Below are 72,089 nucleotides of genomic sequence, written 5' to 3' on the forward strand. Positions count from 1 at the left end.
AAATTCCCATGTATTTCCTTCTAAATGGTAAGAAATTGAAAACAATTCATGGTTTTACCCTATTTCGAGGGTGATGAATCCGAATCTGGATGATGCAACTCTTGCATCCTTGAGGATTTTGAGATATTCAAGATGGCCCCCAATATGGCCGCCAAAACCCAAAATTCCCACGTATTTCCTTCTAAATGGTGTGAAATTGAAAATAATAGATTATTCTACCCTATTTCGAGGGTGCTGTATCCGAATCTGGATGATGCAGCTCTTGCATCCATGAAGTTTTTGAGATATTCAAGATGGCCGCCAAAATGGCCGCCAATTAAAACCAGAAATTCCCATGTATTTTCTTCTAAATGGTGAGAAATTGAAAACAATTGATGGTTCAACCCTAATTCGAGGGTGCTGAATCCGAATCTGGATGATGCAACTTCTGCATTGTTGAAGATTTTGAGATATTCAAATGGTTGCCCAAAATGGTTGCCCAAAACGGAAGTTCCCATGTATTTCCTTGTAAATGGTGACAATTTGAAATCAATTGGTGGTTTATCTTATTTTGAGTGTGCTGAATCCGAAGTTGCAGGATACAACTTTTGCATCCTTAACGGTTTAGAGATGGTAAAGATGGTCGCCAAAAATGACCGCCAAAAACGGAAATTCATAGGTAGACCCCCTATTTCCTTCTAACTGGTGTAAAATATAAAACAGTTGGTGGTTTCACCCTATTTTGAGTTTGCTGAATGATGCTCCAGGATACAGCTCTTGCTTCCTTGAGGGTTTCGAGATAGTAAAGGTGGCCGCCAGAATGGCCCCCAAATGGCCGTCAAAAACAAAATTTTCCATGTAAGCCCTATATTACCTTCTAAATGGTGTAAAATTAAAAACAATTGGCGGTTTTACTCTATTTTGAGGGTGCTGAATCCGAACCTGGTTGATGCAACATTCGTGTTCTTTTTTTAGGGTTTTGAGATGTCCAAGATGACCACCAAAATAACCTGTCAAAAATTGGAAAATTTTAGACCCTATTCAGCACCGTGACCCTCGAAACTTGGTTGTTTAAATTGGTCCATTCTTTAGGGTTTTTAGACGTCCAAGATGACAGCCAAAATAAGTGGCAGAAATTCCAATGTTGATATATTTTTTCCTAATGGTGAAAATTCTAAAATAAATTGATGGTTTTACCCTATTTCGAGGGTGCTGAATGTCTTTGAAGGGTTTGAGACATCTATAAATGTCCTGTATAAGCGGAAACTCCTTAACATTTTCTTACACTTAAATGGTGAAGTATTGTGCTCTAACGCGAAGCGGAGGATTAAACCCAGGGTGAAAAACAATAATTCGTATTCTAACATTCAACTCAGTTGAGCGGATTTGTCAAATCAGCCGAAAGTTTTTGGCATCCAAAATGACTGTCACAATGATATTTTAATATACTGAGATATTCCGATATGTCTCAAACGGAACTTTAACACGTACTGAAAAAAAAGAAGTGATATTGACATCATACTGAAACGTACAAACACAAAGATACGACTGAAAATTCCTTTATGCATAATTGTTAATAATGCTTGTGGTCGTCAATATGGCTTAACAGATGTGAAGTTAATCCTTTTCGGCTATCAATAGAGTAAAATTAAATTGTAGCATGCTGGTATTTGGTGTTGAAACTTGTCTTGTATTCTGACGAGTCTCGCCTCGTACTTTTATAAAACTTGTCTCTTATTCTGATTACGTCATTGGAAATGGTTGCATCCATGACCACTATAGCAGATATCAATAAGGGAAATTTCAAAAGCACTCTGTGTCGAAGACTTTGCTTTTCATTCATTATACAGTGATGAGTTTTTTTGAAATGTTCAGAAAAAACACGGAAACACAGACAACTAATGACCCCTGTAGTAAAGATTATCAGTTACCTCTTAATTTTTATGAGGATAGCGTTAATTTCTGTCAGAATAACAATGAGCAATATCCAAGTTCAGAATATTTCTCAATTAACAATATCAAATCTTTGATTGAAGGTAACGATTGCGACAATAATTTGTCTTTCATGCATCTGAATATAAGGAGTTTGAATCATAATTTTGATAATTTTCGCTTATTTATGGATGGCACTCATGGATCCTTTTACAATGTAATAGGTCTTAGTGAAACATGGACCACTCAGGGTTCCACTTCTATGTTCTCACTCCCAGGTTATGAATTCATACATAACAACAAAAATCAGAGAATGGGCGGAGGCGTTGCTTTTTATGTAAAACAAAATCTGGATTATGTTATTCATGATGAATTGAATTGTATGAGTGAAATTGTTGAATCACTTGTTATTGAAATTAAGGTCCCTTATTCAAAGAATATAATTGTGTCAGTATTATATAGACCTCCTAATTCTAATATTTATGATTTTTTTGAATATGTACAATCCTTATTATCAAACCGAACTTTTAATAATAAAGATTGTTTTATCATGGGAGATTTTAATGTTGATTTGTTTAAGTTTCAGACTTTAAACACTGCCCAAAATTTTTTGGATATAATGACTTCCTCGTCTTTTTTACCGCTTATAACAAAACCAACTCGTGTTACCAATCATTCTGCAACACTTATCGACAATATATTCTGTAACATCAGCCCTTTACCTGCCTCCGGAATTATTTTATCAGATTTATCTGACCATTATCCCATCTTTTCTTGTATTCCCATTAACCGTAGAATTTCTTTAAAGCCTCCTATGGTAAGTTTCCGGAAAATGACACCTGACAATATAGTTAGGTTACAAGACGAGTTAAACAGAGTGGACTGGACCGATGTATATGATAATGAGGATCCCACTGTAGCTTATGATTTGTTCATGCAAACGTTAATTTCTATTTTGGATAAACATGTTCCCATTATTAGAAAAAAAATGTAACAATTACAAAAGATATCCTAGGTTGCCTTGGATATCTAAATCTTTGTTGCGATCGATTAACCGTAAGAATAATTTGTATTATGTTGATAAAATTAAACGCACCCAGCAATCTCATCATAAATATACTTCATATAAGAATGTTCTCACGCAAGTAATACGGTGTGAGAAACGTAAATATTTTATTAATCAGTTATCTTTGTTTAAATATGATATTCAAAATACGTGGAAAACTATTAATACAGCTATCAATAAAAATACGGAGAAACCACATATTACCACAATCAAACATAATAATTTGACTATTAATGATGCCACCTCCATTTCAAACATTTTTATCAGTATTTCTCACAAATTGGCAATAATCTTGCTCGCAATATTCCGGATAGTCAAAAGAATTTTTCTCATTTTTTACAAACTCGAAATCCTAACTCATTGTTTTTTGTTCCTTTAGAGAGAAATGAATTGTTAGATATTGCTCAGAATTTGAAAAACAAGAAAAGTGCCGGGCACGACAGTATTGACAATGTTCTTTTGAAAAATATTATCAATTTTATTGTTGATCCATTGGTACACGTTTTTAATTTGTCTTTGTGTAATGGAGTTGTCCCTGAGGATATGAAAATTTCTAAAGTAATTCCCATTTATAAAAATGGGGATAGGGAAGATGTTCGTAACTATCGACCTATATCTTTGTTGACTTCTATATCGAAATTACTTGAAAAAGTTGTTCATTCTAGATTATTAAAGTTTTTGGATATTCATAAAATAATCTCTGATTATCAGTTTGGTTTTCGACAAAACCACAATACATCCCATGCAATACCTACCTTTCTAGATAAAGTTTCAAAAGCTATTGATCAGTTTCATCATACAATCGGCGTTTTCCTTTTCTCAAAATCTTCAAGAATGCAACAGTTGCATCATCCAGATTCGGATTTGGCACCCTCGAAATAGGGTAAAACCATCAATTGTTTTCAATTTCTCACCATCTAGAAGGAAATACATGGGAATTTCCGGTTTGGGCGGCCATATTGGCGGCCATTTTGAATATCTCAAAACCCTCAAGGATGCAAGAGTTGCATCATCCAGATTCGGATTCAGCACCCCCGAAATAGGGTAGAACCATCAAAAAACATTGGGTGGACGGTAAAACAAGGTTAGGCCCAAAAAGTGGCTTTGGCACCCAGACTACAGGGTATATACATGTACAGAGCCGGCGGAGAGTTTCCAAAAGTGGGGGGGGGGGGGCACTTCCGGGTTTCATGAGGTAACAAGAAAAAAAAAGGGGCGTTCAGGTCATCTCTCCTCTTCCACTTCCGGGTTTCTTTAGCTGACAAGCAAAAAAAAAAAAAAGAGAAAAAAAAATAAAGGTTTTCCGCTCATCTGATCTCCCCCTCTACTATCGGTTACAGCTCGTTATTCCGAAGGTTCTTTAGTCCGAAGGTTCGTTATTCCGAAGATTCGTTATTCCGAACGTTCGTTAATCTGAGAATGTGATGAGGTTTGTTATTCCGAAGGTTCATTAATCCGAAAATGAAACAAAGCTGTTTATTTCGAAGAATCGTTACGGACCCTCATTTCGGATTAACGAACCTTCGGAACAATGAACCCTATATTTCATTTTCGGATTAACGAACCTACGGAATAACGAACATTCGGAATAAAGCCACAAATGTTCGGATTAACGAACCTCTAGGTATAGGAATTTGTGTGTTTCGGATTAACGAACCTTCAGAATAACGAGCTTTCCGGAATAACGAACAGCACCCCTTATGTCAATCTGTTTCGCAGAAAAAAAGAATTCTGTGGAAAATGGGATCAAAGGTAAGTGTATATGGAATTCGGCACCAAAGACGGCAGGTCCGACTCCCTTTTCTGGATGAAAATCCAAACATCACATGGCCAATCGCACGTAAACACAGATGAAATCAATATCATGGTCATGGGTATTGGGATCAGGAATCAAATCATTATTTCCGAATATGTCGGCTCACCTAATTTGACATTAATTCTCGAATCTATAAATTTAGTTTCCCTTAATTGTATTTCTTCTAACCCCTTTTACAAAAATTTCACTGCTGTGCTGATTAAATTCACGCTTTCGTTTCAGACAAACTAAAGTGGGCTGGAATTTCCCTGTAATCATGGTAATGGAGGAGAGGATGACTATCACGTAATATGTTAGATGAAACAAATCCCTAAAGTTTTATGATAAGTTATGCTATATACTAGCATTATACGCACTGAGTTCCTACATGAGAATTCTTCTTGGATGTGATTAAGTGCATCGCATAAAGCTTGACTACATAGAAAGTGATTGTTTATCCTGTTGTGACCCGATCAACGGGGTATACGTTTTGAATCTTAGTTACACGATAATGGAACCACCAAAAGATTGGCCTTTTGAAGGTCGGTGGCCCAACTGCACGATAGGTGACATAACTCTTTCGGCCATCGCCACCAGGCCACATTTGATGTCGAGCCATTTACACGCTAAGAAGACTATAGGTTCAACTTTGCACCTTGGAAGGTGCAGGCCAATGTCCTATACTGGAAGCACCTTTCCTGATGTATTTTTGCAACTTTGCAACTTTCAGACCACCAATTGGTCCCAAGTTGCACCTTCAAAGGTGCCCTCTGCCAGACAAAGCGGTATTCATTCATTCGTTCTTTTTTTCCATTTCCATTAGAAACATTATTATTTTACAGAAAGTAAGTACAGAAATTTCATCAAAATACATAATAAAGGATAGGTATGAAGGTATCCAAAAATAAACCTACTTTCAATGCATTATACGCTCACATATTGGTTCATTTTCTCATTCCAAGATTCAAAGTAAAACAAAACAAAACAAAATACCACCCTCCTGAGATGTAATGTAAGTCATATTGCCGTGTTATTGTTTACACTGTCTTGCTAGCTATTCTTATCGAATGCTGTACCAACATTCGACATCAATAGTATGCAGGACAGTGTAATAAAACGGCATTATGGCTTTCATACACCTCAGGAGGATGGTAGTAAAGTGCGTAATTGTTTACCTATGTCATATGTTTTGTACTTATTTTTTTTCTGCTTTTGCTTTATTCTGTCCAGGTTTTGTAGCACAATGGTTGGCTTTTGCTACCTTGATTTCCAAAGAGAAGATGATGGCCCGTATTGTCGAAAGCTCGGCATTGATATTAAAGGCATTAAATGCATGAACACCACGCCCATTAGCTCCTCCTTCCTGTAACGACTACACAAACACAGATACAACGTATATACAACCTGTATATGTACACACACACATATATATATATATAATATATGTATATATATATATATATATATATATATATATATATATGTATATATATATATATATATATATGCGTGTGTAGTTTCCTGATGATATACCTTTAGCCACTTTTTAAGATTAAGGAGGAAAAAGTGAAATTTAGATCTTTCCTTTGACTTTAATACCTTGATCATTTGGCTAAAAGTTTTCAAGAGAATAGCTATAAGATAATACATTATACATGTATACACTAAGTTTCAAAGGAAATACTTTTAGGCATTGCATACAATATCATGAGGTAAATATTGAAATTTTGAGGAGTTGACCATGAACTTTAATCTTTAAACTTTGCCCCAATGACCTAAAAATTCTGAAGAGAATCATTAAAAGACAGTACCACATGTATATGCTCGAAATTCCAATGAATCCCTCGAACAATTTTCGAAATATGGAGAACGAAGGGTACAGTTTCAGTATTATTTTTTTGAATAGACAGGGGGAGTAACGTTTTGAGCATTTGACCTTGAGAATGTGCAACCCTAATTAGTTGATAGGCACAACTCAACCCACTCATGCATAAACGTGGCAAGTTTCATCAGGATACCTCACGCGATTTTTAGTTATGCTGTCCACAAAATTTATTACGGACAGTCGTACGGCCGTGCGTTCATCATAATAGGGAGCTTTAGATTTTAGACGCGCGGACGTTCAAAGGGAAAAAAAAAACATGATCTGAGCGTGCGCAGTATAATGACCCGCGCTACTGCGCAGGCTCAGATCATGTTTTTTTTTTCCCTTTGAACGTCCGCGCGTCTAAAATGTAAAGCTCCCTAATGATGAGGATGACAACGTAATGATCAGTATTTCACATCTAGAAGTAACAGAGCTGGATACCCTGCAATTGACGAAAGTTTGTCTATACTAATGAATTCAGAAGTAATCCGAAATTCATTCTTGCACATTTATAAGACTTAATACACAAAACGCAAATGAAAGAGGCAATCATTACAAAACACTACAGAGCACTTTAAAAAACTCCGATCATATAGATCTATACCTTTAAATCCTTAGCAACAAGGAAATTTTACCCGTCTACGGTGTGTATCAAATAGAAATAATCCAAATTTGGAGGGCTACTAATTCACACTGTCAGCTATGGAGAGCGCATTGTTAATTGTGAGGAAAAAGAAACTATTCCTCTTTCCAATGATATGTTAACCAATGTCATGCATGACCGGGCTGACCTTAACCTTAAAAAAAAAAAAAAAATGGGTGAGGGCTTTTTGGCCCCCTCCCTCGACATTTTGCACGATAAATCCGTAAAGTAAAAATCTCTGATCGCGCGCAACGTTTCATGACTTTTGTCTTTGAAGTCTTGAGAAACCAAAGTCCCGACGTCCAGGTATTTATCAGCAAAAGTAAAAATAATGATACATTTATGAATGTTGAATTCATAAATGTATCATTATTATCATTATAGAGACAAAATTTGCATTGGATTAGTACATGAAATCACGTTTTTGAGCAGTTTCGGTTCTGACATGTATACTTACAAAATATTGTATGACAAATTGCGCTTTCTCTAAGTTTGAGTGAATCACTAAAGGATTAGATCTATAAATGAAATTGGCCAAATAAATAGCCAACCTCAACGAAAGCAGGTTTGTGCAAAGGTTTCTTTTTTTCAGAATATGGCCCATAACCTTTTACATGATAACTAATCTTATGACTTGGTCACTCCCAGGGATGGGGTGGTTGGAGGGGGCAACCCTTAGATTGTATTTTTCTTAGTTCATATTCAACACAATAGCTCACAACTACAAAAAAAAATATATATATGTCTTGAATATGAAGAGGAGAAGTGGTTATTGGGTTAGCCTTTGTAGGGGTGATGAAAATATCAACACCATGACCCTGTTGACCCGGTTATTAACCTTAAAAGGTTAAACACACATACACACATACACACACACACACACACACACACACACACACACACAAAATACTTGCACAAACCTGCAGTTGTGGAGGCTGACCTGCTAGTTTAACCACTTTGACAGATCCCAACCATTCAGTGACGCATTTACTGTTCCTTCATAATAACACTCAAACTTGGAAAAAGTGCAGAAGTAAATGGAAAGTAAAAGAGTTCCTCTTTCCTCACAACTAAAAGCTCTCCATAGCTAACATTAAATAGCAGCCCTCCAAAGTTTGATTACGATTAGTTTTTATACGCTTCGTATACACGTACCATTTCATTTTCATAGTTCTGTAACAAAGCTTTCTTTCACGAGTAGCAATGTTCTTTAATAGTGGTGTGTGATTCTTAACACTGCTATTTCAGCCCGATGCAAGCCACATAAAGCTATTAAAGGGGACCTCCGGATGATTTTCAGACTTTTACATTTGAACAACTATAAATTAGTTAAACTAAGTACAGAGTTTCAGAATTTATAGTGATTGGGATGAGGCATGAGAATGTTTTCAAAATTTATAACAAATTGCAATGAACAAGGATGATGACATAGCAGTCAGGAAGCAGAACAAAAGAAGACGGCATGCATAGATTCTACACAGGTGAACTTGTTGTGCAAGCGGTATTGTAATGGAATTACACTGCTACATTTCTAAAATATGTGAGACTCTGATGTCATCAACACTGTTCAGTGTAATTCGTTTAAGATTTTCAGTTTATTGGTTTCTCTGCTCGAGGACCACAATAAATTCCACGAGTCTATACATGGAGCAATTGATTTATGTACGACATGATGTGAAATTATAAAAATCGTCTGGAATGCCCCTTTAATGTAAAATCATGGACGTTTACTGAGTATACAGCGAAGTTGTCTGCCATCCTCTCCGTTGCTGACCTCGATCCACGTATGTCGCTTAACGTCATAAAACTCGCCATCCTTGAAATGTAGCATCTCATGCCGAATTTTGGATCTGGAATGTTTAAAAGCCACGCCGCAGTATCAAAACTTGTACGGGCGAGCATCGGAATGAATCTTTTTGTGACGGGACAGCTTTGTCTTCTCGCCGAACTCTTTACCACAGACCTCGCAACGGTATCCTCTGGGCCTGTAGGAGTTGCAGGCCCTTTGATGCAGTGCGAGAGCGGAAGGATGGTGGAAAAGGCGACTACACTTCTTGCACGTTGCGCTGAAAGTGTTGAGAGGATGACGCGCTTCCAAGTGATCAACGAGTTTCTTTTCAGATCCAAAGGTTTCCGAACACTTGTCACAAGCGTGTGCTCCAAGATCTGCCTTGTAGTACTCGTGTCTCCTCATGTGATAAGCAAGCATTTTTTTAGAACCTATACGTGCGTGACCGCATACGGGACAGTTCCATTTCCTAAGCGTTTGATGTGCATTAATTTCCTGCCTCAGGCGTTGTGATGAGTCCCGAAACCTTCTGTCGCAAACGCCACATCGATAAGGGAATTCTTCTGTGTGGGTTACTCTATGGGATGACAACAAGGTTCTGGTGGGAAAAAAACTTGTGACACATTGAACACATGTGCGCCCGGCTGCCTGGACCAGGGATTTCTCTCCACAGTCCCTGTGCGTGAAATTCTCTGTAAACGTCATAACTGAATTTGGTCCAAAGACCAGGGTCCAAAAATTTCGCCCGCATTTGTCACAAACGAAGTAGTCTCCTTTGGAATGCCACCAGGCATGTACGATGGTGGAAGGTATGTCGCGAAAAGTCTTAAGGCATAACTTACACCTGTAAAGTTTCTCTTCGTTGATTACCACCCTTTCAACATTGTTTCGAACTTTATCTATGCAAACATGCGTGTACTTTCCCCTTGATTGGTATTTTTTCAAAGTTCGATAAAAGTTTTCTTCTTCCTTCCTCAATCTGTTTCTTTCTCTCACGATACTCTTGATATTCCTTCGATCTTGTTGAGGGTTTTTCATTTCCTCACGCATCTCACTCGGTGGTGTATGCGGCTCTTCCACGTCTGGCTCTTCCACGTCTGGCCCTTCCACATATACATCAGGCTTTTTGTTAGCTCTGACCGCCCTGAACAAGTGTGCGCGCGAGGTTGTTCCTGCACCATTTGTCGGTGGCTGTTGGCCATGAGATTTCGACGTGTCTTCAGTAATATTCAGCACGTGATGTTGTTCGGCGTAGAAATCGTTTGAATAGTCTTCTAGTTCGTATTTCACCTCAAAGACATCGAACTCGTTTATTTCACCAAGATCTTGGAGCTCGGTACAATCAACTTTGACGCTATTTCCATCTGTCCAGGAATCAGCACATGCACGGTTTTCTGTCGCGTGTTGAACTGAGGATATATTGGTATCACTTGAACCTTGTTGCCTTGTCTTCGAATGATTTCCGCCAACCGTTTCCGTTGTCTCCTTCGCGAGGGATGATGCGTCGTCTTCCGCTAAGGCATTCTGGTTAGTCAATTTTTTGTTTGCATCCCACGCGCCTTGCGTCGTCTGGCCTTCCAATGATGTGCTTGGACAATCATTTGAGCATTGACCAACATAGAAATTCGGAATGCGGTTCCACGCTTCTTCAAACAAAGCATCAAGATCTTCCTCACACATAGCCATACTAGGTATTTGGTGGGTTCTTCCTGGCACTTGAAAGTCCTTGAAAAAGGGGCTTCTCATACGCCAAGCTGCAAGTCAGGAGAGTCCAACTGTCCACGGGATTGCTATTCCAAAGTCCTGCTTGATCATTGCTGGAGATCAGACGCTACTCAAAGGATTTCTGAGCTGTTTTGTATTCCACATGTTGCCTGTTACGCATTAGAAGAAAAAAAAAAGACAAAGTGCGATTAAGAATGATAGAAAAAGAGCACGTTCTTTCATTCATAAATAATATTTTACTAACTAAACTGAAGACGGACAACAGACAAGCGCCATGTGGTGCTGTATCACAAACGGGAGTGTTTACCTTGCTCTCGTTAGAAAAAGAGGAACTTGTCAGCAGACGAGAAGATATCCTGCATTAGATTTTGGTATAGGCCTACAGTGCACTCCCGTAATAACGAAGTCCTCGGGACCAGCACTTATATCGGAATATCAGTATAGCCGAATTAATAAACAATAAAGATACAGAGAGTTGATAATGTTGCGGCACTAAATTCTGCTTCGTTGTGACCGCAATTTGGTTTTGACATTGTGCAATATAACAGGAGCGCACTGCATACAGCTGGGATTTTTTTCGCACAAAGTGTGGCAGCATGTATGTTGTTTCGGTATGGTTTTAACTCAAATCCATCATTTCCAGGACAGCAAAGGGATAAATAGACTTCTTTCAACAGTACAAGGACATTGATAGAAAAAGAACCCTGCTTAAGTTTTGAAGTTAAAGGGCCTCTAAAATCCAAATGCATGTTGATTTGTGTTGATTTATTATACCCTCAACATCACTTTCGTATTGAAACGAATATCTAGAAACATTCCATATACTTTTTACATTTTTTTTTTGTTCTAAATCCTTCCAAAACCAGTATTCCTCAGATGATCTCATCTGTCAAACAATGCTAAATTTCAAATGTAAACTCTAATTTGATTTTAATGTCTATCAACTTGGTTGGTTAATAAAAGGGGAACCCTACGCATGAGTGAATAACTTCGTTTCTCTCTTCAAAGGCAAACTAAAAAAATGAAAAATTGCAAAAATGGGCAGAAAAGAAAAGAAATGGAAATTGCAAAAACTAGAACACTCACTGAATGTAATTATATCCTCACCAAGCACTGAGGGAGTTAGCTCAACTAGCAATGATTATTTGTATGTTTCTTATTGAAAAAATAAACAATTACAATGACAACGTGTTGTTCAACATTGAATAAGTGTAATCTTGTTCAGTGATCGTCACATGTGCCATATCTCAAGTCAAGTCCTTATAACCTGAGTCATTAAAGTACATAGATCAGCAATTTCTATGATTTTCATCAAAAAAGATGTTTCAATAGCACCACAATGTTTGATATCAAGAAGAATGGAGTTAATTGCACACCAATATAGCTGTCACATGTGCTAATTTTCAAGTCCAACTCTCAAAAGCTGAGGGAGTTAGGTAAATTTACAATATTGTGTATGAATTGCATTCAAAATACGCCGTTACCATGGCAACAATGACAAAAGATCAATTTTGCACAGCTTATATGTAAAATAGTAGCGAGATATGCCGAATTTGAAGCCAAATGCTCACAAAAGGAGAGTTAGCTGAATTTTGAATTTTTATGATTTAAATTCAATATATACTGCTACCTAGGCAACGCATTGTTCAAGAATGCCGGAAGATAAAGTTTGCTCATCTTTGTACTATAGCGGTCGCATGTGCCTATAGTTTCAAGCCAAATGCTCAAAGACTGAGGGAGTTAACTTAATCAACAGTCTTGTTGTATGATTTTCGTTAAAGATATCCTGTTACCATGGCAACACATCGTTTAACAATGACGGAAGAATAAATTTGCATATGTATGTACTACAGCAGTTGCACGTGTAAAATTTCAAGCCAAATGCTCAAAGAACCCGTTTACAGTGCGGGGCTGGGCCGAGCCCCGCAGATTTGTCCGTGTATTACACTGCCGGGCTCGGCCGCACTTTTGATTCAAATCTATTAATATTTTGTCGTAGTGGCGCTCTGCTTGTAAACAAACGCAATTTGGTATTGTCTGGTTTTCAGACACTTTGCCAACTGAATTCCGTGGCAATGAAGTCACCGTTCAGGCAAAGGCCTTTCCGAAGGAAAAAAAATCCTTTGCCGGACAAAACCACCTTGAACTACAATAGTTTTCGACGTTGAGGGTGTTGATATCCTGAATAGCGAAATAGTACAGGCAGAGGATTTGGAAGCCAGATGAGACTGATTGGCCGCGCATTTGCAGTGGCGGATCTACAGGGGGGGTTTAGGGGGTTTAAACCCCCCTCTTGGGCTGCCAAGTAAAAAAAAAATAAGAACATACAAACAAACAACAACTAATTAGTCAATTATTTGAAGACCAAAATCAACAATAAAGGCACTTTTCTTGCGTAAAAGCTGTCAATTTTAAAACTGAATATGCAAAATTGTCGCCCCTAACGGGGCGAAAATTATAATACACTATCAATATACATTATCATATCTTTATATACTAATATTTACTTTATGAGTAAATTTAGTGTATAGATGGTAGCCTCGCGTTCTCGAGTGTGCCCCGTGGAACATACCTTTAGTAAAGCCTACTTTTTTTTTCTTTTCTTCTATGCTTTCTTGTAATACAAGAATAATTTGTATTGCTCAAACAATGCGATTACGTTTTAGCTTTTAATGAATACATTTCAGACGAATGGCAAAGTGAGAGTGGCTCGCTCGCTCTGTCCATACTTATAATAGAATGAATAGTTTGCATAATTTATGATCATAGTCCTTCGCGGGGATTTTTTTTACTGTGTTTAGTTCCCTAGGAATTTGATTTAAATGCTCTAGAAACGCGACTTTTATACTCTGTTTTTACAAAAAGTCCCTATGCGTGGGACATGGGAAGAGGTATATCCCCCTCCCACACCCTCCCCCGCTCTATCGCTTCGCTCTCGCCGCGGATCTCACACCGTCTCATGAAATAATGTTATACCCCCGTATAATCATAGTCATTTGCAAATGATTCTATCCACTTTTTAATTTCCTAGAAATTTGCTTTTAAATGCTCTATAAACGCGACTTTTGTACTCCCCCTCCCCCCGCTCGGTCGCTTCGCTCCCTCGCCGAGGATCTCAAACCATCACGTCAATGTGCCCATCCCCGTCGAAATTTTGCCCCCCCCCCCCCCAAACCAGACATGTTCCACCGCGCTTGGGGCGCGGGTGGGGCTGCACCACCCCCCCCCCCCCCCAAAAAAAAAAAATATATATATATATACATTGTATATATGTTTGGCAAAAAAAGAGAGAGAAAAAAAAATAGAGCATGCAAAGTAATTAATATGCTTAAAATTGCAAGCTGGCAATCCTAAAAATTGAAAATCTCCCTACTGTGGGAGGGGGGATACCCCCCTCCCACACCCTCCCCCCCCCCCACTCGCTTTGCTCTCACTCACTTTGCAATACCCAGCTCAACCCTTAAACCCCCACCTTGGAAAAAAGCTAGATCCGCCCCTGATTTGGCCCACTTTGCGTTTACACTGAGAAAAGGCCAGATTTTGGCCTCGCATTTGGCCTTTTGCGCGTTTACATTGAAATAAAGGTGGGCTCGCACTGTAAACGGGGTCTAAGACTCAGGGATTTAACCGAATCCACAGTATTTTAATGATTTCCATTCAAAGTATGTTGATGATTTACCACGGTAACCAACCAATGAAGAAAGAATACGTTTGCGCATCTGTGTACCATTGTGGTCACATTTGCCGAAATTCAAATTAATGGTCAAAGACTGTCTACACAATAGCTGATTACACAAATTTTTATAGGCCTATGCCTTTTTAGTGACAAATGCTGTAACTATGGAACACATTGTTTAACCATGACGAAAGATTAACTTTGCAAATCTATGTACCATAATGGTCACATGTGGCAAAATTCAAGCTAAATGCTAAAAGTCTAATGGTATAAGCTGAGTCCACAATGTTTCTGTAATCTTTTTAGTAAATAAAAGGTCACCATAGCACCGAACTGTAACAGCGACGAAAGATTATAAGGTTGCACATCTACGCGCTATATAGCAGTCACAAGTGGCAAATTTCCAGCCATATGCTCAAAGACTGAGGGTGTCAGCTAAATCCACAAATATTTTTGTATTCTTTCTCGTGAAAAAAAATGCAGTTACCATGGAAACGAATTGGAAACACATCCTAAAAATATGTGTTCTGCACATCTACGATATATACTATAGTGGTCACATGTGCCAAATCTCAAGTCAGATACTAAAAACCACAGGGAGTTAGTTCAATCCACATATTTTTGTATGATTAGTGTAAAGAAATGCCGTTGCCATGATAACACAACGTGCTGCACAACTACACACTACATTGATCGTATATCCTAAATTCACTTGGATTGCTATAAAACTGAGAGAGTAGTTCGATCCACAATACTTGGTAAGTTTTTTTTTTTATATTTGCCGGTGCCATAGCAACGGATTATGCTATACGATACTAATGCAAAGGTTGTCGTGCACATCAATATTTGTCAGCAGTCACATGTGCCAAATTTAGCGTAAATTGCTCAAAAAATGAGAGAGTAGTTCGATCTACAAGTCTTTATGAAAATATGCCACTGCCACGGCAACGCATTTAGCGACACTGACAAAAAAGGGTGTTTTGTATATATCTCCCTTTGATTGCGGTCATATCAGCCGAATTTGGGGGTCAATAGCTCAAAAGATAAAATGAAAGAAGTTCGATCCACAATATTTTGTTAGATTTTTAAAAATTTGCCGTCGCCATGGCAACGTATTATGCAATACTAAAGAAAAAGGTATCCTTCCACGTTTTCCTTTGATAGCGGCCACACATATCAAAGTTTGGGTGAATTTTTTTTTGCTAAAAAAAATGAGAGTACTAGCAGTTTGATCCACAAGTTTTTATGAAAATATGCCGTTGCCATGACAACGCATTATGCGATCCTAACAAAAAAGGTGTCTTGCACATCTTCCTTTGATAGCGGTTTACGGAGCTTTCAGTACACTGCGCGTACGCCCGCTCATTGCACCTAATAGTAGAGTTCATCGCGGGAGTGGATGGATGGTAAAGATACTTATGGTAAACACTACCCTTTTAGGTAGCAAAAGGAGAATGAAAACCATTAGTTAATGCGCAATTTTTATACTGAAGATGGATAGGGATTGTACTTCTATAATGACGGGAGGACTCTAGTGTCATATGCTGCTGATTTGACGCTTAAAGTGAAAACATATGTAGTTCAGGGCTTGAAAACCCGTCTTGCACCATTTCATATTTGCTTGCCATACATCGAAAGAGTCTACCAAGAAACTCACATGGCTGACGCGATTTTCCGGGATGATGACTTGTTTCGGAGTATTTTGAGATTAAGAATAAAAGTCGGTATATTGATTCTTAAACTTCTCGATCTTTTGCCAGTCTGACCGCGCGTATATAGTGTTTGTTCAAATTTTATGTAATTGTACACAATTTTGAAATTTCCAGTTTTTCATTCAAACGCAAATACGTCCAAGGCGCGAATCTTGTTATGTCCATGCCTGATCACTATTCTCAAGTTATCAAATCAGGAATAACATCATGTTTCAGACTTAATGACAGAAACATTGAATTTGTGTCTTTTTTGGGCACAAGATCAAGGGAAAATTGGGAGGTTATGACATGCCCAGCTCACTCATTTGCATATTGATATCCACTGTGCCAGCTCCGTTTCATAGAAATTGATAAAACTTCAAAATGTCATAACTTCCTTTTTGATTCATCCGATTATTTTCTTTTTACCATTGACCTCTTTTTTTATCAGATTAACTTACATTTGGACTGGATTTCACCTCAAACTAGCAGCACACACGCGTGCATGCGCTCAACCGCTTTTGCAGGGCTAGCTGGGGAAAAGGGAAAAACAAGTTTTTAGCTTTTCAAAGACACCATAGAGAAAGCCGCTGTGTTCATGGTGATCAGGTAAACAATCGACCCTCATGTTACGTAATACGTGTAGCTTGTGCATGGCATTGGCCTGGATATGCACTGATGAGCTGAACGAATTCGCACTGCACTCTGTGGAGCTGGCGCGGCCTGGCGGGACGATCTGTATCGATCGCTCGTGGACAGAGCAGCATTTTAAGAGATCGAGATGTTCCAACGATTTTCGACATTTAAAGTTCGACTTTGTAGATTTAGATGAAATTATTGTAGGGGTACTGGAAACTGAATCAATACGTTGAGTTTGTGCATGTTCGAGATCGTTAGACGTGGAGAAGTGAAAATACAGCCCTGTCGAGCTGTCCAGCTGCTGACGCTGTACACATGTTGAATGGTTGTGTGCAGCGACAGCAGGGCCAAGTATACAGTGAATAAACTTTTACTAGTTAGCACAGCCGTATCACACTGGACCCTATTTCATAAAGAGTTGATTTGATGACAAATCTTCGCTGGAATGACATCAGTGTCATGGTAACAACAAGAATACAGCTTCCTGATTGGCTGTTTGCCGTGGGAAGTTGTCATTCCAGCAAGAGTTGTCATCCTAACATCTCTTATGAAATGGGGCCACGATACACACCATAAAGTTGCCGTCAAAGGGGAAAATATACTTACGTGCGTCACACTATGACTTTCTTTAAAGTGCCTCCTTGATTTACGTCCTAGCCATTCGTCTTTATCCGTCGGTATCTGATCATTATGAGTCATGCCATATAGTTTTTCATACTATCACGTCGGTACAGCAACGGAACTGAACAGACCTTGAGTTGACTTGGTTCAGAGCAGTAGACACTCCCGCATTAGTACAGCAAAAGAGCGTGCCAGGTACAAAGCTAACCTTTTTGTTACGGTCCAGCGCTCTTTGGTGGTGCGATCTTTGGTACTGGTAGTACACAGTGTAGGGCTCTCAAGGGTAAATAATTCGCCATACAGACGAGTGTTAAAATTCAAAATTCAAAACAAAAAACTGTAAAATAACTGGGAGAAATGAGGTGTTTCAAATTCACTATTAAACCTGATTTACTGAGTTATACCCTTTTATCTATCAGATTTCCAAGGCGGATTATTGAGCTCAAACTCCTGTCTAAGGGTCCGCAAACAGACTGTACGTATACAAGTTCTTTTCACTAAAAGAGTCACCTATTTTCTGTACATGCACAAAGCGAAATTTGGTCTCTTCAAATTTCATTATGCCTAGAAAAGCTTTCATCTTCTTAACAAAATGCAGTTTGTAGAGGAATTCATTCTCAATATCTGCAGCTATTCAGTTTGTTTTTCACCAAACTTAATTTAAGCTGCACTTCTGATTGTCAATCATTTTTTTCTTCATTTATTTTGGTATATTTGGTTCGATTTTGTGAAGCGGTCACGTACTTTCCATTTTATTTATAGTGTGAGCCCTAGAGGTAGTATGCCTACGCCATGGAGCCATATAATTATGGCGGGCATTTGGGTAACAATACATGTATCGCGAGCGTCCTAGTTTCACGCAAGCCTATCGATGGAGCGAACTCTGCCCTTCCTCATTTTCTTCATTTTGAGGAGGCATACAACGGTATAATTGTGTTTCAGACCTCAAACTATCAACAAAAGCATCTTTTCTGCCAATTGTATACATAAAAAAAAAATGAAGTAATGTCATTTACTTTTCAATCTATAGTCCCTCAAAGCTAGTGTTTCAGCTGACAAACGCCGTCTATCTCTTACCCTCCCGAAAACATTGTCGAATTTCACTCCAAAATGTACAAGTATACCAAAGAAATGTGTAAAATAAGGCTGTCCTCATAACAAGATATTCGTTGGGTAATTATGAAAATGTGAAATTCATCATTTATTAACGAAAAAGATTTGCTGGAGCCGCAACCTCAGAACTCACTTCTGACGGGGTCAGGCTAACTTAAAGGACAAGTTCACCTTCATAGACATGTGGGTTGAGTGAATGCAACAATATTAGTTGAACACATCATTGGAGTTTGAGGAAAATCGGACAATCCCTTAAAAAGTTACGAATTTTTGAAGTTTCTGCTCACTCCATCAGGCGGGATGAGAAGACTATAGCTTGAGATGTCACATGAGTACAACGATATAAAGAAAGAATAAAGAAAATTTAACATATTTTCACTTTTCTCGCATAACAAAAGAACACTTGACCTCTCTCTTTCAGAAAGCAGGGGGAATAACATTACCCTTAACATACCCTTAACAAGTCGAAGAAATATGCACTTTATTCAAAAAGTAAAGTTTTGGGAAATTCTCTTTTTATTTTTCTTATATCGTTGTACGCATGTGACATCATACACTGTATAGCAGTCTTCTCAAGCAGTGACTACGCAGATACATGTACTCTAAAAATTCATAACTTTTGAACGGATTGTCCGATTTTCCCCAAACTTTCATCTCTGTGTTCTACTAATATTGCTGCATTCACTTCATCCACATGTATATGAAGGTGGACTTGTCCTTCAAATGACAAAAACATTGAATTTTTGTCTTTTTTTTTACAGGATCAATGGAAAATTCTGGAGTTATGACATGGTTAGCTCACTATTTGCATATTCATAGCCAATGTACATTAACTGTTTGGCAGAAATTAGCAAAACTTCAAAATGTCTTCCTTAGTTTCATATGATTTCAGTCATTTTTTACCGTTGAACTCGTAAGATTTTACTCTTTTCATCACTTTCATGGAATTAGAACTGGATTACCCCTTTTAATTATTGGTGATGTGCAGTTCGAGTAATTTACTGCTGTGTCCTCATAGATAACATTATTATTTTAATGCAGTTACCACAATGCTCCTGCTTACAGGAGTATTTTAAGGGGCCCAGAAATCCACATGCATGTTGATTTGTGTTGATTTATGATACCTCCAACATCACTTTTGCGGTGAGACGAATATTTGCAAACATTCCATAATTATACTTTTAACGATTTTCTTCTCTTTCTTTTCTTCAGATTGGAACCGCCAACAAAAAAACAACAACAACAAACAAACAAACAAACCTCCAAACCGATATTCCTCAGATGACCAGTCCTCATCTGTCAATCAGTGTTAAAGTTTTAAAATGTTTTAACAAGAAGACATTGGAACGCACCTTCCCCTCGACTCAGCATAACATACATGTTTCTGTGAAATTAATGTGACTATAGCAAAAGACATGGCAATGTTTTTAGATAATGTTTCATCGCAAAAGTGATGTTGAGGGTGTCATAAATCAACACAAATCAAGATGCATTTGGATTTCAGGGGCCCTTTCAGCCATAAAGTAATAATTATTGCTGTTTTATTGCTTATTATATCTCCGTGTATGCCACTCATGTCGAACCCTTGTAAAATGCGTGATTGTTAATTTACGTCGTGTTTGTGATTTGCTTTTGTGTTTTGTAGCAAGTTAGTTGACTTTTTGCGAGACGTTGATTACCAAAGTCTGGACGAGGACCACTAAAAAGATTTTAAGCTCGGTAAAATTGTAAAATGTATTGATATTGTACATGATTGTAAAAGTATCCGCGAGCTCCTTCTTTGTGTAATGACTACACACGCACACACACACACACACACACACACGATACATATAATGCCGACATGTACAATAACTAACAGTTGTGACAGGGAGGAGCCAACGTAGCGTTCGTTCACTTTCATCATGTTCATGCCTGAATATTTATCTCTACGGAACTTTTGACCATTTTGTAAAACGAAGCATAAATACTACTGAGTTGTAATTACAGGCAATTGCCTGATGAGTGCCCCTCATGGAGATTGCATGAAACTCCGAGTAGCAATAAATACGGATGAACCTGCAGTCAACCGCGTGAACTTGTTCCAATACTTCTGTCTAAAGCCTTCATAGAAGGATAGAATCACCAAGTGTGTGTATATATATATATATATATATATATATATATATATATATATATATGTATATGAGAAAGGAAGGAGAATTGCTGCGTAGCTTTGAAATCATAATTCCTCTTACTGTTCCTCCTTTTCGGAAAAGCGCAAGAGTTGAAAAATTGGTCTCCGCATGGGAATCGAACCCGGGTCTTTGGCATGGAACACCAACGCCTTAACCAACTCAGCCACGAAAACCTCACAGCGGTTCAGGCAGACCAAAGCTCGAATACCCGTCGGACCAACCCTTCTTTATGTGCATGTTCCTTTTGGTGGCAGAGAATTATGAATAACAACCAGCCCCGTGCCTCAGCTGGATCTTCTAATGAGATTCACGTAGCGCTGAATAATGTTTTGCAAAAGAAGTCACCGCTTTATATATATATATATATATATATATATATACAATTAATTCAAGTGTATCATTATACAAATGTCATGCGGTTACCTTTACATTGTATTTAGATTCTTAGCTGTGGGAAGAGAAACGTCTCTGTATGACATTGTAACCCTGTCCCGTAATTCCACTGACCTTTAAACTTCCAAAAGGATGACAGGTGGTATATGCATATGCTCTCAGTTCCATTGAATACCTAGAATTATCATTTGAATTATGTCCAGATTATAAGTCATACAAAAATGATGATGATGACAACGCGATGAATGTCTCAGTTTCACATCCGGAAGTAATGGAGTTGGATACACTGTTATTGGGGAAAGTTTATCTATACAATGAATCCAGACGTAATCCGGAATCCATCCTTTCACGTTTTCAAACTTGCTGCACAAACTATCGATTACATCGAGCCACAAAACGCAAATAAAAGAGGCAATACATAGTAATTAAAAAACACTAACGAGGGCTGAAAGAAAAAAATCCATGTTCATATTCAACTTGAACATCTCTCAATCCCACAAAGCCATAGAAAATATAGTCTACAGGGTGTATCCAGTGGCGTATCTAGAGAAAACGGCGCCCGGGGCAAGCGCGAAAATTGCGCCCTAATTTCTGACAACGATTAGTGTTCAACTCCAACCCCATCCCGGTAGGGACTTTAAAAAAGTCCACATAATATGCTTTTTCAAGCACTTAAGAGGGGTCTTTTTGAGGGTGATTTAAATGTAATAAATTTTGATAAATTTTGGCGACCGAGCGCAGCGAGCGAGCCGAAAATTTTTGTATTTCAGCTTATAAAACATGGAATTCTTGTCATTTTTTGCTTATTGAAATAATCCTACAATTCTAATCAAGATATAGTGACGGCCTTATAGATAACGATTTATACCAACAAACCGAGGACTTGAAAAAAATACTCTAAATTAGTACGCGCGAGTGAGCTGAAATTTGTATATTTCCGCGTCGTCATCATGTTTTATTCTTATCTCTTTTCCTTTTTTTTTGATAAATTTTGGCGAGCGCAGCGAGCGAGTCGAAACTTTTTATATTTCAGCTTACAAATATGGAATTCTTGTCACTTTTTGCTTATTAAATCTTACGATTCCAATCAAGATATAGTAACGGCCTCATAGATAACGATTTATACCAACAATCTGATGACTTGAAAAAATACTCTAAATTAGTACGCGCGAGTGAGCAGAAATTCTTATATTTCCGCGTCATCATTACGTTTTGTTCTTGTCTTTTTTGATTTGTTCCCCCCCCCCCCCGTATGCTCGAAGCCGTTGGCGAACTCTCTTGATCCAATCGGCGGTCGCTTCAGAACGAAAGAAATTGCAGCCGCTGCTCCGTGTAACATTTTGGCTTCTAACTATAACATGTGTGAACACAAAATATAGGACTACATTGTCATTTTGTCTGCTTCATCATCACGTTTTGTTCTTATCTTATCTATTCTTATCTATTCTTATTCTTTCTTATCTATTCACCCCCTCCCCCTCCCGATCTTGGGCGTTAACCGCGTGATCGCGAGGAAAATTGGCACGCGCGTCGACCACAAGGTATTCTACAAAACTGAATATGTAATTATTCCGCAATTATTCAATTCATTTTTTATAAATCAATTATACTAGTCTATACATAAAGCTATAAAAAATGGCTGGAAATCTGTAAATAAAAGACTAAGACTGCTAATTTTTGGTCTAGGTACTATTTTTATGATTCTTATTGAACGTATATAGTTTTCGACTTTTTGTTTTTTATTGTTTTTTTAAATGGAAATCATCGGCGACACAATTCCGATCATAAACAACATGAAAATGAATTTATTTTAATCAGCAAAAGTAAAAATAATGATACATTTCTGAATTTTGGCTGGACACAGAATTTGCATTGGATTTGTACATGAAATCACGCTTTTCAGCGATTTCGGGTCTGATATGCACTTATACTGGGTAACTTCAGAACAATGTACCCGGCCGTCGCGAATAAGTCTAAAAAGTTACACAAGACTTCACAGAAAAAAAAAATCATGAAACTTCGCGGCGCGAGATTTTTACGTTACGGATGTATCGTCAAAATGTCGGGGAGGGGCAAAAAGCTCCCCCCCCCCCCACCAGTCTTTTTAGGGTTAATGGACGAGATCTGTCAATGAAAGTGGCCAAATAAATAGGCCGACCTCAACGAATGCAGGTTTGTATTAAGATTTTTTTTTCCCCTAATATTTAATGGCCCATAACCTTTTATATGACAACTTATCTTACAACTTGGTCACTCCCACAAGAGCCAACCCACAGATTGCATTTTTCTTGGTTCATACTCAATACAATAGCTGATAGCCACAAAACCACGTCTTGAATATGAAGAGACAAAAAATGGATATTGGGTTAGCCTGTGGAGGGGTAATGAAAATATCGACATGACTCTGTTCGATGTTATTAACAATAAAAAGGTTAAAAACACAAATATAGACGCACAAATTTGCAGTTGTGGAAACTGGCCTGTTAGTTTGAACACTTTCACAGATCTCAACTAATCAGTGAGACATTCATTGTTCCTTCACAAAATCGCTCCAACTTAGAAAAAAGTGCAGTTTGTCACTGTTGTATTTAAGGTTTATGTGCTGCATATTGTCAAAATGAGTAGATATCAATAGAAAAAGAAAGAGTCCCTCTTTCCTCACAACTAAAAGCTCTCCATAGCTAACATTGAACAGCAGCCCAGCAAAGTTGGATGACAAGTATATGCTTTGTATTATACACGTAACATTTAACTTTCATAACTAAATGTATCAGAGTTTTCTGAAATATTAACGCAAAGATAATAGAGCATCCTATAGCAGTTGGTACACGCGGTACATTCGGGTTATAAAATATACAGTACAAACTATGTACATGTACTGAAATCAGCCTCTGGAATGCTCATTCAGTAATGTTACCAATTTGTCAAGTGAAATGTACATTATCATCATATTATTTTGATACTCGAAGCGCTGTCTTCTCCCCTGTAGTCTCAACCAGAGTTACAGGGATGCCATAGTTTTCTTTGAGACCAGGCTTCACTCGGTTTATAACGTTTTCGTGATATAATGAGAAACCTCTCTTAAATATATCAGAGCGTATGATTAAAAGCGGAATTCAATGTTTTTCTTTGTGTAAATTTGTTTCGAAGTGGCTGAGATATAAAAAACAAATTCTACAGATTATGATAAATGTTGGAACCTATCATTTATTAGGATCCCTTTGTTTTACTTTTTTATACATCTAAGCCATTTCAAACCGATTTCTATCAAATAAACTCTGAATTCCTCTTAGAATGGTATGCTCTGTAACATGGCATAAGAGGTTTCTCAGCGTCTCGCAAAAAGTTTACAAACTCAATACTCATCCCCACAAATATGAAACCATTGTGAGAGCTAAGACATTTATCAAGAGAGATTACAGCATATTCTTTCTACCATCCTTCTCACTATCGAAGCACTCCATTGCTTCTTTGTGTGTGGTGTATGATTCTTAACATTGCTATTTCAGCCCCACGAAAGCCACCATGTATATGAAGAGCTTGCTTCCAAAAGGCGCTAAATCCATCATTTTTCAATGGATTTAGCGCCTTTTGGTTGCAAGCCCTTCATATATAGCTAATGTGAAATCATGGACGTTTACTGAGTATTTAGCGAAGTTGTCTCCCATCCTTTCCGTGGCTAACTTTCCACGTATGTCGCTTAACGTCACGAAACTCGCCATCCTTGTAGTGAAGAATCTCATGCCGATGCCTGGTATCGGAATATTTAAAGGTCATGTCACAGTGTCGACACTTGTACGGGCGAGCATCGGAATGGATCTTTTTGTGACGGGCTACCGCGGCAGCACTCGTGGAGAACTCTTTACCGCACATCTTGCAACTGTATTTTCTGGGTTTGTCGGCGGTGCAAACCCGTTGATGCTGCATGAGAGAGAAAGGTAGGCAGAAGCTGCGACCACACTTTTCGCACGTTGCGCTGAAAGGACGGAATGGATGACGCGCCTTCAAGTGATCAACAAGTTTGCTTTCAGAACGAAAGGTTTCCGAGCACTTGTCACAAGCGAATACTTCCAGATCTGCCTTGTAGTACTTATGTTTTCTCATGTGGGAATCAAGCGCTTTTTTAGAGCTGAGTACTTGACCACAAACGGAACAGTCCCGTTTCCTCCTAGCCTTTTGATGTGTTTTAAATTCGTGCCTATTGCGTTGATCCGCGTTCCGAAAACTTTCGTCGCAAATGCCACATTGGAAAGGGAATTCTTCTGTGTGGGTTATTTTGTGGGATGACAACAAAGCGTTGGTGGGAAAAAACTTGTGACACATTGCACACGTGTACAGGCGGCTGCCTGGACCAGGGATTTCTCTCCACAGTCCTTGTGCGTGAAATTCTCTGTGAACGTCATAACTGAATTTGGTTCGAAATTTCCGCCCACATTTGTCACAAACGAAGTAGGTTCCTTTGACATGCCACCAGGCATGTACGATGATGGAATCTATGCAGGGAAAAATCTTAAGACATAACTTACACCTATAGTGTTTCTTTTTGCCGATTACCACTCTTTCAACATTGACTCGCACTTTATCTATGCAAACATCCGTATACTTTCCCTTTGATTGGTACCTTTTCAAGCCTTGATAAAAGTCGTTGTTATCATCGAGACACAAAGGTTCTTTGAGGTGTAAATTTTCAACATTTTTCTTTTTGATTTCTTCTTTCTTCCTCAATTTGTTTCTTTCTCTCACGATCCTCTTGATATTCGCTCGATCTTGCTCATTGCTTTCCATTTCCTCACGCATCTCACTCGGTGGTGTATGTGGCTCTCCCACGTCTGGCTCTTCCACATATACAACATATACATTTTCAATATTTTTCTTTTTGCTTTCTTCTTTCTTCTTCAATTTCTTTCTTTCTCTCACGATACTCTTGATATTCCCTCGATCTTGTTGAGGGCTTTCCATTTCCTCACGCATCTCACTCAGTGGTGTATATGGCTCTTCCACGTCTGGCTCTTCCACGTCTGGCCCTTCCACATATACATCAGGCTTTTTGTTAGCTCTGACCGCCCTGAACAAGTGTGCGCGCGAGGTTGTTCCTGCACCATTTGTCGTTGGCTGTTGGCCAGGAGATTTTGACGTGTCTTCACTAATATTTAGCACATCATGTTGTTCCGCGTAGAAATCGTTTGAATCGCCTTCTGGTTCGTATTTCACCTCAAAGACATCGAACCCTTCTTTTATTTCACCAAGATCTTGGACCTCGATACTCTCAACTTTGACACTAGTTCCATCTGTCCCGGAATCAGGACATGCACGGTTTTCTGTCGCGAGTTGAGCTGAGGATGTATTGGTATCACTTGAACCTTGTTGCGTTGTCTTCGCACGATTTCCGCCATTCGTTTCCGTTGTCGCCTTCGCAAGGGGTGATGCGTCGTCTTCCGCTACGGCATTCTGCTTAGTTAATGTTTTGTTTGCATCCCACGGGCCTTGCGTGGGCTGGCCTTCCAATAAAATTATCAACGTGCTTGGACAATCATTGGAGCGTTGTCCAACATAGAAATTCGGAATGCGATTCCATGCTTCTTCAAAGCAAGCATCAGGATCTTCCTTACACTTAGCCATACTAGGTATCTTGTGGGCCCTTCCTGGAACTTAAAAGTCCTTGAAAAGAGGGCTTCTCACGAATTTCTCACGAATTTCTCACGAATCACGAAAGAACATGCAAGTCAGGAGAATCAAACTGTCCATGCACGGGATTCCTATAGTACTAGTATCTTGCTTGTTCACGGCTGGAGATCAGACGCTACTCAAGAGGACCCAGTTGTCTTGCATTCCACCTGTGGTATACGCAAACACACACAAAAAAGGCAAAGCGCGATAAAGAACGAGATAAAAACGTAGGGTATTACTGAATGTTTCCGTATCAAAACTGGGATATGGTATTTAAAACCCCTCCGCCTTAATTTAACCACGAACATGTATTTAGACAACAAAACTGATGACAGACAACAGACGTCAGATGTCACAATGGGAGGTGGTTAGCTGGTTGTCATTGGTAAAAGTCTATCTCGTGAGCAGACGTGAAGACATTAAATTCACGTTTTAATATTCTAAACGAATGAGCGAATCCTCTTTTTTCGATTTTTTTTTTAGGCTGTAAGCCTTATATCATTTTATCGTAAAATATCATATGATATTGAGATCAAATTTGGCGAATGTCCGGTGTGGGATTTGCCTAAATTTGCAGTGTTTACAAACACAGGCAGGTGTCCTTATCATCCAGCCACACGCGTAATAGCCATATTCAGAGTGGCTGGATACAGCTACACGGTCGCGCCTTACACAGAAGCTGCATATACCGTTGTGGATCTATATTGTGTAAGAAATCAGCGGTGTGATGCCATGTTATGAGGCAGGCACACAACGACTATGTACGAGTTCATTCACACACCACAACTTCGCACCGATATAAAAATAACCTCATTTATTACACTTTTTAGACAGCTTGATTTTCGCATTTTCCACTCCATCATTCTCATCGCCGTCAGTCTAGTTTTGGTTGAGACCTAACTTCAAGTTTCTAGCATTTTTTTGGTGAGATATAAAGAAAAACTTCCTCTGAAATGTAAAAAAAAAAAAAAATGTAATTCCAGAAGAAATTCACACGCTTATTTGATGAAAACTGGTTTTTAAATGGCTAAGATATCCAATACAGGTGCATATATACTCATAAATGTACCCATCTTTACATTATCTCCTTGTTTTACTTTGCTCTATTTTGTTGTTTTTTAATGTCCCGGCCATGTCAAAACCGATTTTCATCAAATAAACTTTGAATTCCTCTTACAAGGGTATGCTCTGTACTATTTCATAAGTGATTTCTAAGTAACTCACAAAAAGTTATACCAATACCAATACTATACCGTTCCTTTACGAAGCTGGATTTAAAGTTTGACCACCTTGCGATTGATTAGATAGAGGATCACAAGGCCCACGTTTTCAAAAGCGAGGGGGGGATTTTCGGGTTTCATGAGCAACAAGCACGGTCAACAGTGGAAAATTAACGTCTGACTTCCCCACTCCCTCTCATGTAGCATCTTCGCCCGTAAGAGATACAAAAAAGCGTCTCATATTCAAGGTTCTACTGTTTGTTTGCAAAGTATTTTACATTATTACAGATAAGTAGATATTGCATTACAGTATTATCAAACGAAATTCTATGGTGACCATGGTGACAGATTATTATGAAAAAAAAAATAAATTCAGCATTATGTAAGCACTACAGTATTTAAGCCTGATCCTTGACCCTGGACCAATTGACAACAAAATTCCCATGGGAATCATTGGGCCGAATGCATAAACGCTAGCAATTGCTTGTGCTAGCCTTTTACTCGAATCCGTATGCATAAAAACAAGCAATTGCTTGCAAGCAGAAGCTTTTGCTAGCAAGCACAAGCTATTGCTTGCTGCCAGCAAGCAATTGCTTAGAGACCAAGCATTTGCTTAAAAACGTATGCATAAAACATACCATTTGCTAGTTCTTGCTAGCAATCGCTTACGATTTTCTAAGCTCTGTAAAATGAGCTTGAGCTTTTGCTTAACCGGAACGTTCCCTTTTAAGTATCATTTTCATATTTATGAAAGAAAGACCACACTTGTGAAGGAGCGGTATAAATCTACAAGAAATTACTCATAAGTAGTGTAAGAAACTTTTTCATTTCAACAACGAGAATGTCCAGTGGTTAGCACGCAAAATGTGATGAAAAACAGGTAGGATGTCTGACTTCGGTGGAGAGCGAGGAGACCTCTCTCCACGTGCGATCTGGCAGATCCGGGCTGCTGTAAGCTGCAGTGATGGGAATCACCCAGTAATACGTGTGTGTGTATACATGTGTGTGTATGTGTCTGTGTGTGCATTTCATAGCTCTTCTGCTATGTCAGGAAATGTTTCCACACACACATACCCTTTCAAATACATGCTACCACACTCGCCTTTGTTCTTGTGTTCGCACAGGCGTGACATCCCTTTTGTTGAAAACGCAAGCAATTGCCTGTGCGGGACAAGCAAAAGAGCAAAAGGTATTGGCATAAGCAAAAGATTATGCATATGGATTTAAGCAATTGCTTGAGCTACACCTTTTGCTAGACGAGCTTGTGCTTTTGCTTGAAGCAATTGCTTACAAGCAATTGCTTGTTTTATGCATTCGGCCCATTGTCAGGTAGTGTGTGTTGACAGCATGGCCGGAAAATCTTTATCCGGTGATACATGCAGACAGTAAGTAATAGGAAAACACCTTCGGGCATTTCAGGCGGGGGGGGGGGGGGGGGGGTGAGGACGTGTTCAGAAATACATGTAGAAAAAGTGGACCACTTCCGGTTTTAATCAGCAGAAAATAAACAACAAACAAACAAACCAACATGAACCACGCTCCCCCATGCAGGTCTTTTTTTTTTTCGTTTCTCGTGTCATTTTTCTGTTTCATCGGCTGATAAGCAAAAACAAAAACAAAAAAAGGCTTGCCACGACAATGTTCAGGTGGCACTACAAGCCCCCTTTCATTCTTTTTTTTTCAAACGGGAGGGGGGAGAAAGGGAGTGCCGCGATTAAATCTTTTTTTTTTTTTTGGGGGGGGGGGGTCTGCGGAATTCCTTGCGCTGAACCTCATCCCCCCCCCCCCCCCCCCCCCCCTTTAGCTATGGGCCTTCATGGGCATGGGGAAAGAGTACCTTTTCTTTAAATTGACTTTGATCTTTGTGATTCCATACCCCTTCAAGTCCGGGGAGAATCACTGCCAGGTATACTGTCAGGCAGTACACGAATATACTGTGTTCTCGTAAGATGCCTTGACCAGTTTCCATGATAGGCCTACTCTCTAAAAAAAAAAAAAATCGAGTTAAAACATTCATTTTTGAATGAGTAAATACAAAAAAGAGTGAATTTAGAGTGATAATAAAGTTAATTTTGAGTGAAAACTCGTTTTAGAATGACCTCAGGGATCACTTCAAAATTTTCGGGTGATCCTTGAGGTCACTCCAAAACGAGTGAAAATGAACGCTTTCACTCAAAATTCACTCCAATTTCATTCCAAATTCACTCCTTTTTTGTATTCACTTCTTCAGGAGTGAATATTTTCACTCGATTTTTCAGAGAGTACAGAGAAAAAAAGTAAGTTAAATTTTAGTGCCACTTCCAGGTTTCAGAAACTCGGAAGTGGCACTGAAAATTTAACTCTAATTCATTATCAGCTAACATGAGGCCAAAAACAAACTAACAAAACAAAGCAAAAAACCGTCAAGGCAATTTTTGTTGCCGTTTCGCAACTTCTGGGAGATATTTCATTTTTAGGGTTGCCAGCTTGCGATTTTAAGCAAACTTACATGCTCATTTTCCCCCATATTACATTAGGCTACACATAGCCTACTACACATTTCGCGGGATCAGGGAAAATACTGTTTTCCCCACAATATATTCCTTTCAGCCCCCCCCCCCCCCAAATACTGCAATTTTCTGTTTTAAGGTTGCCATCCCTCAATACTGTCTATGGCTGACGAAGATCAAAAGACATTTTATGCTTTTCTTTCCCACGTGCTGATCAGTACATTAGCTATAGAGCACTTTCATTGCCGTTTGGCCCAGATCATGGAGACCAACTGTAAATGAGGGGGGGGGGGGGGGTTTCAGGGGCTGAGCTGGGTATTGTATATTGCGAGGGACCGTAGACCGATCGAAGTGAACGGGGGGGGGGGGGTATCCCCCTCCCTAGTAGGGAGATTTTTTATTTTTAGGCTTGCCAGCTTGCGAATACTAGTACTTACATGCTCTTTCTTTCTTTTTTTGGCCCAAATAACTCCGCTCCCACCCCCTTCCCGGCTCCGTGGTCCCTGAGTTTGACCTAACGACGATGCCGATCATCGTCCACAAGGCGCGAAGCGGCGATGTGTGTGCCACGAAGCGGCGCACCGATTTTTTTTTTTTCTTTTCGCTATTTGAACCCCCGTAAGTGATGTTTTCCTGGCAAATAGTGGCATCTACGAACGCAATGGAGATACTATAAAAGGCAGTCCATGATAACGTCTTTGTAGACCAACATTTTGACACAGTTTTCAATCATCTGTTTTGATATTAAAGTTATGGACATTATGCAATGATTGGGTTCCCCCCCTTCCCACCTCCTCCCCCCCCTCCACCTCCCCCCTCTCCCCCCTCCCTCCCCCCCCCCACCGCCCCCCCCCCCCGATCCTCCACTGCAAGTTTCATTACGATATACACACGTCAAAAGGGTTTTAAGTTATGCTGTCCACAATTTTGATTACGGAATAACGGATTAAGAACTGTAGGACAAAAGGACGGTATTACAGACAAACAACAAGAAAATAAATGCTTCCGGCAAAAACCTGAAAGTGGAAGCATAAATAGAGCTTAAATTTCCACCGTATAGCGAATGGTACCGCAGTGAGTGGTGATCGCATTTGTTGTATTTACCAGGGAGGTGGGAAGAGAATTTACCAACTATTCTGATCTTTCTAATGGGCTGTAGTGTCCCATCTCCCTGCACTGACCGATCTACACAAAAGCCATAGCAACATGTCATAACAGGAACATGCGAGTACAGTAGTTGTATACCCTGCCTTTCAGGCGGCAAAATGAAAATGAAAAAGGTATGTACATCCCTTGTAGTAAGATATAAAGTGAAGAGTTGAAGTAAATTGTATGTACATTTCTAGGCAGCGTCTGTATACACATATTTCGCGTCAGAACTGAACGATTCTCGGCCCTATATTTTCCGAAGAGATTTTTCCCGGCGAGGTGCGTTCATTCCCGGACAAAGTTTGTACAAATCCCAGCTCCAAAGGCTATGCCCCTAGTGCATGTGTGGCATATATATGAGTAGTTTACACAACACACACTTGCATATTACATGTACGCACATAACAAAAGTTGCAGTCAATGGGGAAAATATAGGCCTACTTACGTACGATAATATGCGTCAGGTCATGATTTACTTCATTGCTCCCTTGATTTATTTCCTAGCCATTCGCCTGGAAAAACTGTCAGTTTGTACAATGCTAGTCAAATGCCGCGCCGTCACGTATACATATGACAGCTCAACAGAACAACTTAGGGCAGAAACCTCGCGAGTAGCACCGACAACGGCGCGTGCTCGTTTGTAAGAGCAGCGACACAGTTTCGTACACCGAAACCCCTACTCAATCCCAGTCATGGTACTGTAAATGTTCGCGGGCTGCTGACCTGGGCTCGAGAAAAGCCCGCGAACCTGTAGCTCTTTGACAAGACCTCGTGGTTGAACCAATTAAGGAGGTCATGGCCTACCTCACGATTGCTCACCGCACCGAGCATCGCAAGAATTTCTTTTGCCAAGCCTCAGCCATGAGGCCATTTTCAAAAGGCTATAGCTGATCTCCTCCCTGGAACTTTCCAGAGAGAGAGAGAAAAAAAAAGATGAATGTTAGTTGTCATCTTTTTAGTTCTGTACACAATCACAGAAACTTATGAGGTACAGTCCTATATATAGTAAAGTACAGTACATACATGTACTATATACAGTCACAGGCATTTCAACTGTTCGAGATCTGTTTCGCTAAAAGTTGGGAAACTTCACATTTTCATATTTTTTTTATTTGTATCCCACTTTGATCAGATTTTCACTGCTGTATACGAATTGAATTCATGCTCTCTTTTAGTTTTAAGACAAACTATATGTGGGCTTGAAATATGTTAGATGACATGAAGCTATAAGAACCCTATTTTCTATGAGTTAGGGAACGTAAACCCGAAGAACAATGTGGATTGAGTGAAAACAGTAATATTAGTGTAACACAACACATCAGTGAAAGTTTGAGGAAAATCGGGCAATTGATGCAAAAGTTATGAATTTTTAAAGTTTTGTGTTGGAACTGCTGGGAACGGAGACTACTAGAGGTTATGACGTATGAGTGGACTACAATTTAAAGAAAATATGGAGGGAAATCAGGAAAAATTCATTTTTCATGAAAATTGTACATTCCCTCAACTTTATACTGACAAAGCTGAGGGGTAGCACTTATTCCCCTGCTTTCTGAAAGTAGTTACTCAAGAGCTCTTCCATTTTGGTAGAAAAGGGAATTTTTGTGAAATCACTTTTATAACAATTTCTTTATATTGTTGTCCTCTAATACGTCATAACCTCTAGTAGTCTCCTCATCCAGCGGTTCCAACACCAAAACGTTAAAAATTCATAACTTTTGCATCGATAGTCCGATTTTTCTCAAATTTTTACTGATGTGTTCTACTATGCTTTTAAATGTTTTACTCAATCCACATTGTTCTTTGGGTTTGCCTTCCCTTTAAGTGATAAATGCTAAACGAACTGTTGTCCTACGTGAAGCACCCGTTCTTCAGTGCATTATTTTCTCCCAGTATTATGCACGACTAGAAAACGATTTTCCCTCTTGTGACCCGAAGGGAAAAAAGGAAGTAAAGCAACTCGTTTTAAGTCTTTGTTGCCCGATGGGGCCACAAAAAGATTGGCCTTATGAAATTATTTGTTGGTTCAATAATACATGCATTACAGGCGACATAACTCTTTAGTGCCTATGGCAACCAGGCCAATGTCGACCAATGTACACGCAGAGAAAATCGAAAGGATCCACTTTGCACAAAGATAGATCAGTATCTTGCTGGGACCATCTTTCCGGGTGTATTCCGTTCGTTATTCCGAAGGTTCGCTATTCCGAAGGTTCGTTATTCCGAAAGGTCGTTAATCCGAAAATGAAAAAGGGTTCGTTAATCCGAAAATTTGTGGCGTTATTCCAAAGGTTCATTACTCCGAAGATTGATTAATTCGAAAATGAAATTCGGAACAATGAACCTTCGGAATAACGAATCTTACGACTAAAGAGCCTTCGGAATAACGAACCTTCGGAATGAAGAGCTATAACCTAATTTACAATAATTATTTGTGCATCTTTCAGACCACTTAATGGTGCAAAGTTCCACATCTAAAGTCAGCCTTCTCAGCGTAAAGGTAAATCCATCTTTCTTGGACTATACACACGTATACATTATGGTTCCTTTTTCTCTTTTACATGATGGTTGTTTCGTTTAAACACCTTACTATTCAATCGAATACGCATATATATGTATACATGTACACATTATATGTGCGTGTGTGTGTCTGTATGTACATGCCAATTACATACAAGCGAGGTATTCAGTTTATTGGTTCTGTGTCGTTCCAATATATAATGGTTGTTGTCATATAAATTTCAATTACCACTATACTCGTATAATGTATACTCAGAAAAAAAGAAAGTAAACATTTTTTTTTTCGAGTTCATATATTTCGTAGATTTTATGAAAATCATATCATCTACCATATTAAAGATAATTAAATTGGCTATTGCGCTATTAAGCTAATTAAAACGAAAACCTTATACGCATAAGTGAGCACATTCGTTTTTGTCCTCCAAGGCACAAAATTAAAAATGGCAATAATTGGCATGTTCTCTTTCATTTGCAAATACCCTTCACGATAACATTGGCAGCAAAAGTACAGCTCAACACACTGAGAGACATGAACGAAATAGCAAAAATAAGTTTCAATCGTCTTTTTTATTTCTTTATAACCTCTATGAAAAACAAAGTTTGACACCAGAGGGGGAAAAATAATAATTTTCTGTCAAGTCTAACTTCAAATGACATAGGGAATAATAAGCATAAAGATGATTAAATGAGCAGAATTTCTTTCTCTATTTCTTTTAATCTAGTAATTTAAAATCAATGTGACAATTAACAAGAACCAAACATTATTTACAATTTCCTTATTTGAAAAAAAAGCTCACATTTCTACCATTTCTGTCAATTATTACGTCTTCTACAGTATTTCATTTGAATTTAGATTGTTCATGTTGACATAAGATGTTTCATTTCCTCCAATATTTTGCGCCCTACATTGATCTTTTGGGCTTTAAAGACCGCACAGATATCAAATGTTTATTTTTGCAACTTAACTCATATTTCTTTTTGTGTGAGATTTGTTGTTTGTTTTTATTCTTCTATATATGGAAGAGCACATACGCATGAATGACAACTTGTTCAGTTTTGCCATTTTTACTTTTGTGCCCTGGTAGAGAAAAACAATGGTGTTCACTCAGGCGTAAAGTTTCCCTTTCTGTTAAGCCAGCAGGTTGATAGCTAATTAAATTACCTTCAATGTGGTATAATACATTAGCTTTCAGCTAAATACAGATCTATGAGAAATCTAAACTTGAAAAAGCGTTGACTTTTTTTTTTTTTTTGGTTTTTTTTTTTTTTGGTTTTTTGCTGACTGTAGTTGTACAATATACACTGTACTTATTAAAGCATTATTGCTGTTTTATTGCTTGCACCTCCGTGCTTGTCACATGTCGAATTCTGGTAAAGAGCATGACTGTTAAGTATATTATGTTGTTGATTTGCTTTTGTTTTTGCTTTATACCTTCAAGTTCTGTAGCGAATTGGTCAATTTTTGCACGTTGATTACCAAAGCTCGGACGAAGACTTGTAAAAAAGTTGAAAGCTTGGTAAATGCATTTATATTGAGGGCATTAAAGTTAACGGACGAAACATCCGCTAGCTCCTCCTTTCTGTAACGACTACACACACACACACACACACACACACACACACACTCACACACACACACACACGTTATGTTACATATACATAATACGGTTGTGACAGGGAGGAGCCATCGTATAGTGTTCGTTCACTGAATTCATGCCTTTTATATTAAGCAATAGAACAAAGCATGAAAATCGAGTTGTTTAAAAGTTAAGGTAAATACATAGACATTTTTATTATTCTTATAGCAAGCACAAATACACAATATAAAAATTAAGAGTATAAACAAGTCAAAAGGTTCCCTGTATGTATTTTGATATGTGTTATGGGAAGAGCAACATTCTGTACATAACATATGACCCTGCAGATTACAGCTTCAAAATGATCCACATGTAGAAATTGACTTTCCTTACTATTGTAATAATGAAAAGAAGACACACACTTTGGAAAAGTATTTCCTGAAGAAAAGAGGCTTTGAAGTTAAGTGTCTATTCGACTATTAAATTCGCCAAGCTGCGCTCATTGCAATGAATGGGACAACATGCACACACACAAATGGTATACGTATAGAAAAACTGCAAATAAAAAACACAATTTCCTTTTTTGTTATACGATACAAAAATTTAGATTTACATACATGTAGTAAAGGAATAGCTCTTTCCGAAAATACAAAAAAGAGGGAAAATCGAGATTGATCAGGTCCACTCGTTTCACCTACAGCGTTATTTTGAATCCTTACGCGAAATCGACATGTGCGATGTTTTGTTCAAGTTCAAGTTCATTTATTTTATTTCCAACAAACAAAATAATTGGAAGCACAATGAAACATTCGTATAAACAGATGTCAGAAAATCAGTACCACAATGCGATGAACAGAAATAACATTGTAAAACAGATACAGGTAAATTTCCAACAGAGATACAAAAAATAACTCGTGTCACTGTGGTAAATGCATACACAATATTGCTGGAAATGGAGGGGACTGCTAAAAAGCAGAGCTTGTAGAATGCAGTCCCCTCGTATATATATATATATATATATATATATATATATATATAAAAACACATAGTAGCAAAAACAACAAAACAACAATTTCCCGAAGCGGAAGTAAAAAAAAAAAAGAGACAGAGTAATACACACATACATGCACACATACCAATGCACACTGACAGACACAAGGCGGCTCTCTTGTAAGGAAAGATAGATGAGAGGATAGAGATATAGTGAGGAAGGTAGTAAGTCCCGAAGTGGGCAAGAGGGGGGGGGGGGAGAAGAAGGAAACGATGTGTCATAACCAGGGCACTAGAGGCACAGAAGCACGGGCTCACTGATAAACAAAGTGTAGTGAGACTTCCGAGCAACAACAGTTTTGAAAATCACAAATATATATATATATATATATATATATATATATAAAGAATGAATCATTATGCTGCATACGACATTTTTAAATATTTCTTTAACTTTAAAGAAAATGTATTAAAACTTAAAGCTTCTTTGATGTTATTATCAAGAGAATTCCAGAATTTTGGTCCAGAAAAGGAGAATAAGGATTTAGCAAAAACCGTCCTAGTCAAAGGCAAATGATATTCATGGGATTGACGGGTTGGATATGCATGAGCAGTTTCATTCTTTAAAAACATGGAATCAAACACCAGGGGGAGAGAATTGTTGGTGAGTTTGTACATGAATTGTCCTAATTGCAAACGATAAAGATCATAAATTTTCCGAATATTATTTTCGTTAAATAAATTATTAGTATGACTTCTCCACGATTCGTGACAAATGATACGAAGAGCTTTTTTCTGTAATAATAACATTCTTTCTGTATTTAAGTAGAAAAAGTGTTTCCCCATGCGAGTATCCCGTAAAAATTTAACTTTGTTTATAATACCTATATTCCTTGAAATAACACGACATACAGAATCAATATGCAATCCCCAGGTAAGTTTATTGTCCAGGATCAGACCTAAAAATTTGATGGAAGAGACTTCTTCTATGACCGTGTCTTCCAGAAAAACATTTCTCGGTAAATTTTCCAGCGAATTACTAAACAACATACACTTAGTTTTTTGCAAATTTATTGACAGTTTGTTCGCTCTTATCCAATGAAGTAACTTCATTAATTCACTATTTAAAGTATCAATTAATCGATCGGAATTAGAATCAGATAAAAACACATTAGTATCATCTGCAAATAATAAGAAAGAAAGGATGTTTGAAGAATTTGACATATCATTGACATAAAGAGTAAATAAAAGGGGACCTAGTAAACTTCCCTGAGGAACACCACAGTCAACAATTTGCATAGTCGATGCGTGACCGTTGATAAGTACAAATTGTTTTCGATTAGTAAGGTAACTCGTGAACCACTTCAAGGCCTTTCCCCTGATACCATAATGTGATAATTTGTGAAGCTGTATGTTGTGGTCTATGGTATCAAAGGCCTTGGAGAGGTCCAGGAAGACTCCAATAGCATGATGAAATGTATCTATCGCTTTTGAAACCCTGTCAAGGAAAGTAAGGATTGCATGAGATGTGCAATGCTTTTGCCGAAATCCGAACTGATAGTCTGAAATTATTTTATGAGTGTCCAAGAACTTCAGGAGTCTGGTGTAAACAACACTTTCTAACATTTTCGAAACGGAGGTTAGCAGGGATATTGGTCTATAATTGGAGACATCTTCCCTTTCCCCTTTTTATGGACAGGAATTACTTTCGAGACTTTCACAGCCTCAGGGACAACACCGTTACTTATAGACAAATTAAATACATGTACAAGTGGATCAACGATATAATCAATAATATTTTTTAAAAGGACATTATCAATGCCGTCATAACCAGAGCTTTTTTTATTTTTTAAATTCTGAACTATGTCTAATAATTCATTTCTGTGCAAAGGCATGAAAAACAATGAGCTAGGATTCGGGCCTTCTAAATAATCTTGAAAATTCAGATGAGTATGTGGAATATTTTGGGCAAGATTACTTCCTACTTGTAAAAAATACTGATTAAAGATATCAACTATTGAGGAAACATCGTCAACAAATAAATCACCGTATTTGATTGATGTAATACGGGATTTGTCCTTATTTTTGTTGATAGCAATATTGATAACTTTCCAAGTATATTGAATATCATGTTTGAACAAACTTATCTGATTAGTAAAATATTTCCGTTTCTCATAACGTAATATTTGTGTGAGGACGTTTTTATATGAAGTGTATCTATTATGAGATTGCTGGGTACGTTTAATTTTGTCAGCATAATACAAATTATTCTTTCGATTGATTGATCGCAGTAAAGACCTAGATATCCATGGAAGTCTAGGGGATCTCTTATAATTTCTAGATGTCTTTTTGTTCGCTTTGTGAAGGAAATACATGTAATTATTATTCAAAACCTTAGTGTGATATAACTAGATTATTTCAGATGGAAAATTGTCTCATCAAGGAGCATGTTTTCTCATTTTAATTCAGTGTCCATGTGTTATGATATTAATTCGCCAAGCTGCGTTCATTGCAATAAATGGGACAACATGCACACACACAAATGGTATAGAGAAAAATGCAAAGAAAAAATACAATTTCCTTTTTGTTTTACGATACTTTACATAGTAAAGGAATAGCTCTTTCAGAAAATATAAAAACGAGGAAAAAAAAAAATCGAAATTGATTAGGTCCACTCGTTTCACCTATCACAGTGCATGTTGAATCCTTACGCGAAATCGGCATGTGCGAAGGTTTATTCGCTTTGTGAAGGAAATAATCATTATTCAAAACCTTATTCTTAACTAGATATGTCAGATGGATAACTGTCTCATCAAGGTGCAGCGCTTCTTTTTTTAATTCAGAGTCCATGTGATATAAAACAATTTTTAGCATTGAAGTATTAAAATCCGACATAACAAATTATATACGGGCACAGGTATATAGTGAAAACAATTACACTCGCATCTGGCTGCCCATTTCTAATATCACCGTCAATTCATCAACATCAAAGAGGCAATACAGTTTATATACCAATCCAAAATGTTTTTCGTAAAGAAATGTCAGCAGTGTATCCAAAGAACATTTCATTCTAATGCTTAATTGGAAAACAAAAACGTTGTCCCTGACCCAAAAAATATAAAAATATAAAAATGCACCAAATGTGAGGTGAACCCAGCCTCGTGAAAAACAAAAGGCATAAATAAGTGTAGGCCTAAATATTACATGTAATACTAAACCCCCTTCTTTTTCTCTCCTCCCCCCCCCCCCCCCCCCACCCCCTCCTCCATCCCTTAGAGAAGCGACGGCGGGCACATCCAAGACCTCGTGACGACCGTTATGGGATGAAGGACGCGCCCGCTGCCAAAATAATCCACTACAAGAAAACATCAACAAAAAAGGAAACAAGGGTGACTTTTTGTTCCTCACAAGTCTCATTAACCGATCCAGCTTAATTTACTATAACTATGATGACGATGATAATAATAATTATAACAATACTAATGGTAAGAATAACAATAATATCATTGATGTTATTATTATTATCATTATCATTATTTATCATTATCATCATCATCAGCATTACCAATACAAAGGTCTCCTATCCCGGGTACAGCTTCTTCTGTGTTGCAACTGCTCTACCAGAAATCTCACCCATTATCATAATTACCCTAACACTGCCAGGTACCTTCTTGTACATGGGTCGAGAGGGATACGGTGAGTAAAAACATCTTGTCTAAGGACGTACGCACTGGACCGGAGTCGAACTCAGGTCCTCAGATTGGGAGTCAAGAGTCTTATCCACAGCATGTCAAACACAAAGTGTAATAGATTTCGATGCGTTGAAGCAATATTCTATCTGATTCTCGAGTACCAAGTGCAGAATTATCTTTTTAGAAAAGTACCCTGTTACTGTATCGATATGTCGAGTTCAGTGAACACTTAAAATGCAGTCTTTTTCCAATCAGTCCTTAGCCGCCGACTTAGCTTGGAACTGTACATGTTTATCTAGCGAAGTTGTCTCCCATCCTTTCCGTGGCTAACCTTCCACGTATGTCGCTTAACGTCACGAAACTCACCATCCTTGAAATGAAGAATCTCATGCCGATGTCTCGTATCGGAATATTTAAAAGTCATGTCGCAGTGTCGACATTTGTACGGGCGAGCATCGGAATGGATCTTTTTGTGACGGGTCACCGCCATACTCGTGGCAAACTCTTTACCGCACGTCTTGCAACTGTATTTTCTGGGTTTGTCGGCGGTGCAGACCCGTTGATGCTGCGTGAGATTGCAAGGTAGGCAGAAGCTGCGACCACACTTTTCGCACGTTGCGCTGAAAGGACGGAATGGATGACGCGCCTTCAAGTGATCAACAAGTTTGCTTTCAGAACGAAAGGTTTCCGAGCACTTGTCACAAGCGAATAGTTCCAGATCTGCCTTGTAGTACTTGTGTTTTCTCATGTGACAATCAAGCGATTTTTTAGAGCTGAGTACTTGACCACAAACGGAACAGTCCCGTTTCCTCCTAGCCTTTTGATGTGTTTTAAATTCGTGCCTATTGCGTAGCCCCGCGTTCCGAAAACTTTCGTCGCAAATGCCACATTGGAAAGGGGATTCTTCTTTGTGAGTTATTTTGTGGGATGACAACAAAGCGTTGGTGGGAAAGAACTTGTGACACATTGAACACGTGTACAGGCGGCTGCCTGGACCAGGGATTTCTCTCCACAGTCCCTGTGCGTGAAATTCTAAGTGAACGTCATAACTGAATTTGGTGCCAAATTTCCGCCCGCATTTGTCACAAACGAAGTAGGTTCCTTTGACATGCCACCAGGCATGTACGATGATGGAATCTATGCAGGGAAAAATCTTAAGACATAACTTACACCTATAGTGTTTCTTTTTGCCGATTACCACTCTTTCAACATTGTCTCGCACTTTATCTATGCAAACATCCGTATACTTTCCCCTTGATTGGTACCTTTTTAAGCCTTGATAAAAGTCGTTGTTATCATCGAGACACAAAGGTTCTTTGAGGTGTAAATTTTCCACATTTTTCTTTTTGATTTCTTCTTTCTTCCTCAATTCGTTTCTTTCTCTCACGATCCTCTTGATATTCGCTCGATCTTGCTCATTGCTTTCCATTTCTTTACGCATCTCACTCGGTGGTGTATGTGGCTCTTCCACGTCTGGCTCTTCCACATGTACATTTTCAATATTTTTCTTTTTGCTTTCTTCTTTCTTCTTGAATTTCTTTCTTTCTCTCACGATACTCTTGATATTCCCTCGATCTTGTTGAGGGCTTTCCATTTCCTCACCCATCTCACTCGATGGTGTATGTGGCTCTTCCACGTCTGGCTCTTCCACGTCTGGCCCTTCCACATATACATCAGGCTTTTTGTTAGCTCTGACCGCCCTGAACAAGTGTGCGCGCGAGGTTGTTCCTGCACCATTTGTCGTTGGTTGTTGGCCAGGAGATTTCGACGTGTCTTCACTAATATTTAGCACATGATGTTTTTCGGCGTAGAAATCGTTTGAATCGCCTTCTGGTTCGTATTTCACCTCAAAGACATCGAACCCTTCTTTTATTTCACCAAGATCTTGGACCTCGGTACTCTCAACTTTGACACTAGTTCCATCTGTCCCGGAATCAGGACATGCACGGTTTTCTGTCGCGAGTTGAGCTGAGGATGTATTGGTATCACTTGAACCTGGTTGCGTTGTCTTCGAACGATTTCCGCCATTCGCTTCCGTTGTCGCCTTCGCGAGGGGTGATGCGTCGTCTTCCGCTACGGCATTCTGCTTAGTTAATGTTTTGTTTGCATCCCACGGGCCTTGCGTGGGCTGGCCTTCCAATAAAATTATCAATGTGCTTGGACAATCATTGGAGCGTTGTCCAACATAGAAACTCGGAATGCGATTCCATGCTTCTTCAAACAAAGCATCAGGATCTTCCTCACACTTAGCCATACTAGGTATCTTGTGGGCCCTTCCTGGAACTTAAAAGTCCTTGAAAAGAGGGCTTCTCACTAATTTCTCACGAATTTCTCACGAATTTCTCACGAATCACGAAAGAACATGCAAGTCAGGAGAATCAAACTGTCCACGGGATTCCTATAGTACTAGTATCTTGCTTGTTCACGGCTGGAGATCAGACGCTACTCAGGAGGACCCAGTTGTCTTGCATTCCACCTGTGGTATACGCAAACACACACAAAAAAAAAGCAAAGCGCGATAAAGAACGAGATAAAGACGTAGGGTATTACTGAATATTTCCGTATCAAAACTGGGACATGGTATTTAACCCCCCCCCCCCTTAATTTAACCACAAACATGTATTTAGACAACAAAACTGATGACAGACAACAGACGTCAGATGTCACAATGGGAGGTGGGTAGCTGGTTGTCATTGGCAAAAGTCTATCTCGTGAGCAGACGTGAAGACATAAAATTCACGCTGTAAGCCTTATATCATTTTATCGTGAAATATCATATATTATTACCTATACGAGGTAGTTTTGCGAGGCAATTCCAGTTGTTATTTTGCTGGGATAAAGGTCAGAAGTTGTTATTTTGCAGGGTTAAAGGTCAGAAGTTGTTATTTTGCAGGGTTAGAGGTCAGCAGTCAATATTCGTTTCGCCACGTCGCGTCGCTGCGTGTCGGTTACACACACCGTACCGTACACAAAACAATATGAGCAAACAGTGCTATCTTCCGGTTTGGGGAGGTGGGAAGAGGGAGAGTGGAATCTCTCTCCCAACCTCCCTGCTTTAAACGTAAACATTCCGATCGACCACGAAAAGAAAACTTTCCAGGACATCCAGGGTGTCAGTTACACACACTGCAGAAGAACGCTGACAAATCAGCTCATACAAGGTCGACCACTTACAGCAGCACTGACTAGTCCATTTGTGCTCAGTAATTGCACAGTGACCATCAGTTTTACAACTCTCCAACTTTAAACAGAGAAGTAAAAATAAAGTGTAAGAGGGTTCAGAAGTTTGAAGTTTGCCTGTTACAACTATTATGTATCTTTGAAGTAGGAGTTGAGTGATATACATTGATGAACAATTTTGCAATTATTCAACATGTTAATGGTCTACAGGTAGTCAAATGTGGCTTGATCTGTATCATAGTGTACAGCCGTATTCACATATTTTCTTAATTTACCTAGGGGATAGGTAATAATTATGATATTGACTGGCCTTTCTTTCGGGAGGTACCAGATAAATATTGCCCGCACTCAAAACATATTGCCCGCGTCTTCGACTCGGGCAATATGCTTTTAGTTTGGGCAATATTTTCTGGTACCTCCCTCAGGGCCAGTCAATATTATATAAATATTGAGATCAAATTTGGCGAATGTCCGGTGTGGGTTTTGCCCAAATTTGCAGTGTTTACAAACACAGGCAGGTGTCTTTATCATCCAGCCAAACGCGTAATAGCCATTTTCAAAGTGGCTGGATACACGATCGCGCCTTACACAGAAGCTGCATACCGTTGTGGATATATAGGTATTGTGTAAGAAACCTGCAATGTGATGCCATGTTATGAGACAGGCACACAACGACTATGTACGAGTTCATTCACACACCACAATTTAGCATCAATATAAAAATAACCTCATTTATTACACTTTTTAGACAGCTTGATTTTTGCATTTTTTTTCCACTCCATCATTCTCATCGCCGTTGGTCTACTTTTAAACGGATCGTATAGTTTGGTTGAGACCTAACTTCAAGTTTCTAGCATTTTTAGGTGAGATAAAGGAAAACTTCCTATGAAATGTTTGTTAAAAATGTAATTCCAGAAGAAATTCACACGCTTATTTGATGAAAACTGGTTTTGGAATGGCTAAGATATCCAATAAAGGTGCCTATATCCTCATAAATGTACCCATCTTTATATAATCTCATTGTTTTACTTTGCTCTATTTTTTGTTGTTTTTTTAATGTCTCGGCCAAGTCAAAACCGATTTTCATCAAATAAACTTTGAATTCCTCGTACAAGGGTATGCTCTGTACTATTTCATAAGTGATTTCTAAGTAACTCACAAAAAGTTAAGAGCCACCAATACTATACCGTCCCTTTACGAAGCTGGATTTAAAGTTTGGCCAACTTGCGATTGATTAGATAGAGGATCACAAGGCCCACGTTTTCAAAAGCGAGGGGGGGGGGGATTTTCGGGTTTCATGAGCAACAAGCACGGTCAACAGTGCAAAATTAACGTCTGACTTCCCCGATCCCTCTCATGTAGCATCTTCGCCCGTAATAAGATAAAAAAGCGTCTCATATTCAAGGTTCTACTGTTTGTTTGCAAAGTATTTTACATTATAGATAAGTAGATATTACATTACAGTATTATCAAACGAAATTCTATGGTGACCATGGTGACAGATCATTATGAAAAAAAAAATTAAATTCAGCATTAAAAGCACTACAGTATTCTAGCCTGATCTTTGACCATGGACCAAATGACCCCAAAACTCCCAATGAGAATCATTGTCAGGTAGTGTCCGTTGACAGCATGGCCGGAATATCTTTATCCGGTGATACATGCAGACAGTGAGTGATAGGAAAATACCTTCGGGCATTTCAGGCCGGGGGGGGGGGGGGGGGGGAGGTGTTCAGAAATAGAAAAAGTGGACCATTTCCGGTTTTCATCAGCAGAAAACAAACAAACAAACAAGCAAACAAAAAACAGAACATGAACCAGGCTCCCCCATGCAGGTATTTTTTTTTCGTTTCTCGTGTCATTTTTCTGTTTCATCGGCTGATAAGCAAAAACAAAAACAAAAAAGGCTTGCCACGACAATGTTCTGGTGGCACTACAAGCCCCCTTTCATTCTTTCTTCTTTTTTTCAAACGGGAGGGGGAGAAAGGGAATGCCGCGATTAAATCGTTTTTTGTTTTGTTTTGTTTTCTTTTCTTTTCTTTTTTTGGGGGGGGGGGGGGTTTGCGGAACCCCCTGCGGTGAACCTCCACCCCCCCTTCTTTAGTTACGGGCCTTCATGGGCATGGGGAAAGAGTACCTTTTCTTTAAATTGACTTTGATCCTTGTGATCCCATACTCCTACAACAAGTCCAGGGAGAATCACTGCCAGGTTACTGTCAGGTAGCACACGAATATAATGAGTTGTAGTAAGATTGCTTGACCAATTTCCATGATTGCCCTTCAGAGAAAAAAATTAAGTAAGATAAATTTTAGTGCCACTTCCGGGTTTCACAAACCCGGAAGTGGCACTGCAAATTTAACTCTGATTCATTATCAGCTAACATGCATAAGGCCAAAAACAAACAAACAAACAAAACAAAGCAAAAACCGCCAGGGCAATTTTTGTTGCCGCTTCGCAACTTTCTGGGAGATTTTTCATTTTGAGGGTTGCCAGCTTGCGATTTTAAGCAAACTTACATGCACATGCTCCGTGGTCCCTGAGTTTGACCTAACGACGATGCTGAGCACCGTCGGTCCACGAGACGCGAAGCGGCGATGTGTGTGCCGCAAAGCGGCGCGCCGATTTTTTTTTTCCTTTTCGCTATTTGAACCCCCGTGAGTGATGTTTTCCTGGCAATAGTGGCATCTACGAACGCAATGGAGATACTATAAAAGGCAGTCCATGATAACGTCTTTGTAGATCGAGTAACATTTTGACACAGTTTTCAATAGGACCCCTATATCCAGAGTAATCATCTGTTTTGATATTAAAGTTATGGACGTTAATATTATGCAATGATGGGGTTTTCCTATATGCACATTAATTACTTGGCAGCCCAAGGGTGGGGGGGGGGGGGTAAACCCCCGACTTCCCCCCCCCCCCCCCCGTAGATCCGCCACTGCAAGTTTCATTAGTATATACACACGTCAACAGGGTTTTAAGTTATGCTGTCCACAATTTTGATTGCGGAATAACGGATTAAAGAACTGAAGGACAAAAGGACGGTATTACAGACAAACAACAAGAAAATAAATGCTTCTGATGGCAAAACTTCAAAGTGGAATTCAAAGCATAAATAAACCTTATTTCCACCGTATAGCGAATGGTACCGCAGTGAGTGGTGATCGCATTGGTTGTATTTATCAGGGAGGTGGGAAGAGAATTTACAACTATTCTGATCTTTCTAATGGGCTGTAGTGTCCCATCTCCCTGCACTGACCGATCTACACAAAAGCCATAGCAACATGTCATAACCAGGAACATGCGAGTACAGTAGTTGTATACCCTGCCTTTCAGGCGGCAAAAGGAAAATTAAAAAGGTATGTAGTACGATACAAAGTGCGTACAGTAACAGTTGAAGTAAATTGTATAGTACATTTCTAGGCAGCGTCTGTACATATTTCGCGTCAGAACTGCTTGATTTTCGGAACTATACTTTCCTAAGAGATTTTTCCCGGCGAGGTGCGTTCATTCCCGGACAAAGTTTGTACAAATCCCAGCTCCAAAGGCCTATGCCCCTAGTGCATGTGTGGCATATGAGTAGTTTACACAACACACACTTGCATATTACATGTACGCACATATCAAAAGTTGCAGTCAATGGGGAAAATATAGGCCTACTTACGTGATATGCGTCAGGTCATGATTTACTTCATTGCTCCCTTGATTTATTTCCTAGACATTCGCCTGGAAAAAACTGACTGTTTGTACAATGCGAGTTAAATGCCACGCCGTCACGTATACATGTGACAGCTCTACAGAACAACTTAGGGCAGAAAACCTCGCGTGTAGCACCGACAACGGTGCGTGTTCGTTTGTTAAGAGCAGCGACACAGTTTCGTACACCGAAACCCCTATCCCAGTCAGTGGTTCTGTAAATGTTCGCAGGCTGCTGACCTGGGCTCGAGAAAAGCCCGCGAACCTGTAGCTCTTTGACAAGACCTCGTGGTTGAACCAATTAAAGGGCAAGTTCACCTTCATAAACATAAGGATTGAGAGAATGCAGCAATATTAGTAGAACACATCAGTGAAAGTTTGAGGAAAATTGGACAATCGACGGAAAAGTTATGAATTTTTAAAAATTTTGTGTTGGAACCGCTGGATGAGGAGACTACTACAGCTTGTGAGTCATATGCGTACAACAGTATAAAGAAAATGTAAAGAAAATTCAACATATTTTCACTTTTTTCGCATAATAAAAGAGCACTTGACTTGCCTCTTTCTAAAGGCAGGGGGAATAATATTACCCATAACATTTGTCGGTAACGAGTCGGGGGAATGTGTACTTTTTTCAAAAGATGAAATTTTGTGAAATTCTCTTTATATTTTCCTTACATTGTTGTACGCATGTGACATCTAAAGTTATTCACACACTGCAGTAGTCTTCTCATCCAGCGGTTACTGCACAAAAACTTCAAAAATGCATAACTTTTGAACGGATTGTCCGATTTTCGTCAAACTTTCAATGATGTGTTCTACTAATATTGCTACATTCTCTCAATCCTTATGTTAATGAAGGTGAACTTGTCCTTTAAGGAACTCATGGCCTACCTCATGATTGCTCGCCGCACCGAGCATCGCTCAGCCATGAGGCCATTTTCAAAAATAATAATAATAATAATAATAATAATAATAATTGTTTTGGATATAAACTCCAAATTTTATTGTCCAAGTATGGAAATTCATTTTGCCCAATTGATCGTGGGCCCGGCAGCCACTGAGCAGCGCCAGATCGACGTTGCTCTAACCTTTTCAACTGTTGAACGGCAAACAAGGTAGCAGCAACTCCCATCTTTTAACGTCTTTTGGTATGACGCGGCCGGGGTTTGAACCCACGACCTCCCGATTGTGAGGGCAGCCGCTCTACTCACTGAGCCAACACATCGGTTACAGGCTATACACGTAGCTGATCTCCTCCCTGGAACTTTCCAGAGAGAGAGAGAGAGAGAGAGAGAGAGAGAGAAGATAAATGCTAATTGTCATCTTTTTAGTTCTGTACACAATCACAGAAACATATTAGGTATAGTCCTATATATAGTACAGTACATACATGTAATATTATACAGTCACAGGCATTTCAACTGTTCGAGATCTGTTTCGCTAAAAGTTGGGAAACTTCACATTTTCATATCTTTTTTAAATTTGTATCCCACTTCGATCAGATTTTCACTGCTGTATACGAATTGTATTCATGCTCTCTTTTAAGACAAACTATATGTGGGCTTGAAATATGTTAGATGACATGAAGCTTTAAGAACCCTATTTTCTATGAGTTAGGGAACGAAAACCTCAAGAACAATGTGAATTGAGTGAAAGCAGTAATATTAGTATAACACATCAGTGAAAGTTTGAGGAAAATCGGGCAATAGATGCAAAAGTTATGAATTTTTAAAGTTTTGGTGTTGGAACTGCTGGGAAAGGAGACTACTAGAGGTTATGACGTATGACTGGACTACAATTTAAAGAAAATATAAAGGGAAATCAGTAAAAATTCATTTTTCATGAAAATTGTACATTCCCTCAACTTTATACTGACATATCTGAGGGGTAGCACTTATTCTCCCTGCTTTCTGAAAGTAGTTACTCAAGAGCTCTTCCATTTTGGTAGAAAAAGGAATTTTTGTGAAATTACTTTTATATTTTCTTTATATTGTTGTCCTCTCATACGTCATAACCTCTAGTAGTCTCCTCATCCAGCGGTTCCAACACCAAAACGTTAAAAATTCATAACTTTTGCATCGATAGTCCGATTTTTCTCAAATTTTCACTGATGTGTAAATGCTTGTTTTTTTACTCAGTCCACATTGTTCTTTGGCTTTGCCTTCCCTTTAAGTGATAAATGCTAAGCGAACTATTGTCCTATGTAAAGCACCCGTTCTTCAGTGCATTATTTTCTCCCACGATTATGCACGACTATATAGAAAACGATTTTCCCTCTTGTGAGTCGAAGGGAAAAAAAGGAAGTAAAGCAACTCGTTGTCCGATGGGGCCACAAAAAGATTGACCTTATGAAGTTATTTGTCGGTTCAATAATAATACAGGCGACATAACTCTTTAGTGCCCATGGCAACCAGGCCAATGTCGAGCAATGTACACGCAGAGAAAATCTAAAGGTTCCACTTTCCACTTTGATAGATCAGTATCTTGCTGGGACCATCTTTCCGGGTGTATTCCGTTCGTTATTCCGAAGGTTCGATATTCCGAAGGGTCGTGAATCCGAAACACGCAAATTCTCTGTACCTAGAGGTTCGTTAATCCGAAAATGAAAAAGGGTTCGTTAATCCGAAAATTTGTGGCGTTATTCCGAAGGTTCATTACTCCGAAGATTGGTTAATTCGAAAATGAAATTCGGAACAATGAACCTTCGGAATAACGAATCTTAGGACTTAAGAGAATTCGGAACAACGAGCCTTAGGAATGAAGAGCTATAACCTATTTTACAATAATTACTTGTGCATCTTTCAGACCACTAAATGGTGCAAAGTTCCACATCTTAAGTCAGCCTTCTCAGCGTAAAGGTAAATCCATCTTTCTTGGACTATACACACGTATACATTATGGTTCCCTTTTCTCTTTTACATGATGGTTGTTTCGTTTAAACACATTACTATTCAATCGAATACGCTTATGTATACATGTACATGTGTGTGTGTGTGTCTGTATGTACACTCTGCCAATTACATACAAGCGAGGTATTCAGTTTATTGGTTCTGTGTCGTTCGAGTATATAATGGTTGTTGTCACATAAATTTCAATTACCACTATACTCGTATAATGTACACTCAGAAAAAAAGAAAGTAAACATTTTTTTCGAGTTCATATATTTAGTAGATTTTATGAAAATCATATCATCTACCATAATAAATTGGCTATTGCGCTATTGCGATAATTAAAACGAAAACCTTATACGCATAAGTGAGCACATTCGTTTTTGTCCTCCAAGACACAAAATTAAAAATGGCAATAATTGGCATGTTCTCTTTCATTTGCAAATACCCTTCACGATAACATTGGCAACAAAAGTACAGCTCAACGCACTGAGAGACATGAACGAAATAGCAAAAATAAGTTTCAATCGTCTTTTTTTCCTCTTTATAACCTCTATGAAAAACAAAGTTTGACAACAGGGGGAAAAATAATAATTTTCTGTCAAGTCTAACTTCAAATTACATATAATGGGGAATAATAAGCGTACAGATGATTAAACGAGCAGAATTTCTTTTTCTGTTTCTTTTGATCTAGTAATTTAAAATCAATGTGACAATTTCAAGAACCAAACATTATTTAAATTTCCTTATTTGAAAAAACAGCTCACATTTCTACCATTTCCGTTAATTATTACGTCTTTTATTTCATTTGAATTTAGATTGTTCATGTTGACATAAGATGCTTTATTTCCTCCAATATTTTGCGCCCTACATTGATCTTTTGGGCTTTAAAGACAGTACAGATATCAAATGTTGATTGTTGCAACTTAACTCATGTTTCTTTTTGTGTGAGATTTGTCATTTGTGTTTATTCTTCTATATGGAAGAGCACATACGCATGAATGACAACTTGTTCAGTTTTGCCATTATTACTTTTGTGCCCTGGTAGAGAAAAACATTATAATGGTGTTCACTCAGGCGTAAAGTTTCCCTTTTTGTTAAGCCAGCAGGTTGATAGCTAATTAAATTACACTTGTACCTTCAATGTGGTATAATACATTAGCTTTCAGCCAAATACACATGTATTCTATGAGAAATATAAACTTGAAAAAGCGTTGACTTTTTTTTTTTTTTGCTGACTGAAGTTGTACAATATACACTGTATTTATTAAAGCATTATTGCTGTTTTATTGCTTGCACCTCCGTGCTTGTCACATGTCGAATTCTGGTAAAGAGCATGACTGTTAACTACGTTATGTTGTTGATTTGCTTTCGTTTTTGCTTTATACCTTCAAATTCTGTAGCGAATTCGTCAATTTTTGCACATTGATTGCCAAAGCTCGGGCGAAGACTGGTAAAAAAGTTGAAAGCTTGGTAAATGCATTTATATTAAGGGCATTAAAGTTAACGGACGAAACATCCGCTAGCTCCTCCCTAACTCCTCCTTTCTGTAACGACTACACACACACACACATACACGATATGTTACACAGTACTGATGTTACATATACATAACACGGTTGTGACAGGGAGGAGACATCGTATAGTGTTCGTTCACTTTCATGCCTTTTATATTAAGCAATAGAACAAAGCATGAATATCGAATTGTTTAAAAGTTCAGGTAAATATAAATCTTTATTATTCTTATAGCAAACACAAATACACAAAAATGTCGCTATGGCGACTGATGCCTCCGCCATAATGCATGATTCTCCCAATAGGCGTATAGTACAATGTCTTCACAATGTGTGATCCATGACAGTTTCACATAACTGGCAAAATATTGAAATGACAGGTTTGTCAGAAATGTCTTGAACTGGGTTTGCTTTAATTTTCTAAGAGTGTGCAGGTACACATATTTGGGGAATTGAGAATTTTTACTTGAATTCTGACAGAGCTTTTTATAAGTTTATGCATTGAGTAATTTCCAAGGTATGGAGAAAGAGTGTAATGACGGTACAAAATGATTTTTTTTTGAGGGGGGGTATTGAAACCTGGCCTTTGACCCTTAACATTTGACCTTTGACCTTCTGGCTGAAAATTTCCCAGAGAATCTCTATTAAGTAATGCATGTATTAAGTTTGAAACTAATAATGCAAGCATTGCATATACTAGTATATGTATGAGGGAAATAGTAAAATTTTGAGGAGTTGACTATGACCTTTGACCCCTGACTATTGACACATGACCCCTATATTCCCTACATAATCCCTGCCAGTCAGTACACGCGTATGTACCAAGTTCCACGAAGATCGTACATTGAACCATTTGCGAGAAAAGTGACATTGCAACATTTTCACCTCACCTTTGACCTTATGACATGAAACTCTCTCTGGAGAATCTTTACGCAGTAGTACATGTCAACACCAAGTTTCTTGAAAATATCTTTTTTGTATTGCATAGATATGGGGGAAATTGCAACATTTGTAGCATTTGACCTTGACCTTTTGACCTTTGACCTCTTGCCAATGTCACTAAAATCTACTCAACTAATTGTCCCATCATACATCATCCTTAGACCAAGTTTGATGAAAGCTGCTTCATCCAGTTTTGAGTTATCACGTAAACAGATAAATTTTAGGATTTGACCTTGATCTTTGACCTCTGTCCGATTTCATTGAAAAACTATTCAAGTAATTGTCCCATCATACATCATCCTCCAACAAAGTTTGGTAAAATTTGCTCTATCCAGTCTTGAGTTATCGCGTAAACGGATACAATTTCATGATTTGACCTTGACCTTTGACCTTCAGCCGATTTCACCCAAAATCTAATCAAATAATTGCCCATCATACTTCATACTTGGACTAGGTTTGGTAAAATTTCAGTAAATATTACTCAAGTTATCGCGTAAACGAAAGCGGACGGACGTACGTATGGACGTACGTACGGACGTACGGACGGACGGACAACCCGAAAACATAATGCCTCCGGCACCACTTCGTGACGGAGGCATAAAAATTAAGAGTATACACAAGTCAAAAGGTTCCCTGCATGTATTTTGATATGTGTTATGGGAAGAGCAACATTTTGTACATAACATATGACCCTGCAGAATACAGCTTCAAAATGATCCACATGTAGAAATTGACTTTCCTCACTATTGTAATAATGAAAAGAAGACACACACTTTGGAAAAGTATTTCCTGAAGAAAAGAGGCTTTGAAGTTAAGTGTCTATTCGACTATTAAATTCGCCAAGCTGCGCTCATTGCAATGAATGGGACCACATGCACACACACAAATGGTACACGTATAGAAAAACTGCAAATAAAAAATACAATTTCCTTTTTTGTTATACGATACAAAAATTTAGATTTACATATATCTAGTCAAGGAATAGCTCTTTGAGAAAATACAAAAAAGAGAGAAAAATCTAGATTGATTAGGTCCACTCGTTTCACCTACAGTGTTGATTATTTTGAATCCTCATGCGAAATCGGCATGTGCGATGTTTTGTTCGCTTTGTGAAGGAAATACATGTAATTATTATTCAAAACCTTATTGTGATATAACTAGATTATTTCAGATGGAAAATTGTCTCATCTAGGAGCATGTTTTCTCATTTTAATTCGGTGTCCATGTGTTATGATATAAATTCGCCAAGCTGCGCTCATTGCAATAAATGGGACAACATGCACACACACAAATGGTATAGAGAAAAATGCAAAGAAAAAAATACAATTTCCTTTTTGTTTTACGATACAAAAATTTGGATTTACATAGTAAAGGAATAGCTCTTTCAGAAAATATACAAAAGAGGGAAAAAATCGAAATTGATTAGGTCCACTCGTTTCACCTATCACAGTGTATGTTGAATCCTTACGCGAAATCGGTATGTGCGAAGGTTTATTCGCTTTGTGAAGGAAATAATCATTATTCAAAACCTTATTCTTAACTAGATATGTCAGATGGATAACTGTCTCATCAAGGTGCAGCGCTTCTTTTTTTACTTCAGAGTCCATGTGATATAAAATAATTTTTAGCATTGAAGTATTAAAATCCGACATAAGAAATTATATACGGGCACAGGTATATAGTGAAAACAAGGGATGTGCATCTGGCTGCCCATTTCTAATATCACCATCAATTCATCAACATCAAAGAGGCAATACAGTTTATATACCAATCTAAAATGTTTTTCGTAAAGAAATGTCAGCAGTGTATCCAAAGAACATTTTATTCTAATGCTTAATTGGAAAACAAAAACGTTGTCCCTGACCCACAAAATATAAAAATATAAAAATGCACCAAATGTGAGGTGCACCCAGCCTCGTGAAACACAAAAGGCATAAATTAGTGTAGGCCTAAATATTACATGTAATACTAAACCCCCTTCTTTTTCTCTCTCCCCCCCCCCCCTCCTCCATCCCTTAGAGAAGCGACGGCGGGCACATCCAAGACCTCGTGACGACCGTTATGGGATGAAGGACGCGCCCGCTGCCAAAATAATCCACTACAAGAAAACATCAACAAAAAAGGAAACAAGGGTGACTTTTTGTTCCTCAAAAGTCTCATTAACCGATCCAGCTTAATTTACTATAACTATGATGACGATGATAATAATAATTATAACAATACTAATGGTAAGAATAACAATAATATCATTGATGTTATTATTATTATCATTATCATTATTTATCATTATCATCATCATCAGCATTACCAATACAAAGGTCTCCTATCCCGGGTACAGCTTCTTCTGTGTTGCAACTGCTCTACCAGAAATCTCACCCATTATCATAATTACCCTAACACTGCCAGGTACCTTCTTGTACATGGGTCGAGAGAGATACGGTGAGTAAAAACATCTTGTCTAAGGACGTACGCACTGGACCGGAGTCGAACTCAGGTCCTCAGATTGGGAGTCAAGAGTCTTATCCACAGCATGTCAAACACAAAGTGTAATAGATTTCGATGCGTTGAAGCAATATTCTATCTGATTCTCGAGTACCAAGTGCAGAGTTATCGTTTTAGAAAAGTACCTTGTTACTGTATCGATATGTCGAGTTTAGTCAACACTTAAAATGCAGTCTTTTTCCAATCAGTCCTTAGCCGCCGACTTAGCTTGGAACCGTACATGTTTTTCTAGCGAAGTTGTCTCCCATCCTTTCCGTGGCTGACCTTCCACGTATGTCGCTTAACGTCACGAAACTCGCCATCCTTGAAATGAAGAATCTCATGCCGATGTCTCGTATCGGAATATTTAAAAGTCATGTCGCAGTGTCGACATTTGTACGGGCGAGCATCGGAATGGATCTTTTTGTGACGGGTCACCGCCATACTCGTGGCAAACTCTTTACCGCACGTCTTGCAACTGAATTTTCTGGGTTTGTCGGCGGTGCAGACCCGTTGATGCTGCGTGAGATTGCAAGGTAGGCAGAAGCTGCGACCACACTTTTCGCACGTTGCACTGAAAGGACGGAAATGGATGACGCGCCTTCAAGTGATCAACAAGTTTGCTTTCAGAACGAAAGGTTTCCGAGCACTTGTCACAAGCGAATAGTTCCAGATCTGCCTTGTAGTACTTGTGTTTTCTCATGTGACAATCAAGCGATTTTTTAGAGCTGAGTACTTGACCACAAACGAACAGTCCCGTTTCCTCCTAGCCTTTTGATGTGTTTTAAATTCGTGCCTATTGCGTAGCCCCGCGTTCCGAAAACTTTCGCCGCAAATGCCACATTGGAAAGGGGATTCTTCTGTGTGAGTTATTTTGTGGGATGACAACAAAGCGTTGGTGGGAAAGAACTTGTGACACATTGCACACGTGTACAGGCGGCTGCCTGGAACAGGGATTTCTCTCCACAGTCCTTGTGCGTGAAATTCTCTGTGAACGTCATAACTGAATTTGGTCTTGAATTTCCGCCCGCATTTGTCACAAACGAAGTAGGTTCCTTTGACATGCCACCATGCATGTTTGATGATGGGCTTTATGCCGAGCAGAGTCTTAAGACATAACTTACACCTATAGTGTTTCTTTTTGCCGATTACCACTCTTTCAACATGGTCTCGCACTTTATCTATGCAAACATCCGTATACTTTCCCCTTGATTGGTACCTTTTTAAGCCTTGACAAAAGTCGTTATCATTGGGCCACAAAGGTTCTTTGAGGTGTACATTTTCAACATTTTCCTTTTCCTTCCTTCTTTCTTCCTCATTTTGTTTCTTTCTCCCACGATACTCTTGATATTCGCTCGATCTTGCTCATTGCTTTCCATCTCCTCACTCATCTCATTCGGTGGTGTATGTGGCTCTTCCACGTCTGGCTCTTCCACATACACATTTTCAATATTTTTCATTTTGCTTTCTTCTTTCTTCTTCAATTTGTTTTCTTTCTCTCACGATACTCTTGATATTCGCTCGATCTTGCTCATTGCTTTCCATTTCCTCACGCATCTCACTCTGCGGTGTATGTGGCTCTTCCACGTCTGGCTCTTCCACATATACACTAGGCTTTTTGTTTGCTCTGACCGCCCTGAACAAGTGTGCGCGCGAAGTTGTTCCTGCACCATTTGTCGTTGGCTGTTGGCCAAGAGATTTTGACGTGTCTTCAGTAATATTTAGCACGTGATGTTGTTCGGCGTAGAAATCGTTTGAATCGCCTTCTGGTTCGTATTTCACCTCAAAGACATCGAACCCATCTTTTATTTCACCAAGATCTTGGAGCTCAGTACAATCAACTTTGACGCTACTTCCATCTGTCCAGGAATCAGGACATCCACGGTTTTCTGTCGCGAGTTGAGCTGAGGATGTATTGGTATCACTTGAACCTTGTTGCGTTGTCTTCGAACGATTTTCGCCATTCGTTTCCGTTGTCTCCTTCGCGAGGGATGATGCATCGTCTAAGGCATTCTGGTTAGTTAATGTTTTGTTTGAATCCCATGCGCCTTGCGTCGACTGGCCTTCCAATAAAATTATCAATGTGCTTGGACAATCATTTGAGCGTTGTCCAACATAGAAATTCGGAATGCGATTCCATGCTTCCTCAAACAGAGCATCAGGATCTTCCTCACACTCAGCCATATCAGGTATTTTGTGGGCCCTTCCTGGCACTTAACAGTCCTTGAAAAGAGGGCTTCTCACGAACTTCTCACGAATCACGAAAGAACATGCAAGTCAGGAGAATCAAACTGTCCATGGGATTCCTATAGTACTATAGTATCTTGCGTGTTCACGGCTGGAGATCAGACGCTACTCAGGAGGATTTCCCAGCTGTCTTGCATTCCACCTGTGGTTCACGCAAACAAAAAGAAAGCAAAGCGCGATAAAGAACAAAAAAAAACACCGTAGGGTATTATTGAATGTTTCCGTATAAAAACTGGGATATGGTATTTAACCCCCCCCCCCCCCCGCTTTAATTTAACCACGAACATGTATTCAGACAACAAAACTGATGACAGACAACAGACGTCTGATGTCACAATGGGAGGTGGTTAGCTGGTTGTCATTGGCAAAAGTCTAACTCGTGAGCAGACGTGAAGACATTAAATTCACGTTTTAATCTTGAACGAATGATCGAATCCTGTTTTTCGCACTTTTTTAAGGCTGTAAGCCTTATATCATTTCATCGCAAAATATCATACTATTGAGATCAAATTTGGGTTTTGCCCAAATTTGCAGTGTTTACAAACACAGCCATGTGTCTTCATAATCCAGCCAGACGCGTAATAGCCATATTCAGACTGGCTGGATACAGCTACACGATCGCGTCTTACACAAAGAAAAGCTGCATATCGTCGTGGATCTATTATAGGTACTTGTGTAAGAAACATGCGGTGTGATACCATGTTATTATGACAGAGGCACACAACGACTATATACGAGTTCATTCACACACCATAACGTCACATCGATATGAAAATAACCTCATTTATTACACTTTTTAGACAGCTTGATTTTCAAATTTTTTCCATTCCATCATTCTCATCGCCGTTAATCTACTTTTAAAGGAATCGAATATTTTTTGTTGAGACCTAACTTCAAGTTTGTAGCATTTTTTTGGTGAGGTAAAGAAAAACCTCCTATGAAATGTGTAAAAAAAAAATGTAATTCCAGAAGAAATTCACACGCTTATTTGATATGGAAATTGGTTTTGGAATGGCTAACATATCTATTAGGTGTATCCTCATAATTATGGTAGTGGCAGGTACCCATCTTCAATTATGATCTCCTTATTTGACTTTGTTTTGTTTTTGTTTCTTTTAATGTCTCGGCCATGCTAAAACCGATTTTCATTAAATAAACTTTGAATTCCTCTTAGAATGGTATGCTCTGTACTATTTCATAAGTGATTTCTAAGTAACTCACAAAAAGTTAGGAGCCAACCTTCAACACCACCAATAAGAAGCTGTATTTGGCCACTTGCGATTGATTAGATAGAGGATCACAAGGCCCACGTTTTCAAAAGTGTGTGTGTGTGTGTGTGGGGGGGGGGGGGGGGCTTCCCGGGTTTCATGAGCAACAACCACGGTCTCCAGTACAAAAACAATGTCTGACTTCCCCGATCCCCCTTGTATAGTGTCTCCGCCCATATAAACGTAAAATAGCGTCTCATATTTGAGATTCTACTGTTTCATACAATTATCTTTCATACAATTCATTCAAGTATATATAATACAATATATCGATAATTCGATTAAATTACATTATCATTAAACAAAGTTCTATGGTGACCATGGTGACGCAGATTATTACTATAAATTGTGAAAAAGTGTAAATTCAGCATTATGTATATATTCTGACTTGTTCTTTGATCCTGGACCAACTGACGCCAAAATTCCCATGCAAATCATTGCCGGGTAGTGTCCGTTGATAGCATGGCCCAAAATTGTGTCGGAGAATCTTTATCCGGTAATACATGCAGACAGTAAGTAAGAAGAAAATACCTTCTGGCATTTTAGGCGGGGATGGAAATATAAATAGAAAAAGTGGGCCACTTCCGGTTTCAATCAGTTGAAAACAAACAAACAAAACAAAACAAAAACAAAAAACATGAACCACGCTCCCTCACAGTTTTTTTTTGTTGTTGTTTCTCGTGCCATTTGTCCGTTTCATCGGCTGATAAACAAAAAAGAAAAAAATGCTTGTCATGAAAATGTTCTGGTGCAAATACAAGTCCCCTTTCATTCTTTCTTTTTTTCAAACGGGAGGGGGCGGAGAAAAGGGTGCCGCGAATATTTCTTTTATTTCTTTCATTTGGGGGGCAAACGGGGAGTTCGGGGGGGGGGGGGTCTTCGGAACCCCCTGAACCTCACCCTCCCTCCCCCCCCCCCCCGCAACCCCTTTAGTTACGGGCCTTCATGGGCCTGGGCATCATGGGGAAAGAGTACCTTTTCTTTAAATTGACTTTGATCTTTGTGATCCCATACCCCTACAAGGCCAGGGAGAATCACTGCCAGGTCACTGTCAGGCATTACACGAATATACCGAGCTCGAGTAAGATGCCTTGACCAGTTTCCATGATATAGAGAGAAAAAAAAAAAGTTAGATTTTAGTGCCACTTGTGGGTTTCAGGAACCCGGAAGTGGGCACTAAAAATTAACTGATTCATCATCAGCTAACAAGTCAAAAACAAAACAAACAAAACAAAAATAACAAAAAACTGTCAGGGCAACTTTTGCTACCGCTTTTTCTAGGAGATTTTGCATTTTTAGGGTTGCCAGCTTGCGAATAATTACATGCTCTTTTTTTTTTCCAAAAATAATTGTGTAGGGGGAGGGGGCTGCCCTCCCCCCCCCCCCCGGCTCCGCGGTGCTTGGGTTTGACCCAACGACGACGCAGAACATCGTCCTCAAAGTGCGAAGATGTGTTGCCACGAAGCGGCACGCCGATTTTTTCTCTTTTTTTTTCTATTTGAACCCCCCGTAAGTGATCTATTCCTGGCATCTAATAATTTTGAGACCATTTAAAGGCAGTCCATGATAATGTCTTTTTAGATCAAGTAACATATAGTAGTACTCAGTAAGGACCCTATATCCAGAGTTATCATGTGTTTGGTTTGTTAGAATAAGTTTGTGAGTCTGGACATATTATGATGGCGTTTTCCTATCAAAATGCACATTAAATTTTCACTTGGCAGCCCAAGGGGGGGGGGGGGGGGTTAACCTCCCCCCCCCCCCCCCCCGGTCGTCGTAGATCCGCCACTGCTAGTTTTATTACGATATACACACGACAAATGGGTTTTAAAGGGACTGTACAGTACTGGTTGAGGTGAGGATTCAGCTTGAAACGTTTTGCAAAATATTTAGAAACCACTCTATTTTTAGATCTCAGCCATTTCAAGGTCAATTTTCATCAAATAATTGTTGAATTCTTCTTGAAATCACATGGTCTTTCATATTTCATAAGAGGTTTCTCATTATCTCACCGAAAAATTTATAAATCTAAATCCTCTCCTCAACCAGTACTGTAAAGTCCCTTCATATTCAAGTGATATGCTGTCCACAATTTTGATTGCGGAATAACGGAAAAACTATAAGGACAGAAGGACGGTATTACAGAGAAACAACGAGAAAATTAATGCTTCCGGCAAAATTCCATAAAGCATAAATAAGCGTCAGTTATTTCCACCGTATAGCGAATGGTATAGCCTACCACAGTGAGTGGTGATCGCATATTGGTTGTATTGCCACCTATTCTGATCTTTCTAACGGGCTGTGGCACTGACCTCTTACACAACAGCCGTACTACACAACCAGGAAAATGCGAGTACTTGTAGTTGTACATACGCTGCAGCCTTTCAGGCGGCAAAAGGAAAATGAAAACGGTAGTAATATAAAGTGCGCACAGTGACAGTTGAGGTAATTGGTATGTACATTTCAAGGCTACGTCTGTACATATTTCGCGTCAGAACTGAACGTTTGTCGGCCCTATATTTTCCGAAGAGATTTTTCCCGGCGAGGTGCGTTCATTCCCAGACAAAGTTTGTACAAATCCCAGCTCCAAAGGCCTATGCCCCGAGTGCATGTGTGGCATAAATGAGTAGTTTACACAGTACACACTTGAACCTTGAATATCAGTATACTTGCATACTTGTAAGCACATAATAAAAGTTGCAGTGTGGAAAATATAGGTCTACTTACGTATGATGATATGCGTCAGGTCATAATTTACTTCATGGCTTCCTTGATTTATTTCCTAGTCATTCGCCTGAAACCACATTGTGAATCCTATGCCACGCCATCACGTTTGTACAGCAGCCCAACAGAACAACACGGTAGAATACCCCGACACGACGGTGCGTTCGTTTGTCTGTATTTTGCATCAAGAGCAGCTACAGTCTCATACACCGATCACCTCTGATCCCAGTGGGTCTGCAATGCTCGCGGGCTATTGACCTCGGTTCGTGAAAAGCTCGCGAACCTGCAGTTTTTTGGCATTGCAAGTCCTCGTGGTCTACCTCCTGGGTTTAAACATGAACCTGAGGTCCATGGTTTAAAAAATCAAGATTGCTCGCCACACCAAGCGTCGCAAGAACTCGTTTTCAAACGGCTTTCGCTATAAACCTCCTACCCCGAACTATCCAGAGAAAAATAGAAGAAAGAAAAAAAAAGAATGTTAATTGTCATCTCTTTTAGTTCCGTACACAGTCACGGAAATTGTGAGGTGATGACGGCATCAGCTTGTAGTAATGTACATACTCACAGGCCTATTAACTGTTCGAGATCTGTTTCGCTAAAATTAGCGAAACTTCACATTTCATTTTTTTTTTTGTGTGTATCCCATTCAGCTCAGATCTTCACTGCTTTGCGAAAGATTCATGCTCTCTTTTCAGAGAAACTATAAGTGGGCTTGAAATATGTTAGATGACATGAAGATATCTTTAAGACCCCTATTTTCTATGAGTTAAGAATGCTAAACGAACTGTTGTCCTACGCGAAGCACCTTCTTTATAAGTGCATTATTTTTCTCCCAGTATATGCACGACTACAAAACGATTTTCCCCCCTCTTGTGACCAGAAGGGGAAAAAAGGAAGTAAAGCAACCCGTCTTATAATCTTTGTTGCCCGATGGGGCCATGCACAAAAAGATTGGCTTTATGAAGTTATTTGGTGGCTCAATTACAGGTGACATACATGTAACTCTTTAGTGCCCCTGGCAATCGGGCCAAAGTCGAGCGATGTACACGCAGAGAAAATCTAAAGTTTCCACTTTGCACATTATAAAGGTAAAAAATCAGTGTCTTGCTGACACCATCTTTCCGGGTGTCGAATTTCACAATAATTATTCATGCACCTTTCAGACCACTAAATGGTGCAAAGTTCCATATCTAAAGTCAGCCTTCTAAGCGTAAAGGTAAATACATCTTTCTTGGACTATCATACACGTATACATTATGGTTCCTTTTTCTCTTTTACATGATTGTTTCGTTTACACACATGACAATCGAATACGCATCGTCGTTATCATGTATACATGTACATTATATATATATATATATATATATATATATAATGTGTGTCTGTCTGTCTGTCTGTCTGTATAAGTTCATGCCAATTACAAACAAGCGAGGTATTCAGTTTATTGGTTCTGTGTCGTTCGAGTATGGTTGTTGTCATACAAATTGCAATCACCACTACACTCCTAAAATGTACACTCAGAAAAAAAAACAAAGTAAAAATTTCTTCGGGTTCATATTTTTCATAGATTTTTATGAAAATCAATATACTATCTACCATATTAAAGATAATTAAACTGGCTATTACGCTACATATTAGCTTAATTAAAACGAAAATTTTACGCATAAGTGAGCACATTCGTTTTTGTCCTCCAAGGCATAAAATTAACAATGGCAAAAATTGACATGCTCTCTTTCATTTGCAAATGCCCTTCACGATCACATTGGCAACAAAACTCCAGCTTAACACACTGAGAGACATGAATGAAATATAGGAAAAATAAGTTTCAATCGTTTCCGTTATTTCTTTATAATCTCTATGAAAAACAAAGTTTGAGACTACAGGGTAAAAAGAATTTTCTGTCAAATCAAACTTCAAATGACATAGGAAATGATAAACGTAAAGATGATTAAATGAGCAGAATTTCTTTATTTCTTTTAATCCAGTAATTTAAAATCAATGTGACAATTTCAAGAAACAAACATTATTTACAATTTCCCAATTTGAAAAAACCCTCAAATTTCTACCATTCCTGTTAATTATTATTTCTATTTCATTTGAATTTAGATTACGTTTATGTTGACATAAGACTCTTTATTTTCCTTCAATATTTTTCGCCTTCATTGATCTTTTGGATTTTAAAGATAGCACAGTGATCAAATGTTTATTTTTGCGACTTAATTCACGTTTCTTTTGGTATGAATTTGGTGTTTGTTTCTATTGTTATATGGAAGAGCACATACGCATGAATGACACCTTGTTCAGTTTTGCAATTTTTACTTTTGTGCCCTGGAAGAGAAAAACAATGGCTGCTGAAATGGTGTTCACTCATGCGTAAAGTTTCCCTTTTTGTTTAGCTACCAGGTTGATAGCCAATTAAATTACCTTCAGTATGGTATATAATAGAGCTTTCAGCCATATATTCTATGAGAAATTTAAGCTTGAAAAGAATTGACTTTCTTTTTTCTTTTTCTTTTTTCTTTTTTTCTGCGTGTAGTTGTACAATGTACACTGTACATGTATTTGTTAAAGCACTACTGTTTGTATTGCTGTTTTATTGCTTGCACCTCCGTGCTTGTCACATGTCGAATTCTGGTAAAGAGCATGACTGTTAAGTACTTTATCATGTTATGTTACGTTATGTTACGTTATGTTAATTGTTTTTGCTTTATACCTGCAGCAAATTGGTCAATTTTGTACGTTGATTTCTATAAAGCTCGGACGAAGACTCGTAAAAAAGTTGAAAGCTCGGTAATTGCATTGATATCAAAGGCATTAAAGTTAACGGACAAAACATCCGCTAGCTCCTCCTTTCTGTAACTACACACACACAAACACACACACACACACACACACACACATAAACACGCACACGATATGTTACATATACAATACAGTCGTGACAGGAGAAGCCATCGTATATATAGTGTTCGTTCACTTTCATGCCTTTTATATTTAGCATGTAAAACAAAGCATGAATACCGAGTTGTTTAAAAGTAAAGGAATATCTATTATACATATATATATATATATATATATATATATATATATATATATATATATAATATTATTCTAATAGTAAACACAAATACACAATATAAAAATTAAGAGTATACACAAGTCAAAAGGTTCCCTGCATGTATTTCGATATGTGTTATGGGAAGAGCAACATTTTGTACATAACATGTGACCCTGCAGATTACTTCAAGCTTCAAAATGATCCACATATACATGTAGAAATTAAATTTCCTTATTATTGTAATAATGGAAAGAAGACACACACTTTGGAAAACTTAGTGTTTCCTGAGGAAAAGAGGCTTTAAAGTTTACGGTCTATCGACTAGCAATCTCGCCAAGCTGCGCTCATTGCAATGAATGGGACAACACACACACACACAAATTAAATGGTATAGAAAAACTGCAAATAAAAAAAAAACACAATGTCCTTTTTGTTTTAAGATACAAAAAAATAGATTTACATAGTAAAGGAATAGCTCTTTCAGAAAATACAAAAAAAAAGAGGAAAAAAATCGAGATTGATAACGTCCACTTGTTTCACCTACAGTGTATTCTGAATCCTTACGCGAAATCGGCTTGTGCGATGTTCTGTTCATTTTGCGAAGGAAATAATTATTATTCAAAAACTTATTCTTAACTACATGTATATGTTTCAGATGGATGAATTACTGTCTCATCAACATGCAGCTATTCTTTTTTAATTCAGTGTCCATGTGTTATGAAACAATTTTTAGCATTGAAGTAGGGAGGTGGGAAGAGGCCTTCCCACCTCCCTGATTGAACTATTAAAATCCGACATAAGACATTATAAACGGGCACAGGTAGTGAAAAGAACTACAGTCAACGATGTGCGTTTGACTGCCCATTTCTAATATCATCATCAACCCCAAAGAGGCCATAATTATTATATACCAATCTAAAATGTCGTTCATATAGAAATGTCAGCAGTGCATCCAAATAACATTTTATTCTAATGCTTTGGAAAACAATAACGTTGTCCCTTACCAAAAAAGGAGAAAATAATAAAAATGCACCCAACCTCGTACAAAACAAGAGGCAAAGAAAGGTGTAGGACTAAATATCGATTCTAAACCCCCCTACTTTTTCTCTCCTCCTCCACCCCCTCAATCCCTTACAGAAGCGACGGCGGGCACGTCCAAAACCTTGTCACGTTCGTCATGGGGTCAAGGACGCGCCCGCTGCCGTAATATTGTAATGAAAGAAAACATCAACAATATATAGTCGTATAGTGTGCGGCGGGCTTTAGCATGGGAATGTACATGTTTACCTAGTGAAATTGTCTCCCGTCCTTTCCGTGACTGACTTTCCGCGAATGTCGTGTGACGTCACGAAACTCGCCATCTTTGAAATGTAGCAGCTCATGCCGATGTCTGGCATCGGATTGCCTAAAAGCCATGTCGCAGTGTCGACACTTGTAAGGACGGGTACTGGAATGGATCTGTTTGTGACGGGACAGCGTCATACTCTTGGCGAACACTTTCCCGCACACCTTGCAAGGGAATCTCCCACGTCCGGTGGGACGGGCGGGGCAAGCCCGTTGGTGCTGTTGAAGAATGGAAGGATGACAGAAACTGCGACCGCACGTCTCACATGTTGCGCTGAATGGGCGGTAAGGATGACGCGCCCTCAGGTGAGACATGAGTTTTGCTGCAGACACGAAGGTTTCCGGGCACTTGTCACAAGCGTATGCTTCGATGTCGGCCTTGTAGTACTTGTGTTTTTTCAAGTGATATGTAAGAGTTGTGGAACGGATTGTTTCACCACAAACAGGACATTCTACTTTCTTTTTGACGCTTTGGTGTGAATTTTCGTGCCTTGTGCGTAGCTTTGATGTCCGAAAGCTTTTGTCGCAAACTCCACATCGATAAGGGACTTCTTCTTTGTGGGTTATTCTATGGGATGACAACAAAGCATTGGTGGGAAAGAACTTGTGACACATTTGGCACGTGTACAGGCGGCTGCCTGGACCAGGGATTTCTCTCCACTGCCCTTGCGCATGAAATTCTAAGTGAACGTCGTAAGAGAATTTCACCCTGAATTTCCGCCCGCATTGGTGGCAAAAGAAGAGTTTTCCCCTGGCATGCCCAAAGGCATGTTCGATGGTGCGATGCAGTTTAGGTATAGTCGTGAAACATAGTTTACACCTGTAATAAGTGCGTCTGCCGATTACCACTCTTTCAATCATGTCTCGCACTTCATCTATGCAGACATCCGTGAACTTTCCTCGTGATTGGTAATTTTTCAAGCCTCGATAAAAATGAATTGACCCATGATCATCATTAAGGTGTGAAGGTGTTCTAACGATGGTGCCGATACCTCCATGACCCCCTACAGTGCTTTCCATCTCGTCACGTGCTTCAGTTGGAATACATCGTTCTACATAACTGTCGGGGTTTTTGTTTGCCAAGACCAAGTGTGCGCTCGTAGTTGTTGTTGCACCATCCGTCGTTTGGTGTTGGCCAGGTGATTTTGACATGTTTACGGTAACATCTGGTAAGTGACGTTGTTCAGCGTTTACTTCGAAATCGCTGGAGTCATCGTCTGATTCGCTTTTAATCTCAAAGACATCAAACCCTTCGTTTACTTCACCAAGATCTTGGACTCCAGAACAAAAAACTCTTCCACCAGATCCATCTAACCGGGGATAAGGAAACGCACGGTCTCCTGTTCCATGTGGAGATGAAGATGTATCCTGGACACTTGAGCCTTGTCGTGCTGTCTGCGAACGATTTTCGTTGTCAGCTTCCCTTGATGCCTTCCCTGATGATGATGTTTCGTCTTCCGTTTGGGAGCTCTGCTCGGTCAGTTCTTCGTTCGCATCAAGGGCGTCTTGCGTCTGTTGATCTTCGCACAATAAGCTTGGATAATCATCCGAACATTGTCCAACATATAAACAAGGAATGCGATTCCATGCTTCTTCAAACAAGGCGTCATGATCTTCCATACACTCAGCCATAGTGGAGACTTGGTATGTTTCTAATTTAGTACCAGTAAGGTCCCTGATAAGAAGACTTTTCAAGTAATAACTTACAAAGTCGCGAACACACGAATGTTCAAAGGATTCCTGTTTCCAACGTCGTGCATGTTCATTGCTGGAGGATAAACGCAGTTCAGAAACCGACGATTTCCCAGCTGTCTTGTATTGAGCCTGATACACATAAAAATACAATTGCACAGCCCTATTGAAACAAAAACAAAAACAATATACTAGTGGTACTATTCATTACGTATACTGAGATGTGGAATTAAAAAACACACACAATATATCAAACAAATTCCACATATATTGACAAAAGATAGCAGAACGAATATGGAATTTCAGTTTCGTGCGAAGCTGGACCCGAGCATAGTAAAAAGCCAATCAACAAGTGAGTGGAATGAAATACGTCTACTGAGCAGCTACTGAAGGTCACACAGTGGCACTTGAACCACAAAGGAGATGTGAATACCATTAATCGCCGTGTTTACCCCGACAGATGAAGAAACGCACGACCTGCACCAAGATTTTGCCTTCGCTCACGAAGTGGCCGAGAAACTGAATGGGAGGTCAACCACCGGCAAAGCGTATTGCCTTCAGGAGTGACCAGACGTTTACAATCAGTGCCGAATTCGAACAGTTCCATGCAAAGAACTTTTTTGTCCCCTTTTGTTCTCTTTGTCCCCTCCCACCCCAATCCCCCATCATCAACTTTACCATATCACTCTACATCACTATACCGTATCCGTGTTAACTTACGCTGGGATGCACGCAGAAATCTTCCTTTGAATTTTCAAACTATACTCGTACAATCGTATATTACGATGAATACGTTTGAGTGTACAGTATTCTGTCTACATTTTTACAAGAACTGCTTCCTAAAGTAGTCCCCTTCACATTTGTAATGCAAAAAAAGGTCATATTTTGTATTTCTTATATTGTAATGTCCAGTGTGGAATACGAATGAATTTCATTTCATTTCATGATAGAGGTGGGTCAGTGCGCGTGTGCATAGAAAATCAACGGCAGTCCCGGCGGGAACCGGAGGAGGTGGGGGGCTCGCTTTCTTGCACCACACGAAAAAATACATAAGGTGTCACACATTTCTTCTTTCTTTTGTTTATACACCGGATGTGTGTTAGTGGCACTAGTTGCTTGTTAGCTGATGAAACCAGGAAGTGGCACCAGAAGTCTGAAGTGCCCCCCCCCCACACACACACACACACACACTTTTGAAAACGTGGTGCCGGCCATGTAGGCCTACCAGTATAGTATAAAGTGGTATGTAAGTCTACAACTGTTGTATTATGGTAAAATTTAATAAGTGGGGGAGGGGAGTAATAATGAAGTCTTCCCACAGACTTCGTATTGTTCCCTGCATCCTGCCTAATGTGCCCACCACCCTACAATGCCGCCCACCACACAATGCCTCACACATGTACGCATGCACGCACTATTCAACATGATGTGAGAATTATTGTGCCTACTGCATCCCTGCATACTTTTACTGATTTGTTGTAAAGCAAAATTAATGAGGGGGACAGGACAAAAGGAAGTCTTCTCATTTCCTTTGTTTTTCATTTTTGCTCAATTTCGGGAGAGTGGGACGCCTGCATAAATTAAGTCGCCTTTAAATTAATAACTGAACCGACAATTCAACTCTTGCGATAAATCAATGAAACTGCTGTACGTCTGTTTTGTTTTCTTAGATACGTCACATGGTGTGCGATAAACTACGAAACTGATTGCTATAGACAATACAAAAATCTCGACAATGCGGACGTGCAAACAGTAGTTTATACGTTTGATATATTGGTCTTCTGTAATGTTTCATAGAATCTACCATAATGCATTCCCTTCAGCCCTTCCAGTGACGGATCAAGGGGGCGCACTGGGCACTCCCTTTATTCATTTTTGTTAAAACAAAAGAAATACAGTGTATTCTACAGAAAAATTGAGGGGTGCGTGCAATTACGCCTTTAATTTTGTAAAGGGCATAGCCCCCCCCCCCCCCCCCCCCATACGGAATTCCTGGATCTGCCCCTGCTCAGTCCGACAAACTATCCCAACCGTGCTGTATGTGTGCACATTTCTGCATGCATGGTAACTTTAACCAGGGAGGTGGAAGTAACAACATAAACGTACAGATTTATAATAAATGGACGTTGTAGGACCCGCTGTGTAGCACGCTATGTGGATAGGCCTACCAATTAAGTTAAGCTTCCCGGGAATACGAAGGGTAAGATACTAATTGAGGGCTTACCCTTTGTGTTTGAATTTGGAAATATATACTTGGTAGGTCGACAGGGACAGTGCATGTATATGTACATACTACCACACGCAATTTGGACATAAGCATCTTACACAGATACACAACGCAAGTAATGAAGTATCATTGTCGCTGAACATAGTGCCGTTTGCACGGCGTCTGGTCGGGCTAACAATATACTCAGTACACAGCTGTTCACTGGTAGTGCTGTACATGTACAGTATACACTCTGAGTAATTCCAGCAAAGCAGAGTGGGGTCATGGGAACCAAAAGGGGGGAAACACCGCAATCCACAGTACTTGCGTCACTGTGAGTGTGCGGTACACACAAGACCAATACTGCCAATAATAGTGCTACGGACAATAACGAACTGGAGGCTGTACTTACGTATATTCAAACACGCGTCATGCCACGATTTGATGTTGAAAGCCGTTGACATTACTGTCACTGTTTCTTGTAAAGCCGGTCAGATGTACTGGACAGAATACTGGTTGCGATTATGAGTAACATGCGAACACAGCAAGATACTGTAGTGTAGTACTGTACAAAGTACACGGCGCGGCACTAGTAGTAGTATAGGATTAGTAGCACACCGCGCCTCAACAACGTCACGATGGCACTCGTAGACTCGATATGAGCGTTCCTTTGCGAGAGACTGAAGATCACAGGTGCTGACGTAATAATTATCAGTTCTAGAAACACGTCATGGTATTCATGAGATTGGCGGATCACTTACGCAATCACACTGACACTGCATAGCAGCCACAGAAGAATTGCGATTAGCCCCTTTGACTAGTATCTATTCTTTCTTTTGCCGACTATGATGGCGCTGTCTCGAGAACTGCACGCTGAAAAGTAGCGAGAAAGAATCAATAAAGGAGGGTCCAGAACTACACAATGATTGCAGATACAGTGTACTAAGGGGGTCTAAATACACCAATTTATCCCTTGTACGGGGCCCAAGCAATATATAATATCATGTATATATATATATATATATATATATATATATATATATATATATATATATTGTAAATAAATAACATGAATTCGTACATCTTATGTTACAGTAGCAGGTAGGCCTACGTGCATGATTGCGCATCAGTGTTAAAAGTTTGTAATGTTGATAGACGTCCACATGTCAACGCTTGTTTGAGGTAAATTAGATTCGAATTATTCCGTGGATTAATTATCATGACGATAACATTTAATAAAACAACCACAAAAATGCATGGCGAACCGTAAATGAAGTTATGGATTCCTAAGTGACAAGAAGAAATAATGATCTGTACTCGAATACGATGAATCCATTCAGGGTTGATAATCTCAATTTCAGAAACTGAATTTGAAACAGCAAGTGTTCAATTTCACTAGAGAGGCTAGACATAACAGTGTACAATAGGCCTACATTTGTTTCATACCCAAACAAATTAAAAAGGATATTATACAAAATAACCATATTAGTCATGTTTTTAAATTATTATGTTGAATAAAATTTGGTACATTTCCATGACTCACAATCATTTCAAAATTCCGCATGGCGCAAAAACGCGGTGGCATATTTTTATTTCAAATAACAGGATATATTATTGTGGATAGTCCATGTTTAATACACTATAAGAAAAAAACCTCAATAAAAAAACCCCAACCAAAACAGTAAACACAATTTTTGCTAAAGAGGAGAAGCGGATATACAGCACAAAGAAAACAAAATACAGTGTACTGGAACATGGACCATGTATAAAGAAAAACTGTCAGTATCCGTCCCCCCCCCCCCTTTTTCGGGGGGGGGGTGGTGGGGGGGTTCCGACTGGTACATTGGCTTTGTAGATGTTTCATCGTTTCATCAACTCTGTGACAAACACCATTTCAATCAAAATCGTGAGGTACTAGTATGACATAGCATGTCATATAACATATTCGATACATGTATGCATGAGCAATATGATCATTATGTATACACTGTACATACATACAGTGTATATCATCAGCTATCTATTTGTAACCACACACCAACACCCACAATCGCACACACACACACACACACACACACACACACACACACATAATCAAGTTTTGTACACATGCCCTGTATTTTGATCACTCGCCGTGAGAAGAGAAACATATTTTGTACATGTGTTTTCATCAAAACCTGCTAAAGAAGGTTGGGTCATTACTCAGTCTCAACGTAGTCACAGTGAGAAAAGAAAGGTAATTAAGTACATGTATCCCTAATGCGTCTCGATTTTTTTCTTCAGTGTACACCTACCATGAGACAAATTCTGACATTTGTAACAGCATATAAGATGGTTACCTCTTCACACATCACAAACACTTCACAAACACTTCACAAATCTGTCCCGATGTATATTACGGGCAAACATAGTCAAAAACAACAGCAGACGATGTGCAT

The sequence above is a fragment of the Diadema antillarum genome, unplaced genomic scaffold (assembly GCF_040938485.1).
Source record: "Diadema antillarum isolate AM-2024a unplaced genomic scaffold, OU_Dant_1.0 seq00001117_RagTag, whole genome shotgun sequence".
Taxonomy (NCBI): domain Eukaryota; kingdom Metazoa; phylum Echinodermata; class Echinoidea; order Diadematoida; family Diadematidae; genus Diadema; species Diadema antillarum.